The following is a 72,089-nucleotide window of genomic DNA, read 5'->3' as shown; positions in this document are numbered from 1 at the left end:
CCTCGTGGCATGGACGGGTACTAGGGAGCAGCCATCCTGGTGATCGCTGCTCCCTAGTAGCTAAGTGGCTAGATACAACAGAACAAGACATACACTTCGCAGACATAACATCATACTTGTATCTGGCCATTTCACAGAGCTCTGTACTCATCACAGTGTACCATGGCGGAGTTGAACTAACGTTTAGGTGCCGCCGTACATAAGACACAACACAACACATGTCCACCTAAATGGGGGAAACTCCGGGCTCCGCTCAGGCAACACACACACACACACACACACACACACACACACACACACACACACACACACACACACACCTACCTAGGAATAATTCTGGACAGAAAATTAAATTTCAAGCTACACCTAGAATATATTAAACAAAAGATAAGAAGATACGCGGCCCTCGTAGTTAGAGTCACCTGCAGGGACTGGGGACTCAGCCTTACTACCCGGTCCCTCTACTACAAAGCTCTTTTCATCCGTGCCATCACGTATGGCTCCCCTGTCTGGTATGTGAGGGTGGGACTAGAAGTGAATAAAAGGATCCTCGAAACCATTCAGAGGACCATCCTCCTTACCATGATGAGAGCAACTAGTACGACTAGCACAGCTGCCCTCCAGGTCCTGGCAGGGGTTCTTCTCCTGGACCTCGAGACTACCCGCTGCGGTCTGCTCAACAATCTTGCTAGAAACACATCGGCTACAATGTATGACCTCACCACTGACATCACTAATAACCGTAACTGTGAGAAGAGAAGAATCACCGACCACCTCATCCAGATTTGGCAGAGGAGATGGAGCGACACAGAAAAAGGTGCAGTGACTAGAAGGTTCCTCCCCACTGTCACCAAGCTTTATCCTAAGGCGCCAATGTGGTTTCACCCCGGTCGGAATACCACCTTCCTCCTTACAGGACACGGCCTGTTTAAAGCCAAGGTTCACCAACTTGGCATCATAGATAACGCAGACTGTCCCTGTGGCAACCCGAAGACACTTAATGTTTGACTGCAATCTGTATGACGACCTACGACTACGCCTAATAACGGCAATCCAAAATATATATCAGAGAACCAAGAACCCAGACTGTTAGACACTCAAGAGGACTATAAGGCACTTATTCAATATGCCAAAGGATCTATTTTCCAGAAGGAAAACAATGATAGCAATATACCAAAGGCAACCCAACTAGAAGGACTGCAGGAGATCAAACAAGAACGTGACACACAAATAAAACTTACCATACTGTATGAAGCTATTCTGCAGTACCCACTCTGTGATACGCAGTTTGAATACCAATCTAAAATTCCCACTCCTGAAAGTAAACAGAAGAAAACTCCAATTCACTGCATGACAAAGGCCCGATAATAAAAATTACAGAACTCCAGACCCGGCTTGCCAGGACAAGGTCTTGTTTTTTTTCCCTGGGGAGAGGAGTTTTTTCCTCCCCATATTTTCACCCTGGTGGGGCATGGGCATGCCCCACTGAAAATGAGGGGTCACCTTCCTATCCGACCACTCTTCTTCCTATTTCACCCCCCAGTCTTCACCCTCCCCTCCAAACACTTTCTCTTTTACAGCGACTGACACTGTCCAAATTTAAATCACATCAAATTTTGTCCGACCTTTTAGGCTCTCTAGAAATAGTTCTTTCTAGAGAGCCTAAAAGTGATCGCTCCAACCTTTATTTTAGGTCCTAGAAACCGAAATCCCAGGAAAGTAAGTGGCAGGACCGGCCAGAATATAATTAGTCTCTTGGTACACCCGACCGGCGTCCTCGTCACTAGGTATGGTAACGTCGGGTCTCATTAGGGACCCGGAGGTCAAGGCCGGATGAACAATGGGCACAACGAACTACATACCACATGACCCATACATTATTTTTAAAACTCTGGCATAGACAGAGTACTATCACTCGATACATAGAACACACGCGGAGATGAGAGAAATCCCCGGAGCCGTCTGACCCTCAACATACCAATACCTATACATCATTGCTGACAGGTAGTCCCTTTCACGGCAATGGTCTTCTCCTCTGGCTGTGCCGTCTTTCAGCAGGATAATGCGCCATGCCACACCGCACAGAACATGAGGAAGACTTCCAGGTATTGCCTTGGCCTACAAATTCTCCAGGCATCAATCCCATCGAGCATCCGTCGTTTGTGTTGGAACAGCAACTCGGATCTGCGGCATCTCAACCACAGACCTTACAGGAGTTAAAGGGTCTGCTGGTTACGTGTTGGTACCAGATATCACAAGACACATTTAGAAATCTTTTAGCATTCATGCCTCGCCGAGTACGAGCTGTTTTGGCTGCACGTGGAGGACCAACATCATATTAGGTAGATGGTCATAATGTTTTGGCTGCACGTGGAGTACCAAAGTCATATTAGGCAGGTGGTCATAACGTTTTGGCTCATCGGTGTACATTCAGTTATATGAATCAATTTTGAACGCCTCTGTGATATTTTTCTAAATCACATTTCTGGAGGTCACTACCATAAAACAATAAAAACAATTTGCACTTTCTGGTTTATTGGGCTTTTCTGTTAGCGCAATCTAATATAAACGGGTAGTAAACTCGATTTTATTGCATTTGCAATAATCCCGATAACTGGAATCATGTGTTTAGTTAAAAGTTATTATGGTGAAATGTGTTCCCCCTTCACTGAAATCTTCAATCATATAAAAAAATAAATTAATTTTCAGAATCTTCTCTTCATTCCTATTTACTTATTACAATGATGAAGGGAAAGCGACCAACGGAAAGTGCAAGTGGTGGCAGTGCTAGGAAACGAGACGAAACAAAATTGATTTAGAAATGAAGATGATTAATTAAGAAGTACGAAGCAGGACAAAGTTTGTCATCTACTGCACGAAATTAGATCTCGCTGCTGTGAATACTATTTTATTGGGACCGTGCGCGTATAAAAGAACATGTTCAAGGATCAATGTATTTCGCACCGGCCAGTCCACACCAACAGTGATCACAAAACAGCGTTCAGGTACTATATCGAAGATGGAAAAGCTATTAATATATGGATGGAAAACCAGATTCAGAAGCAAGTGCCCCTGAATCTAACGGCCATTCAAGCAAGAAATATTTATGAAGATAAGTACGGCAAACCCCAAGCCAAGTTCGTGGCAAGCAACGGGTGGTTTAATAGATTTAAGCATCGCGCTAGTATCGAAAAGATTAAAATATGCGGTGAAGTTGCCAGTGCTCATTCTGCAGCTGCAGAGAAACTTTGTGATGTGTTGGAAAAAACCCCTTCTAAATCTCCACAGCCCTCAACTTCCGCAGCAGCGTGCTTATCAGCTGGAGAGTTAATTCTGGCAACGATGCTCGAAAGGTAAAACTTGCTGACGTTATGCTGTCCCCGGTCTCTTTTTTTAATTTTATAATTTTGAAATTTTTGTAATTTTGTAATTTTTCCAGCTCACGAGATAAAGAAATTGAATAATTCTATTTACATGTTCGTCGAACATTTCTTTTTTGCTTCTATCAAATTCAGCGCGCATAGTTACGAGTGCGGAATTTCCCTGAATGCTTATTTAGGGAAATTCCGACTTACATAGCGTTCCGCGGAACGCAACCATTACGTAAGTCGGGGAGTACATGTACTTACATAAGGCACATGTGATGTAAGAAATACTTGCCCTTATATGAGAAAAAAAAAATTAAATCCTTAAATGGTGTGGTTATCGCTCCATAATTTAAATGCATCATGTTTTCAATCTAAGCTTTCATAAGGATTAGTAATATGCTTTTTATTTTATATTTATGAATAGCTTATTAATTTGCTATTCGACCTTGCGATTCGTTTTTCAGCGTTTTTAGTTTTAATTTCTTGTGCTCATAGCGGCGATATTTCAGTATATACTAGAGATATTTATACCGCAGTTGCGTTTTTATTTTTATCTCCTGCTCTTATAGCTAGCAGCGATATTTTGCTACATACTGCGGATTATTTAAGAGGAAATTATTTATTTATAACTTGATTTTTTTTTAAGTCTGCCGCTTTCAACAAATTTTCCCATAATGGGGGTAAATATGCATTGCATTGTATCACACGAGCAAATATAATAATTGTGGTAGCCTTTTACTTTAGACATGCGCAACCTTAAAAGTATAATGAAACTAATCTAAGTCTTTCTGAATTACTGAAAATACTTATTTTAGCGACATGAAACTGCGATTCACTTACATACATAGTATATACAAGTTTTCATAAGGGCTAGTGAGTAAATATGCACTGATTTACATCACACGAGCCAAAAGATAATTTCTAGCCATCTTTCGAAGAGATCGAAGTTCGTGAGCAAATAGTGCCTGGAAAAATCTCCATTTCGCTAAAATGGATCATAAAATATATCAATTATCAATATAAACATTATCAAACATTAACATCGATAATTAACAAATATCATAATTTTAAATACAATAATAGTATTAATATTATTATGTTAACTTGTATTGAGTAGATGAAATTCATACGCCAATATGGCATGCAGTATTGAATAACCAAAACTGAATTTCGAAAATTACTTGTTTACTTACGGAATTTACATATTCTCTCTTCCAAGAGTATAAAACCTATTTCGCTAGCTTTAAAGGACGTAATTATAAAATGTTAGTAAACAAGTTTTGATTAAATCACACATTGCCAAATAGTATTTCCGCAACACTCAACGTTCACCATTTCGAAATCAGCAAACGATTCTTTCTGTCGTAAACAGACACCGTTACGCAATTAAAAGATGCATTCCTGAATTCACGGATTACTTATTCATCTGTGGGTGGATTATTTTAATAAACCCTTAACAAACCACTGATACATTTTTATTATATTGAAACATATTAATCATTTTTATATGTACTGTATAAAATTTTCACTGACTGAAAATGTTTATATTTAATATAATCAGTAGAAAAATATCAATACAAATTGAAAGGGAAATTTTAATTCATATGTAATTAAGTTTGGTTAAATAAAAATGAATTTAAATAGAGAAACAAACTTAGTACGTTATAAAAGATATTCTTATCTAATTGCTAAGTTGATATTTAAATACGTTATATACAAAGAATACACAGAATAATACAGCAGATACCAAGATTGTATTTGATCACAAATTTCAGCAACACCCATTCAGCCAGAAGGGAATGTTGTATTTGTACATACAGGCAGGTGGACAAATAGTTAACAATAGACGATTCTGAATTAACTTTGCCAATGAGATAAATCTATTGCTGTTACCAATTATATCAATAGTTATTAAAAAGATATCGAGGAATTGAAAGCTTCACTAGGGTGATGATGTGTGGTCCTCCAGTATAAAGAACATTTAGTTTGTTTTTATTATTATTTTATTTTCTTGCCCCAGGTATCAAATTTTTTCATGGCACTGATCATACTCAGTCTTTGAGGGATCACAATTGTGGATTCATAGTGGGGCCCATAAATTCATGATCGGGCCTTGAGCAAGTCACACTAAGTCAACTCTTGGAAACATTGCATGTCAACAGAAGAAGAGTGTACTATTTCAATTCACCTGAAGCCTATCAACAATTAAAATGTGACCTCGTGGGAAACAGAGTACTTCCAATCTTTGTCCTTCTATACATGTGGAAAAGGTCCAGGTTCGAAATTTAACGGCTTTTTCACATAGTAGTTAATTGGTACCCGAGGTTTTTATCTCTTAGGAAGCCAGATTTTTCATCTAGAAAATGGGAAACTGACCACATGTACTTGCTACTTACAAACAATACAAAAAAAAAAATAAATAAATAAAATAAAATAATAGTAATAAATAAATAGATAAAATAAAAAAACAGAAATGTGGTATATTAGGATACTGAAAATGATTTTCAGTATATGCCAACCTCACAATAGGGATATACACAAAACACTGTCGACAGCTATTCAAAATACCATCAGAAAGCCACTAGATAGAATAGGGCATCATGACCAAACAGTTGTTCACATGACCTTGCGCTAACTTCATAAATCCAGTTGACAAATCAGCTCATCGTATTTGGCCTGGTGTACTCCTAGGTGGTTTTCTGCTGACTGCATGAATCTTACAGTCGTTTGATGGTGGCTGCATAACCATTGGATCCGATTTCATGTGAATTGAGCTGGGTCTATCTGCTCTTGTTAATGAATCAACGAATGTTAATGGCTTCTATAATATTATAGCGTCCTCGCGAGCTGTTGTAGTGGTAGGGTTTTAGTCGCTGACGCTCTTAAAACCCTACTCGATTTTCTGTTTGCTGGACGCAAAACCATGCTACCTCGCTTGAGAGCGACCAACTCAGCCACGTTGTGAAAAAGGCCCATAAAAATATCTCCCGTCATCGACGATACTTGAACTGAGGTCTTTTCCACCCGGTGTGGGGAGGATGGCGATCCTACCAACTGTGCTAACCACGAGAGCTCAAATTGACAAGAGAACACGCAATTTAAAGTCATAATACACACAGGTGAATGAGGTTGTTTTTGAGTAACCTAATATAACAAATTATTCTGCATAATATTATAGCCAATTCTGTCTTACCTGCACTATGGAGGTACTATAGAGAGGTACAGTGCGTGTATCAGCATAACAATGCTCTGAGTAAGGGTACTGGAACACTTGCATATAAGCGATTACCGTTTTATGTGCAGCTACCACTGCTAATCAGCTGTCTAAGATTTAACTAATTTACTTTGACTCGTGAGCTTGAAATGTGTATTCCGCAGAGGAGCTGTAGACCTCAATAGGGAGTTTCATTACACCTGGTAGTAATGGAAGATTCACAAAAAAATGTTCACGAGTCGTAATGATATTGAAGCCGAGTCTTCGATGAGAGTAATTCGTCACCGGATTACGAGACTATTCCTCATGCGATGATTCTGTGTATGCTGCAATTTGGTCAGAACAATTCGATGAAAGAAAGAAAAAAATTAAGAAAATTTAATGAAATCAAAGTGTGGAAAACAAAAAGAAGCTTTGTTCATTTAGAATTGAGAAATGCAAAAATATAGAAAGTAAAGGGAAAAATGCCCAGAAGCTCCAGGAAACTGATTTTTCTGCCTTTTTGACCAGTTTCCCTGCTCCCGGGTAATTTTGGCTTTTTATCAAGCAAACAAGACAAATCAACACAATACGTGCAATTTACAGCCATTATATACAGAAGCCTCATAGACTTGTTGCTTTAGTGCAAAAATAAATACAGGTAACCCTCGTATAACGCGGTACCTATATCAAAGTAGTTGCCAGAACCGAATTTATATAAGAGGTAACACGCAAGTACTACAAATTTGTACATACATATTTTTTTGTGTAGTGCCAATTTTTTACCTTATAAAGAGTTAATTGTTGCGCAAGTGGTTATAAATAGTGGATTTATTCGGGGAATACCCCTTGGCAAATAAAAAATCTATTTTTTGTAGTAATGGCCACCAAAACTGCGAAAGGAAAACCAACATTGAAAAGAAAAGTCGTTTCTCTCGAAGAAAAAATTAAAATCTTGGATCGGTTGAAAAATGGAGAAAAACAAAAAGTTGTTGCAAGGACTTTGAATTTAAATTAATCAACAATTCGTACAATCAAACAAAATGAGCAGAAAATCAGAGATAGTGTTATTGCAGGGTCAACGATAAGTGCAAAGCGCGTTGCTGGTGTATGCGATATTTTAAGCTGTTGCTCTACAAAGCAGTCAAACTTTTGGGACCAAGTTATCTATAATGGTCAACCATCTATCAGGTCTAAATATTCCTCAGTGATCGAAATCTTTGCGCTACCTACGAGGCTTCAAATATTATTTGTAGCCACTACCCTGTCAAAAACTATTTCTTAATGCTAAGAATCACGGTCTAATTGTGTTGATCTTTTAACTTGGCCAGCAACTTTAGAGGAATATATTAATTCAAAATAACTTCTGATTATAATCCTAGGGTTATATGCACGTCTGCTGTTATCAGTATATTCAGACAATGTTGTGAGCTACTGTAACAAATACCAGGCTATGTCCTATACTTGTGGTTTCGCAATGAATAATTTAAATGGCAAAGGACATGACGAAACTGTGACGTCAGAGTTAATTAAGGTCTCCCCACATCCTTCTCAAGCCCACTTGAGTGGCAGCCAAAGCAACGTTTGTATTCAAGGCTAGAAAAGTCAGGCGTTCCGTTTAAACTGTAAACAGGTTCTGACAAGGCCACATTCTCAAGGGAACATGATTCAGCTCCTAGGATTTGCTTCACGTCCATGATAACGTAAGTGTTTATCCTAGACAGTCTTACGAAAGGTAGATCAGAAATAAAAACAGCAAACTTTCTTTACAATGACGGTAGGGGTTTTAATAAAAAAAAATGTTTACATTGTGTTCATTTCGCAATCTGTGGAGATTGAGAAAACACGATAAAGTCATGAGCAATAAAATGAAAAGTTTCCTTTCTTTTGTTTAAACAGACGTTCTTTCTGTAGGGAAAAAAAAATATATTTTTTAGTCCCACGTAATCTGCGCATTTAGTTTTAAGATTACTTGTCTGGAAAAAGTTCTGCTGCTGCTTCAGAATTAATATACAAAGATGGCGGCAATTCCTTTTTACGTTGGATTAAAGACATTTTCGTTTTATGCCACATTATTCACATGGAAAAAAAATAGCTGTGGCATTAAAGTTAAAAATCAAATAAGCTAGTTGTACAAAAATAAAAACTAAATAAAATTAAATTAGAAGTGTGTCAAGTCAAATTACGATATAAAATACATTAATGCTGATTTCAGATTAAGTTTGAAGCCGTTTGGTCTGTAATGATGCATTCTCACGAATCCCTTGATATATTACTCACTAAGCATCCAATTTTTCTCTGCTACTCAAGTAAAGCCCTCGAGGCTAGCACAGTGGTTATGATCGCCGTTCCTCCAAACTTTGTGAAAGACCTGGATTCGAATCCTATCAAGATGAAGAAATTTTTATAGGCTTTATTCGTCGCACTCTGATCGAGTAAGTCGATCTCAGAGGAATGTTAACTCCCAGAAACAAGAGTTCTTCGTCTAGAAAACAGGCAAGTCGACGAAGAATACACGCAATATACTGACGGCTCATGGCTGTAGTTGTGGTAGCGCTTAACAACCACCAACACTTTATCTAAAGAGTAACAATAACAAAAGTTAACTAATCGAACCTTGTACATTCTGACGAAGATTTGTGTGCGTAGATATTCAGCTGCACAGTAGGTGGTACCACATACACAATGCCCCAGAAGTAATCGAGTTAATTGTGATGTACATAAACACCCACTCGCTTTATGAATGCGACAGTACGATTAATTGTAAAATTAGATATAAAAAGGGAGGTGCAGTGGTGAAGTCCTAGCGTGTATCATAGTGGTGGTTATAATCACAGTTGTCCGACACTAGGTGGCAAAGGCTCGAACTCGAATCCCGTTAATAACGAGGTATGCCTTTTCTCATGTGGCTAAGTTAAACGGGTGATGTAAACTCTCCTAAAAATGGTAAATCCCGTAATGGATGTATTTTAAAGTGTTCGCAACGGATTTGGAAGCGTTCATAACGAAGACTTTAATGATTAGCTATGCAACCGAAAATTAGCAATTTTTTTTTCGTGCAAAACCAACTGAAATGGTTAAGTGTGTGTGCGTGTACACACAGAGTGGGACGTAAATGGTCACTACAGTCAGGGCCATTATTTAAGAGGGTATAATGACCCTAGCTAGAACTGAAAAGTATCCTAAATCCAAAGAAACAAAGAGTTCTTGTCTCATTTCAAGTAAGAAATCTTTTTAAAAAAGAAATTTATGCAAAATTCAACGGTATCCAAAAACCATAAACATTTCGAAATCTCAAAAGGGACGTGAATTATCGACTCGGATGATAGCAAAATATAAATGTGGAAGAAATACCACTCACTTTCACGTCACAATTTCAAAGGGAAGGGAAGAATGGGTCTATTAGTATTCGTCGAAGTGAACGTAGTATGATCTCTTCAATAGACCTAGCCATTATAAATTTCGATTTTTGCTCAACAATATATAGAAACAATGAAATTACAGAAAATTTTTCATGAATATTTAAAATTATCGTTCTCGTTGCTTGGCAAACGATTCAAAAATCTAACGTTTGATTAATTTCTGTAGTTCAAGACGAGTACAGAAAGTCGCATCCCAGAATCATTGCTAAAGATAGAAAAAGCTATGCTATCTAGGGGGAAATTACCCGTTTCACCAGAAATACTTCCGTGTTGACTTAAACGGATGGAACTAAAAAAAGAAATGCTGTCATGAGTGGACAGTCTGCAGACCGTTGTTTTATTCGCAGACATTATGGACAAAATTCCTTGTAACATCATTCACTAGAGGGCTTCTTAAAATCATTGGATTGTGCTGTATCACTGGTCGCAAAATTATTTTTATACCAAGATGTTTAAAAAACCGCATTTAAAAGATATTAAGTCAGTATTGCTGAAGGCTAATTCTTAACAATATAAAGGTGACCAAAAAGCAACAAACCGAAGTTGCCTGACTAGGATCAAAGACCTCAACGAAGGGCAAGGCTTGGTACGGTCAGACATTATTTGCGAAGTGACCGAGAATGGCGAATGCTGTGAGTAGATAAACGCTTTGTTACCTGTACAAACTGGTTCTTACAAAAACAATATTAGTCTAGTTTAGACCTCACTTTTTAGAAGAGAATCCAGATCTGAGCTTGTGGGTAGCATAATAGTCACAAGTATAATCAATGTTTCCACATCGTGTGAAGTACTACTTTCGAGTAGTACAGAGTTCGAATTCAATTCCTTCTATATGGGAAGAAACATGCTTTTTATACTAGCTGATTTATAGACAGCATATGTACAACTTTTACCCAACTGTTAGGATTGCAGGTAAGATAACTGGCATTTATCAGAGGGTTTATTAATAACAATCACAAGTAAAACTCTACAAAGGACACTTTAGCAATTCAGTTGCACATCATTATTACTAAATGCACAACAAATCGAAGACAACACGAAAATGTAATATTCGCTATATAGCGAAAATTCTATTATTTAGTTCCCCATGTCTCTGACAGATACAAACTCATCAGGCGCACTATAACCATAGCAGCTGATGCGCCAATAAACAACCATACCACACACACAAACTCATCCGGTCACGTAGCTGTCAAGGGGAATATATTAAAAACTAAATCAAGTTTTGCATACCATCTTCAAAATACTAATAGCGTTTTATCTCACTGTGTAGATGATAAATATCAATTAACTGATGAAAAATCTTTATTGAATAGAATCCTTTTATTAGACCATGAATAAAATATCGATTTCGTTTATATAAAATATACAGGGTGATTCTAAGTTATTGTTGGTTTCCGTGGATTATAATTTTCTAACCGGAAACAAAATAAAACTGCTTACGGAATATGAAAGTGTAACTCAATTTTATTACCTATAAAATCAATACTGCAGAATGCTAAACAACTTCAACATGCGCGCCTTTCGTGGCACTTAAGATGTCCAAGCGATATTCAATTTCCCTCCAAGTGTTCTCCAGCATTTGCGGTGTAACTGTTTCGATCGCATCAACAATTCTGAGCTTCAGTTCATCGATATTTTATTCGTGAAGGACATGTGTACGTGAAGTGCACAATGTCCTTCACGTATCCCCACAGGAAGAAATCAAGCGGTGTTAAGACCGGATGAGCGCGAACCCAGGGAATCGTTCGACCAGGCCCAGGATAATGCATGTCAAGAAATCCTCAGATAATAAGAGCCCAATGTGGCTGTGCACCATCTTACTGGAATACATTTGGCTGATGATTTTCCAACTGAGGAACAGATACAGCCATAGCATGTCCAGATAGGTCACTGCTATCACTGTTTTTTCCCGCAAAGAAAAAGGGTCCCAAAACGTCCAAACAGGACAAAGCACACCAGACATTGACCTTTGCACTATCTTTTTTTCGAATTCTCGAATGTCGCGAGGGTTTTTTGATCCCCATATTCTGCAGTTATGACGAATTAATCTCCCTTATACGTAAAACGTTGCTTCATCACTAAATCTCCATCTCCGAAAGTAATTTTCATCAGCTGCGACATTTGACAAAATGTCTTGGGCAAATTGGAAATGGCAGGGTTTATCGTTCAGCTTTAAAGCCTACACCATCTGCAGTATATAGGCATAGAGGTGAAAGCGGCTATGAACAACCCTCGAAATGGTCGTTTGTGGTATACTTAACTGCAAAGCTCTAGTTGATTTTTGTGGACTTCGAGAAAACGCTTTGTGGATTCGATCAACATCTTCCTGCAAAGTGCTCGGTCTTTCCGCTCCTTTTCGGTGCAGAAGACTACCAGTCCCTTGAAATTGTTTTAACCAACGTCAGATAGCATTATCTGAAGGTGGATCTTTTCCATACTGCGTTCTGGAACGATGTTGCATTTTGATAACGGACTTTGTTTCGAAAAACAAAAGTAATGTCGTCAATATCTCCCAGACATCAATGCGGTGAGTACAGAGCTGCCATATAAAACTGAGTTACACTTTCTTATTCCGTAAGAAGTTTTGTTTCCGGTTTGAAAATTATAGGCCACGGAAACCCCGACAATTTTGAATCGCCCTGTAGAACCCATCTTCAACATTGGCATGCATGGATTTTTGTTTGTAGTCCAAATTCTTGTTTTATTCATAATGAATTGGAGAAGGGGAAAAAAAAAAAAAAAAAAAAAAAAAAACACTATATATATAGAATTGAGCACAATTCAATATATTTTTCAATTTAGTGCCAATTCTGACCATTTTCTGCTAATTATGGATAAATACTTAACCTTTTTTTTTTTTTTTTTTTATGAGAACCCCCAAACACGAGAGGTATTATAACCTATAGTACTTAGTACCGTGCTTGGGTTGGAGGTTGAGAACACGAAAGAAGATATTTGTTGATATGGGACTCGAACTTCTGTAGATTGTAATTTTCAGGAAATACATATGAAGGAAGGTTGTTCCAGAAAACGGCAGTTGAATGAATAAATGAGGAAGATGAAAAGTTGGTTCTGTGGGTTTGAAGTTGGACAGTAAATGGATGTTGGCTGGTGGCGGCACGTGTTCGGACTGTTTTGAAAGAGAGAGAGGGAATTATAGAAGCCAATTCAGAAGAACAGTGCCCATGGAAGTATCTGTAGAAGAGGCATGCAGCAGAAACAGTGCGTCTATGAGAAAGCGAGTGGAGAGACTCTGTTAGAGATGAATCATTAATTAACCTAACTGCCCTCTTCTGAATGGAATCAAGAAGCCTGAGAGAGGTTTTAGGGGCACCACCCCAGATGTGGGAACAATATTCCATGGCAGGGCGGATTTGCGATTTATACAGAATGAGCAGCTGTTTGGGAGAAAAGTAACGCCGAGAGCGAAAGAGAAAACCAAGTTTTTTAGATGGAGAGGAAACAATATTTGTAATGTGCTTGTGCCAAGAGAGATTAGAAGTCAGGGTAATCCCCAAAAGAGATATATCATTTTGCTTAGAAATCGGAGTTTCACTAAAGATAAGCATAGGAGAAGAATCCTTTTGCGAGATATAAGACAAGATTGAGTTTTAGAAGGATTGAAATCAACTAAGTTGTCTTTGCCCCACTGGAGAATTACCTGAAGATCGGCATTTAAGGAATTGGCAGCAGATTTTCGAGAACTTGAAGCTGATTGAGCTGGACAAGGTTTCTCAAAATGGAAAGTTGAATGCAATGTGCTATCATTGGCAAAACTATGGATAGGATTTCCAGTCAATGGAAGAAGGTCATTGATATACAAGAGGAAAAGAGTGGGGGGAAGAACTGAATCTTGGGGGACACCGGCATTAGTGGAGAAGTTAGAGAGCCATCTACCATCACCCTCAGTGAGCGATCAGAGAGAAAACTGGATAACCAATTACTAAAAACAGTTGGCAAACCATAAGATGGAAGCTTGTTTAGAAGACCTTTATGCCAAACACGATCAAAAGCCTTTGAGATGTCAAGAGCAACTACTTGTGTTTCACCGAACCTTTCCATTGAATTAGTCCATAAATGGGTAACAAGCCAGAATATCACCAGTGGATCGACACTGACGGAATCCATACTGGCGATCATTGATCAGACGGAAGGTTTCTGAGTAGTTTAAGAGTTGGCGGTTAATTGATTTCTCCATTACTTTAGAAAGAGTAGAAGTAATTGCAATGGGACGATAATTGGATGGGAGGGATTTGTCACCCTTTTTAGGAACTGGCTGGATATGAGCAAATTTCTAAGCAGAAGGAAAAACACCTTTGGAATAAGAAAGTGAAAAAAGGCGGCAAAGAATAGGAGTAAGTTCAGGAGCACAGGTTTTGAGAACAAGTGGAGAAATACCATTAGGACCTGGAGCTTTCTTAGCATCAAGATTCATCAAAATCCTTCTGATATCCTTTTGACGGAAGACCACAGGAGGCATTGAATGGAGCGTGTTAGGAATGGTGGGAGGTGTTTTACCAAGATCATTAATACATGAGCTCAAAGAAAAATGGGATGCTAGCAGGTCAGCTTTATCCTTGGCTGAAGTGACAACAGAACCATCTGGTTTGGACAGAGGTGGGAGCAGAGATGGGCAAAAGTTGCGGTCAATAGCCTTGGCAAGAGACCAGAATGCTCGGCTACCATTAGGGCAAGAAGCTTGATAGTCGTTTTGGAATGTTCAGCTTCAACCAGATGCTGAACTTCATTCTGTGAAGCCTCACACCCTTGCTAGAGACCTGAAATTCAATTTTTTCCACCTGACATACACTACACCAAAACTAATTTTCGACCTTAATCCCATAGTATAATTTTTCATGTAATTTCCAGATAATTTCGCAATGCTACATGCTAAATTCTTTCAAGAAATTGAGAGGATATGGTTGGCAGCAGTGTAGTATGGTTATAAGATATGATTATAAGGTTAGGGATATAAAAGTCATCCTAGAAAGACTTTCCTCTCATAGGGGTGAGGAGACATGAAAAGTTCAGTTGCAATAGACAATTTTGCCCTGACAAAGTCGAACCTTAATTTTGGTGTAGTGTATGTCAGGTGGAAAAAATTGAATTTCAGGTCTCTAGCAAGGGTGTGAGGCTTCACAGAATGAAGTTCAGCATCTAGTTGAAGCTGAACATTCCAAAACGACTATCAAGGTCTTTCAAATTTGTATTTTTAGTGGCATAAGGTGGACACATCTGGAAATGTTTGTTTTCCAATTTGAAATCATTATACATTACACCGTTCTCGAATACAGTTTTGCATCTACAAATATAAATCACATCATTTCAAAGTCTCAACCAGTAATTGACACGTTGGCACAAATGTCATAAGCCAATATTGTAAATCAGCATATTATAAGCACCACTCACAGTTAAACCTGTAGTGTAATGGGTAAAAGTCAGGTGTATTGTAATTAATATGATCAAATCCAAACAGCAGATTCTTTCCCCAACCAAACTATGCCTTGGCCAGTGATTTGATTTGGTTTTTAAAAAAGTCAAAGCAACTGCGATCCATTCGAATTAAAAATATTTCCGGGTAAAATTTATAACACACACAGCACACATTCTCAAATATCTTTGAACATCCACTTTCTTTTTGAAAAAATTTATCAAAATTATTACCAAATTAAATCATCACAAGACTAAGTTTTACTAAGAGTGTATGCCAGGTTACATCAACTTATATACTACAAGTTTTACACACAACGCAAAAACTGTTTCAATATTCGAGAATCCAGATAGTTATCAACTGCATAGTTTGATAAAACAGCTTTAATTTTAGAACAAAAATAAAAACCACTGCTCATATGTATTATTATTATTATTGGCAAAATAGTGGAAGGAAGCCTGAGCTTTTGCTACACCAGCCCAGGAAAAAATTGAGTTACCCTGAGGCAGAGAGCAGAGTCAGAAGTAGAAGGGCATCACCAAGGAAGAGAAGAATGATGATATCCAGCTCAGGATCCTGGGTGTGCCAAGCCCAAACTCACCAGATGTGAGCCCCTTTACAGTACATAATACCATTACGGTAACTTCTCATTTCAGTTTGTACACAAATTACGTTTGGTTGCCACGATTGCCAATTGCACGATTTCTCATATGTAATTAATCTTTGGCGGAATGTTCGAAGCTGGACCTGTTTACTTTCCACGTCTGGGCAAAATGTAGTCGATTACTGTAACATGTGCCGTCTCTGAAGATAAAGGTAACTGTAAGAACCAGTTTTAAATATCATTGCAAGCAATAAAAGTGGAATTCTTAACTTGACCATACTGTAAATTTTAAAATGTTATCAAAAAACATTACAAGCGTCGTAAGGAATTTATGAAGAAATGAGACAGCAAATTTTAGCTGAAAATTTTAGCAAAAAGAGACAGTAGAAAAAATTTAATTCGTGGGATTATGATTGGACCAAGTTTATACTCCAGGGAGGGAAGGCTGATTCGTCAATTACTCCTGGCGACGCTCATAAGCATATTACAAGTCACTGAAATTGCAATAGTATGTATTGAAATAAATGAGACTGCTACAACTCAGCGTAGACCAACTTTATTAGGCCCCAAAACGGAGGCTGCATGCAATAAAAAAAAAAAAAAGGTTTCCCAGCATAAGAGTGAATTGCATGCAACCTCGCACGGATAACTACACAGTACTCTACATAGACGTTTCTAGAATCACAGTCTCACGAAATTCTGTTAGACAGGTAATGGAAATGGGGATGGATATTAATACCGCGACTCATGTCTACGGCTGCATGGGGAAATAAGCTGGAACACTGAGGTCTTGTTATCTCCAAATACCTGCAGAAGGATTAAAACTTTACCTAAAATTATACAAATACATGAACTACTGTTTCTTTCTCACTGTGCAATGGATTTTTACACATCTATTACAATACTTGAACAATTATATTACTATTAAATATACAGGCATAATATACTTGCTATATACTGAGCTATACATTAGAGACCTAATATACAATACCCAGTATCCAACTGGGATTAAGTGACAGAATGCAACAGTTAAGACCTCTGTGTACAAAGATTTTACAGTATGATTTTCATTATATTAGACTGAAGCAGCAGTTACACAACTGGGCAAGTCTGTCAAAAACAAGTTCGATAAAAATATTAAGCAATCAGCAGCCAATTCAGTAGGTGAAAACGAACGCCATCGTTAGATGTATGACGGACATCAAATAGGATAATTCAAATGACATCGGGCATATTAACATTTAAGCTATAAATGCATAAACAGCTCTTTAAACACTTCGACAATAAATTGACGAAGGTCATTTACTGTTATCAGAATAACATTAAAACTCAACTGGAAGTATAATATACTAGTACTCATTCGCGATTATACACACCTCATCCTGCAATGCAGCACTGGGTTGCCGCAGTCACGTGATCGCAAACCCAAGGCGATGTTTTGATCTTTGGATAAGATATGCTTGACAATACAATTCTGGAAACCGTTCCCTCACTGTCTACAATAATTTAATCTCTTCACATAACGACCCGCTTTCAACAGATGTATGCCATATGAAATTCTGACATACCAGACCTAAATGCAACTTACATACCTTCTACAAGTAATTTGTTGGTAAATTTAGATGTCAACCCGATGTGATTTGAATGTAATTACCAACTTGCGAATTAAAGTTCGAAGGGAGGCTTTTCTAAACCTCTAATAGGGAGAGGAAAAAAAGAGTGAAGTAGGGTTGAAATGAACACTGTACTGCCAATTAGAATGGCCCCTATTTTCATTTCATCACCACCACACTATTTGAATGTCTTCAAACTGGATTGCCAACTGAAAGTTGGTCCATCTCTTACGAAACTGCCGAGTATAATCTCACAATTCGGTAGATTAATCTTTTAACTGCTGCACTTTAGAGCTGCAAGAAAATTATTTTTTAAACATCAATCTTACACAAGAAAGTTTCAAATATCTTTTAAACTGTGCTACTTAATCTGTGTAACAAATTAAACAAGCATATTACTTCCATTGAAGTTTTACACATTGACCAAATTTATTTCACAATACTATTGTTTTATACTAATTTAAATTGTTAGATCAAGAGCCATTTAGGCACACAGGGTTTATTTTAAACTACTGAGATGCTAAGGCCGCTAGGTGGCTTTTATGACATTAACAAGTTGAGCATATGTCGACTTTGTGAGCGGATTGCTGTTTGACCTCCTTGAACCCAAAAGTTAAGCTGCCAATACTGTTAACAGAATTCGGATTTGGTAAGGGAATGAATATTTGTACACAGTTTAGGTCAAACAAGCCATCCTGTCACAAATGACCTTCAGATTTTCTTAAAAACTACTTGAAAAGCAAAGTGAGGGAACTTCACAGGGAAATGTCATCGGAATTAAACAGGCACTTCAAATTGTAAATAAATCGACAACTTTAGTTTTTCATTTTTCTTTCCCCTAAAGCATGGTTCTTTTAAGATGTATTCAAATTCGAAATTATTTTAATAAAAAACATCAACATATATATTATCTCTTAATATATAATATACGAGTAAATATTTGACTGAGTGAGAATGTGTGTGAGAGATGTTTTACCCAATAATAACGACGTCCCGTTTTCCGGCTAAACCAGAGAACAGAAGGCAGATATGTGGTGAAAGGATACAACTACACGTACAATTCCTGGCTCTTCCAAAAGGCAGACTAAGATTATACATAATGAGGTAGTCCCCATTTCCTGGAAAACGGGAAACTGTTCCCTGAAGACAAAAATGTACTACTGAGTTTACACCCAAAGTTTAATCATTAAGGTCTACTCCAAGCAGGAAAACTAGTAGAATGCATTTTACGTTCTACAAGACCACAAATTTAGACTACGATGCAATTAGATTTGGGGAAACTCCAATTATAGTAAATCAGTAATATTTAAAATTATTTCACGTAGTGAGATCATTGAAAAACGTGTGGAATGAATACAGCCAATGGCATTGACCATTTTCAAGGATATGACTATTTTGCAAGCCTGTTTAATGCTTCGAACATAAAGCTCGAAAAGCAAATAGTGGGTTAATATCAATCTAAATATTCCTGGGTTTGACGAAGCATTTGAATCCCTGAATTCTGTGATGAAACCTTCAAGAGACACGTTGGAGGCAATGGATTAATTAGGGCACCACTACTATACTTCGAATGGCGTCGTTTACCTACAGAAGTAACCTGTTGTCACCCGTCCCAAGAGCCAGTGTTGAGCAGGTTTATTTTACCCTACAGTATTTACTGTATCTCAATTTATCGAAAATTCGTATTTAGGAATGGATTATTCATTACTGGAGCTACCTTATACTTGTGGAATTTCAGTGTCATTACGCATTTATAGATAAATATAGATACGACCTAAATGTCCTCAATTTTTGTTAGAATGGTAAATACCAGCAGTCAAAAAAAATGTAAGGTACTTTTAAGCAATTCATTTAACACGAAGCATTTGAATCCCTGAATTCTGTGATGAAACCTTCAAGAGACACGTTGGAGGCAATGGATTAATTAGGGCACCACTACTACATTAGAATATAAATAACTTTTAAAAATAAACTTGAAACGTTTGTTTCCATTAAATGAAGTGGAAGAAATGCAATTCAAACTGCAGGAGTTTGTGGAGATAGTTAAATTTCAAAATCTACAATAAATGGCAACTTGAAAGACCAAAGCTAAATTTTATTTGTTTAAATGCAGATGTACCTGCAGGAATCCAAGCTGATTTTACGTTTTGAAAATTCCACTTGAATGTTTCGCCGCCTAAAAATTGTTTGCGAAAACATCCGCAGTACTGATATCAAACCCGTATATACCTGATATTTAAGTGTCACTAAAATTGCACTCTTCTCGCTTTTAATTTTTTCACCCCCTTTCATTAACAGTCAGCATGTTTTCTGCCCGCACAAGTTCCTAACAGATGTTCAGATAAGCTTTCAAATCTATATATATTAAAAAAAAAAAAAAAAACATGACGACTGCGTTCAGTGCAGTATTCCAACAAGGCACCCAAGACTTAGCGCAATATGAAAAGGTAGTTGGAAGGTGGGGAGGATGGACAGAATAAGCTCTACTTTTCCAGTACCTATATCAGTGTGCATATGCATGTGTTATACAGTTAGTAGGGATGGGCTTTTGTAAAATACATGACGCAAGTGATATTAGTACGAGGCTATAATTTACACTGGATGATTAAGAAATGAGGGGATGTTTTACAAAGTTAGGTGGTTGATGAACCTAGGACATTCGGTTAACGACTAAATGTACACAAAACACAGATTATTCTATATGAGGCTTTAACTATACTGTACCGGACACTGGCGTCTACGGCCAGACAGATGCCCACCACCATCTTGACAGTGGGAAGGGGTGTCAGTTATGTCATTTCACACAGCGGTCTGTGTCTCTCTCACACACAGCTCCGTTTTTCCGACAGACGGTTGTTAGGGCATTGCGTGGGCATATAACAGCAGATGGTTGTCGGGTGAATTTGCCCATAACGCTAGAGAGCAAGCATGGCCAATTATTAAAAACCTACTGCGCACAGATTCGTGCCCTACCCCACAACAGTAAAACTATATACAGTTACAGAATAAACGGGATATCCAATTTGTACGTGTAACAGGTCCAGTCCTCCAATGCCTTTTCAAAAGAAGGCAACTGAACCTCTACTATAAAGATACTGATCACCAGTTCCCGTTGACGACAATAAATGGCTTTTATTTTTATTGTTCATTGCTGCATGTAAAACTAGTAATAAAACACTGACAAAAACTTTCGAGATCTTAAATAATCCTTAAAACTCGGATGGCTGTGGATATGTATACTGGTGATCCAACACTTCCCACAGTTCAGAAATCACGTACTGGTTTGGTTTAAAAAAGTTATCTGCAAGTAGCATTATAAATAATGTTCCTTCTAAATCACAACTCCAAAAAAATGTTCATCGTTGTAAGGAGTTCCCATTATGTTGCCACCTTTGTTTTCAAATAACAAAACAGCAAGTCCAACTCGGTCTTTCGAGGCTGAGGGCAGCGATGGGAATCTCTTCGTTCTATGTGGATTATGGAGAAACGAGTGTGAGGGAAAAGATGGTAAAATGCTATCCTTAAGATTTTGATGTGAGGAAAGCGCCAAGCGTCAAAGCACCAAGGGTACTTGCAGCCAGTCCACACACAAGGTTCTTGAATCCTGGCCATTTTGACTCTGTAGGCTGGTTCTCGCCACCATCGGAGAATGCAATTAAGCCTTCCTGAAAACAGAAAAAGAAAGAAAAAAGAAAGTTGTACAATGTGATGGTATAATTATCAAAGAAAGCCAATATATAAAAATCTAATAATAATTTAATAAAAAAATCTATGCATTAATTTAAAATGGCAACTCAAACAGCTTAAGCTTTCACATGCTATCCTGGCTTTTTCTAAGTATTTTAATCGTAACAGAAATTGAATCTTTCGTTTTTACAGTACATGTGTACGGAACAGAAATTAAGTTATTTCCTGTATCGGACTATTTATCAGAGGTTCAAGATGGAAGCTTTTCCTGCCATATCGGTCACACATCGCTAAATGTCGAAAGCGGCAACCCCCAGAGATATCGAAAGTTGGCAGACTACTAAGACAAAACAGGAAAAACAATTCACGATCAAAAATACTGTCAAGAAATAGAGCCTCTTGTGTAAAACACATACTGCCAGAACCTAATAACTTGCCTATACAAGTATTTCAACACCGAATTTTTATCGAAATCCATAGATGAAGACTAAACATGAAATAACCTTTTGAGGTTAAAAAGGTAAAAATTAAAGTCAGCCTCTATTTTCTTCCCCTTCCATAAACACCTACGCGTCAGGTAACAACCACGCACTATGATTAAGAGCCTAGTTGACGAAATCTGCGCGGTAGACAAGGCCCAAATGACACAAAATAGTAATTACATCCGAATTATTAATATTATACTATATCCTTATGCACCTGAAAGAAGAAACTTCACACTAGCGACAATAATAAAATTTTATTACTACGCGTAATAAAATAATTATTTATTATGAAAAACTATTATGGCTTGTTCTATAAGTACGTACATAAATACTGATTTTCACGGTTTTGCAATTGTACTTTGCAAGTTCCCTTGCACAGTTAGCTCTGAGGAAGCCCATCCCTTCTGTTTAGAGGCCCGTGTATTTTATATCCTCTTTTGCTCGGCCTTGCCGAATCGCTTACTGTAGGTTACTAATGAATCAATCAATAAGTAAAGCTTCACAATGATGCCTAACTAGATGAGGGCTTTAAAGTTGAAACCAAGTGTACTCAAATTGTTTAAAAGTGACGGTGTTCTTAGTTCTTTGAAAACAAAACGAAATATAAAAACGATAAAAAATAAACAGGCGGCGCCTGTTTGTAAAAGGAGCTTCAGAATGACAAAACTGTTTGGCCCTTTGTGCCAGCAATGACTACAATGGCTTTTCTCCCTTCGTAATATTAAAGGACTCCTGTTGCGCTCCAGCACCTTGCAAGAGGAAAGCTGTCAATGGTAAATATGGGACCAAAGACAAATGGACCAGTTTAAGTCTCATTTAGATATGAAATACCCTGTGGAAAAGCTGACTGATTACCTAGACTCCCTAGATGAGCAAGAAAAGTTTCGTGATTCTTAAGCATCATCTTCATAGTAACGTCTAAATAGTGTAAAATTCCTAGGCATGATTTTTTCTCTTGCAAATAAATCAAATTTTTAAATCCTTAAAAAAAAAAAAGTTAAATAGGCGTTTTTGAAGAGCGCACGTGAATATACTCATGCATCACTATTTTATGCCAGAGAATCAAGGGCATCATATCGGCAGCAGATCTAGAACTCAGATGGAAGCCAGAGGTCAAGTTTATCTTATAAAATTAGCAGTAAAAGTTGATCACGTGATTGAGAAATTTCATAAACAATGGTGTTAATCAGGGATCTAATTCTTGGGAATACTCTACATAACCACTAAGGCACTCACCCCCCCCCCTCCCCTCACGATCAGTCGGGTGAGAATGTAAACAGAGGGGCCAGGGAATTTTTTTTTTATACCGCAGAGCACACCGAATAAGCAGGAAAGTGGAACAAATGCATTCTTTGGATCAATTAGCTTCATTTACTTATAAAAATGAATCATAAATAGCTGCTTCTTTAGCATACTACTTAAGAAAAATTTATCTTTGCAACACAGGTTCCTTGGTAGAGTTCATCTGCCTGCTCAACCTACATTGCCAACATCCGAAGAGGGCATGTGCTGGAAACAGCACACGTATGGACCGGATTGTTTAGTAATGCTGAAGGAACCAAGGCCAATACAGTGTCTTTGTATACAGTACAGGGAGTTCCTATCTTACGCACATAAATTTCATGTTAAACACAATACAATCAAGAGTGAATAAAAACCACACAGAAGATATCCACAATAGTAATAATTATTAAACGATTACCTGTTAAATTAATAATCATGAACATAAGCAACTGGAGATTAATATATATATATATATATCTGGTATGTGTTGTTTAAACTAAGTTAAAGATTGATAAAAAGCGTGGGAGGGAGCGGGCTTACGTATGTACATCCTATAAAAATGTAACGTTAAAATAAAGCTACAAACAATATTTTATGAATACAAAAGATACTCAAACTGCATCTATATTACAATGTGTTTTTCCCCCCTTTCTGAATACCGTACGTAACTTGTAACTGAAAGAACTATACATGTAGTGGAATCATGAATAACTTGCAAAGTAAAGAGAGCGACAATGCATTCGATTTTTAGCTAGTCTATCCAGATGCACCGTTTATTAATGCTGAGAACAGTATTATTATACTTTCTGCATGGTACTATACCACGATGGCCGTCTTTCTAGGAGAAAGATGTGGTGTACTGGGTGGAGGATCTAACGAGCGGTGAGCAGAGGCGTAGATTGGTTTTTGGCGTACTTAGCAAATTTGTGGCTACGCGTCTTTTTTCGATAAGTTGTAAATCATAATACAGTCGAGCCTCTTTATAGAGAATTCCCCTTGGTAATTACATTTAAGACGTTTTGTTTTGTTTTTTTATGAAACCCCCAAACACGAGGTATTAAAACCTATAGTACTTAGTACCGTGCAAGGGTTGGAGGGTGAGAAGATGAAAGATACTTATTGACATTACTTGAACTTCTGTAGACTGAAATTTTCAGGAAATACGTATGAAGGAAGGTTGTTCCAGAAATCGAAGTTGAAGGAATGAATGAGGAAGAAGAAAAGTTGGTTCTGTGAGTTTCAAAGCTGGACAGTAAATGGATGTTGACTGGTTGTGGCACGTGTTCGGACTGCTTTGAAAGAGAGAGCGGGAATTATAGAAACCAATTCAGAAGAACAGTACCTATGGAAATATCTATAGAAAAGCATGCAGCAGAAACAGAACGTCTGAGACAAGAGTGGAAAGACTGTTAAGAGGAGTCATTAATTAACCTAACTGCCCTCTTTTGAATGGAATCTAGAAGCCTGAGAGGGGGCACCACCCCAGATGTGGGAACAATATTTCATGGTAGGACGAATTCCAGATTTGTACAGAGAGAGAATAGCTGTTGGAAGAAAAGTAACGCCCTGAGCAAAAGAGAAAACCCAGTTTTTTTTTAGATGCAGAGGAAGCAATATTTGTAATGTGCTTATACCAAGAGAGATTGGAAGTCAGAGTAATCCCCAAAAGAGATATGATCTTTCCTAGAAATCGAAGTGTCATTAAAGATAAGCATAAGAATCCATTCTGCGAGATATAAGACAGGACTGAGTTTTAGAAGGATTGAAATCAACTAAGTTATCATTGTCCCACTGGAGAATTAACTGGATATCAGCATTTAAGGAATTGGTAGTGGACATTTGAGAAGTTGAAACTGTTTGAGTAGGGAAAGGTGGAATGCAATCTGCTATCATAAGGAAAACTATGGATAGGATTACGCAATGGAAGCAGATCATAAATATACAAGAGGAAAAGAGTGAGAGAAACAACTGAATCTTGGGGAACACCAGCATTAGTGGAGAATTTAGAAGACAGAGCAATTTAACCATCACCCTCAGTGAGCAGTCAGAGAGAAACCTGGATACCCAATTACAAAACACAGTTGGCAAACCATAAGATGGAAGCTTATTTAGAAGGCCTTTATGCCAAACACAATAAAAAGCCTTTGAAATGTCAAGAGCAACTGCTTGAGTTTCGTCAAACTTTTACATTAAATTTGTTCAAAAATCGGTAACATAAGCCAGAACATCACCAGTGGATCGACATTGACGGAATCTATACTGGCGATCGTTGATCAGATGAAAGGATTATAGCTAGTTTAAGAGTTGGCAGTTAATTGTTTTCTCCATTACTTTGGAAAGAGTAGAGGTGACCGCAATGGGACGATAATTGTATGGGAGGGATTTGTCGCCATTTTTAGGAACTGGCTGGATATGAGCAAATTTCCAACCAGAAGGAAACACACCTTTGGAATAAGAAAGTAAAAAAAGGGCGACAACAGAACAGGAGTAAGTTCAGGAGCACAGGTTTTGAGAACAAGAGGAGAAATACCATCAGGACCTGGAGCTTTCTTAGCATCAAGATTGTTCAAAAGCCATCTCTCACATCCTTTCGACGAAAGACCACAGGAGGCATTGAATGGAACGTACTGGGAATGGTGGGAAGTGGTTTACCAAGATCATTAATAGACGAGTTGGAAGAAAAATAGGATGCTAGCAAGTCAGCTTGATCCTTGGCTGAAGTGGCGATAGAACCATCTGGTTTAGACAGAGGTGGGCAAAGGGTGTGGCCAATAGCATTGGCAAGAGATCAGAATGGTCAGCTACCATTTGGACAAGAAGCAAGTTTTCTACTCTTAGCCTGTTTGAAATCTGGTTTGGATTGATTAATACAGCGGTTTTCAACCTTTTTTTAAAAATGGCACCCCTAAGTAATTTATTTTATTATGCGGCACTCCTACTCAATTTTCTGCCTGCTAGATTCGCTTCACACACAGTATATAATAATTTTATTTTTTTATAAAATAGAGGTACTAAGTAAACATCAACTATAGATCACCACAAAATTAAAAAGATACTGTACACCTTTTTATAATGAAATAAATATATAAATTTTAAAAAATAAGTTCATGTAACTTAAACCCAAATTACGTGCATCACTGGAATGTTGTTGCGGCACAGCGGTTGAAAACCATTGGATTAATAACTACTTTAAAATTACTGCGGGCTTTGGTACCAAGTAGGCAGAAAATGAACCTGGAGATTTGCATATGAGCCAATTACGATATGCGACATTCTCTTGAACAGCCTTAGCACATTTATTGGAAAACCAAGGTTTAGATAAAAGGCGAGATTTTAAGGTGTAGTGTGGAATAAAGGATTCCATCCCTACAAGAATAATTTCACTGACATGATCTGAGCAAATGTTGACATAAGTTTCGAAACAGTAATCTGATTAAGGAAAATGAGGAAAGAAATCACGCAAATGATCCCATTTTACATTCTTGTAATGCCAAACACGAGGTTGGGAATTGCCATGACAATAAGGCTCCATTGGAGAAGAGACCCGTACCAAGTTTTGATCTGGGGTGCCTAGAGGACCATTCACGTCGACTGTGTACTAACGATTATTTGTGAGAAAACGATCAAGTGTTGGCTGCATGGTTAAATAAATGAAGATTGTCCGGTATTCTGGTAGGTCATTAGTAATTGCAAAAGCTTCAGCATCTCGACCAGATGGGTCCCTATGACTAGAAAACAGAAGCGAGCTGGAGTTGTGAACGTTAAAATCACCAAGGAAAATTACTTCACTGTTAGGAAAGTTGGACTGGAGGAAGTCAAGGAGTTCCAAGTGATTAGTGGAGTTCAGAGAACGATAACAGCAACAGATGAATTTAACAATAAAAAATTTTTAAAAATGGTTTCCGTAGAACGAAGAAAATTTTCGATATAACGAATGGATTACGACGGTGACATGTCGTCTAAAATTAATTGGGCTTTTTTAAATTATAAATCACAATATTCATGATTACCTGTTTATATAGCAAGCACAAAAACTATACACGCATTATTTATTACTTCTAACTTATTGATCATTGTAGAACACACAATGCGTGAATTGCGAACTGCTATGCATTCGAGCATACGCTGATGAAGCGGTCGCCTGATTGGTCCTTTCAAAGTTACGTTCTGGACGGCAAATAGATCTATACTGCTATGCAGTATGTACTCAGATTTAATGATGTATGCAGGCTTGAATTTCCCTCTGAAAACATGCCATTTGGAGCAAATTTATTTTCACACCCCTTCTCTCATCCTGATGGGACATCATTTAAGGGCGCCATTTCGTCAGGCTAGCTCGGGTGTCGGAATAGCTTGGCACGGACCTGATGTGGGCTGTCAGTGGCGCCCTTGGCACCTGCCCCAATGCCAAGGCGTCTCTACGCTAGTGCCGGTGAGTACGGCAAATGCCGACAGGCTCTCTTAATTAAGGACACAGCCTGTCGAGTAAGAATTACAATGCAGTTTGTTCAAATAACTAGTACAATTTTAATGATTATTAAAATTGTGGATACCTTTCGTAATTCGGTAATTGGTCGTTTAATATTTTTACTCTATCTATATACGAAATTTTACGGAACATTGGTTGCTCCCCAATATGGGTGCTTAATGGAGTCAGACTGAATAACTATTTATACACGTTATCAAAATCAATCATGAAAGCCTCTATTTTTATGAAAAAAGAAAAGTCAAATCTGAATTATGATTAATGATATGCAAGTAGTTTTTGAGCACAGTGCTCAAATAGTTTTGCCACTATCCTGATAACTTCTGTGACCCAATATTTGCATTAATGGGATTCAAATTTAGATCCTTCCACAACATACGTTACCGAGTTCACTACTGAGCTCAATGAACACCGCACTGTAATTCAGGTTGAAAGCTACAAATTTTTAATCAATGGGAGACTAACTTTTTTTTTTTTTTTTTAGTATAATGAAAACATGCGGATTCTTTCTGGCTTAGCAAATTTCTACAAATCTGGATGCTCGCTATAAAATGCGAAAATCAAAAAAGGTACTGCAGACGATACTAACATTACAATAAAAAGCGACACCGTTACCGCGCTCCAGAAACGAGTTAACTAAACATGGTTTCTAAGTCTCAAATTAGGTACTCCGCACTAGGGCGGAGACGATACAAGTCTACCCTGACGGCAGTTTGTGCACGAGCTTTTTTCCCACAAACCCCTGTGCGGGATTATTTCATTCATCTCCCACGGGATAGTATGTGTGGCACGCAGCGTCCCAACAAAGGCACCGTAGATAGCACTGTCGACGCCATTCAGACCCCCCTTGTTTAGACGGCCGAGGACGTGGGAATGCAGCAGCGGCCACTTCCCCATTCTGTTTGGGTGGCCCGCGGCCGCTGCTGGCCCGACCCCGTAGCTCCGTGCGTGACTGGAAGTTATGCAGCCTCGCGCACGGGAGACTCGGTTCACCGGATAGCCTCTCACCAGTCCGCATCTGCAACAGCAATTGGTTGTAACGCGACGATGGTATGCAACACAAAACCAGCCATCCTTTTAACGATAAGGTTCACGCCTGTCATCTGGAATGTGGACTCCTGCACCGGGTTTAAGGTGTACCTGGAAGAGAGGGATGACGGAGGGTGGGAGGGGGAAAATTGGCTGACCATCCCAACTACGATACGCCTCAAGGATGCTCGAATTTAACTAAAAGCAAAGAGAATGTTCTTAAGGTGCATTCATTTAAATTGTATACAGGTATGTGTAAAATGAAGTGCTAACGATATTAAAAATATTTTCATTTTTTACCGATATTTAAATCTCAGATGTCTTAAGATGCATGCGTCAACGAAAGTATCAAAGGTTGTTTCTATGTGCTAACACCAGACTGGTTGTTATTAGCAGAGCAGACGATATCGCCGTTTACTGACATACATGTTAAAAAAAAAAAATAAATAAGTAAATAATATATTCGGAGTTCAGTAACAAAATTATTTGAAACTGAGTCTCGCATCACTATTTTTTTTTATGACCACCTAGCGGAAAATTTTTTTTTGTAAAATGTTTGGTTTGTTTGTCATTTAGAGTTCAAATCTACAGAAGTAGGAATTTTGACGCCTAGGGCCAAAATTCCTAGAATATCAGAAATGCGCGTTGTTTTCAGAGATGTAACAAAATCTATTAAATTAGTATAATTATTTTTATAGAAAAAATTTTAATGCTCAATCCCAAATTAGATTCGGTTATTCTAACTTCAATCGGCGCCTGTGGCCGAGGCCATCCTTTAAAATACCCTAGTCACGCCTCTATCAATTAGAATTGGTTATAGAAAAAAAAAAGTCGCCGATATGTTCATATTTACAATAAACTAGCAATCCCTGTAAACTTATGGGGAATCTTACAGAATACAGGCATTAAATAGCAAAAGGATACATTTAATATGAATATTAAAATCACAAAAACCTAATTTTCTAAAATCTAAATTTAATTAAAACACATTCAAATTATAAAATTTAGTGAATAAAAAAAATAGAATCTTTGGGTAGCGATATTATTATTATTATGGCTTCGCTAAAACTTGCGCTGCACATTACAGCTCCTCCACAAGTTACGAAATACAGTAATAATAATAAAAAAATTATTTACAAAAACTATTGATGCATTCGAGGAAAAGGAAAACTATTTTATTGGTAAGAGTAAGCTCAGTCCACCAATAAAATATGTAATGGTTGATATGATAGACAAACATTCGAATCAGGTTCTGTTTTTCGACTACCACATTGAGCATAAAATGCATTAGGCGTCAGATACTCAAACTGGAAATTTAGACAAGCGCTTATCATTATAGTCCACGAAAAACAAAAGCAGTGCCAACGACTAAAGTCGTCATTTTTTAGCCTTTTAACATTCATATTAAACTAACGATGGAAGCAGGCAAGTTCGATAATCAAGGAATTCAAAGGTGTAACGAATGCAATTTCCTATCATTATACCTCCCCCCCCCCCACCATCAACATGTCTGATCTCCCTAAAGAGCAACGAGCGAAGAGGCAGGCATGCCACTGAACGTTTAACTTAGATGAACACCGGTTGGACTGCTTCGCAAGCTGTATTCGCATTCCTGAGATTGGGGAACGGGGGGGGGGGTGACCAAACAACAGGTGCATGTCGTGAACCTGCTCAACCACTAGTGCTTAAACAATGCAAGGTTTTCAGAGAGACCTTCGCCGTAAAAAGCGCTTGCAATTTTAAACAATTCCTTTCCCCCCCCCACAAAGGTAAACTGCAGGTGAATTCCACAGATAAAGGGACATCTTGCTATTGTATTCTCCAAGAGAACTATCAGAAACAGATGATCACCTGTTTCTCATGCTAGTAACAATGGAGGTGATGGAAATATCTTGTAATCCTTTTAAATAATTTTAGTTATGCGAATTGCTTATTTGGAGTATTCGCAACATTGTAAAAATAATGCGCTCTCTACGATTCATGTCATCGTCGTATCTACAAGTACACGAAATACCACAATATACCAAGGAAGATATAAAGCTATAACTTGGCGTTTCAGAAAATGGAGAAATATGCTTTGCCAAAATCAATTCGTACACGGCTGATGGATTTTTGAAATACGAACAAAATTTCAATTGGCCAAGCACCATAAAATGACCATGAGATGAAGAACAGTCAACTTTCTAGAATCTCAGTAATGAAAGTTTGTGGGATCAAAGTGAACTATATTATTGAAGACTAGACTACCCGTGGCGAATATTTAACTGTTTCAGAGAAGAAACAGCGTGTGTGTATACGTATATACTCCCCCCCCCCCAAATATGACTACATCGTCCTTCAAAAAAATTAAAATTATTGCACAAAAATTATCTGCGCCTGATAAAAAAGGTCTGTACGCAATCTTTTGAGAATGAAAAGGACTAATCTTCATTGTTTTCTAAGGGATACAAAATTAGAATTAAAGGATCTCTGTCCAAGCGTTGAAACAGCGAGGCCAAAAGTAGGAGGAAAAGGACTAAAAAAAAATCCCATTTAAGAGGATGAAAGGATATTTATATTCCACTTGAGAACTTCTAAACACGCCCCCACATGAGGTACTATATCAGGGAGTTTTTTTTATTTATCAGAATTTAGTCCTCTATTAAAATTCAGCAACCCGATATATTCCATAAATATATAGACTGGAACACTGGTATAACCCCACCCCTTGAAAAATACTGTTTGTTGATTCATTTCACGCAAGGAAGCAGGCTATACTGGGGAAGTGGGGATAGTAAGGTGGGAGGAGTACTAGGGAGGTCTATGCCGCGGGACGACTTCTCAGGGCTGCCAACCAAGAAGAACAGACATTCACAAGAAACGTCACACGAGAACTTCAAAGGGCAATCCAGAGGAAACTTGAGCAAAGCATTTCCTGTTCTTTCACGGGGTAACGAAGGAGAATAGTAATGAGAAAATTCAGTATTTATTAAGCCAGCAAGAACGAAGTCATATTTCATTCTCTCGGCAAGTAATACAGCGTTTCATTAGTTTGTAAAACTAGTACTCGGGTCTTAAAAATATTGCTTCCTTATTGTATTTTAGGAGGAAAAGAAGATTTTATTTGCACGATGGGCAATCACGAAGGACGAAATACAGAAAGTTGGTTCTCGATATAAAGGACAAAGTAACCCTACTGAAGTCTACCGCCAAAGCTACCAACTTTTCGAACAATTGAAACCACCGACATTACTTGCAAGTAGTACACAGTATTCTCAAAGACGTGAACGAGAATGCAACTGATACTTAGACGTGGCCGATTTTTGTATACCGGGGTTGTATCGAAAGTAATCAGTCAGTCTTTAATTTTAAAAAAATTATTTCCCCAGTTCAAATCCCAGGAATTTATTATCACCTTAACTTGATTACATTATAATCTTCAAAATAGTTCCCGTTCCGTGAAAAATTCACCATTTTTCAATCCAATTCCGAAATGAGTTTGGTAAAATATCGTCATATATCAAGGGAACGTCTTTTTGACTTCACATCCTCTATTAATTAATTGACGGGAAATCCACTTGGTGGACTCTCAGAAATCTTAAACACGATTGTTTCCACATCTCTTGGGCAAATCTCTCCAGTGAAAAAAAAAAGGGACTATGAATCGGCCGAGAACTAACGTGTTTCGAGCGGTTATTTATGCATACCACACATCTTTTGAATGTATTAATCTGTCACGACAGTAAGTTTTCCAAGGTACAGTACAGTACAGTATTAAGAAAATGCAACCTTTTGTTTTTCAGAGAAAAAAAAAAGGTTCTTAAAAATATAAATCTTTAATATATGACAGACAAAATAAGTCTTATTTCCAGTACTACTAGTCATAACGTTGGTCGAAAGTTTATCAACATTACAGTGAATAAAGTAAAAATACAGTTCACTATTTTTTAAAATACGTCTTTCCACACTGAAAAAAAAAATCCAGACCTGGTTTCATGGATGCCAGTTCTGGAAAAGGACTGACAGCAGAAAAAAAAAAAAATTATTCGCATATTTCATTAAGGACATTGCAACCTTTGTTTCCGCACGATTCTTCAAAAACTGTGCTGAAAATTCAGATTGAACAAATTATCACTGCTCTAATTAAACAGAAGATAGATTCAGACCATGTGCATTATGTTGCTATTCATGAGATTTGCTGTGAACACGCAGAGAGGGAGTGCATTTTAAAATTAAAGGGGGAGGAAACTAATCGGGAACAAGAGTTCAACGACAGGTTGGCAACACCTAGTGTCTAAGAAGGTAATCAGTCAGCAGAACAAAATCTTAGCAGTTGCTATTTTCTTCTCTTGCTTTGCATGCACTCATCAGCCGTTTCCTAGGCAACTTAAAGGCATTAACCTAGGTCACAGACCTGAACGCTCCATTTCTGTAACCATGCACTGGTTGGCCGGCTGCTATCTTAGAACTCTTTTAGGAGTTACCTGTGCAGCAATATTTCCATGTCACCTAGCCTTACCGAGCCAGAGGGAAAAAAAAAAAACAAATAAAAGATTGTGTTACGCCATTCTTGTTTTTAAAGTTTCTAATGGCTTCCCGTCTCAATTACAGCTGTAGTCATGGCGAATAAGGCAAGTTTTAAGATCTAGATGGGAATTTCGGTGTTGGCAACTGAATGTTCAAAGTTAAAAATAAATTGAAGTAATCAGAGGTTAAATGGCATGCCCAAGCAGTTATATGCAATGTTTTACCACTGCAGAATACTCGTAACTACAAGAGTTCTGAAAAAAAATTACCAAAAGTAAACGCATGGCGTATTTCCTCTGCCAAGAAATAAGCACATTTCACAGATGGTCATTTGTTCGGTCGTTAGCATCATGGCGCACGAACGAATAAGCGTTCAATTGCCATCAACTTCCTTAGTGGGGAAAAGGAAACAGCTGCATCATGAGTCAACTAGAAAGGACGCCATTCACTGGAAGGTTCCCTGCAGGAGTTTTTCGACGACCTCTCCACTTTTACTTGGAAATGTTGGCTTCTTATACAGGTAAGCACATAGAATAGGACAACTATATATCAATTCAACCGCAGGAGAGCAGAAAAATTAGAGCTGAGGTGAAATAATATTCCACATCAACCCACAAATGTACTCGCGATTTTTTTAAATATAAAATTCAAAATGAACCTTCTGATAAGATCCTTCATTAGGATTTCATCACAACATACAAACTTTCAATTCAAACCCCATGTTCAAATAAGAGCAGCTGGATTGAACCAATTAGTTTAAATTAATTAGTGCAGGAGGGGAAGAGAGGCAGGAAGAGCAGTGCAGGAGGGGAAGAGAAAAAAAATTCCCAAGCTGTCTTACTTTACATCTATACTAGATGTTCCCAAACTGGAGTCCACAGACCCCTAGGGGTACGTGAAACAACCCTCTGGAACTGGTCAAATTATTCGTTTTATGTATATCAAATTGATGATTAATAAAGTTATTATATATTTATGTAAAAACAAGAATAAAGTTCAGTTGTTTTAAACAAAACTTTGAATTTTCTTTTCAGAAAACCCAGTGTTCATACATATATATCTCAGTAGTTTGGGAACCACTGGTCTGGGCAACTTATTCCACTGATTAACAGCCTGTTTGGCTAAATAAATATGTCCTATAATTCAGTTTATAAGAATTCACCATTAGTTTGAATTTATTCCTTCTGATTACAATGTCGTAACCCTGGAGAAATTGTGCAAGATCTAAGAGAAGGGGGGGGGAATAGAACTGTTCAAAGCAATGGGCAAAATTTCTTTTACCTTAAAGAACCATTTCATCTAATAAGTGGTCTCATCTTTATAAACCCCAATCAGATCCATTTCAAAGTACCTAGTTACCAAGCTCACATGCCTGAAAGTCTCCTTGTATAGGCACCTTTTGCTAATCTCACTAGGTAAGTTATCCATTCAAAGATGATCTCCATACTGGACACTGTATTTTAAGTGCAATCTCAATTCTCTTATGCACTGAATTTTAAACTTCCACTATCTACAGACCGATCGTTTGATAAATTGACAAGACACTAAGCTCTATACTGATAAAGAACTTATGTAAACCTGGAGTGTAACCACTAAATCCCTTTTTATACGTACTGTTTTTAATTCAACCCCTTAACTGTACCATTTTTTTGGTTATTTTAAAAGCACAGAAAACCTTTGCATTTTGCAGCATTAACAGTTTCCACCTATGTGATCATCCCAAAGCCCAAGTCATTCATAAGGAATGGTGTTGGCACTGGCCATTAACCATTCTCCTAACCATCACAACTGCAAATTGACATATCACTGCCATTAAGTGAATCACAAAAGGGGCAATCACAAGGAGCTTATTTCTAGCCCCTGCCTGTTCTGAAGAGAAACTTAACTAGAATCCTTTACCATCCTGCGATGTAGCCATTCTGTAATCCATTTAAAGAGCTGAAATGATACCAATACATTCCAATTTATATAGCAAAGCTTGTGTGAATAGGTCAAATGCTTTGCTGAAGTTCAAATAAACTAAGTTGTTTCCTGCCTACAATTGATGAGTGACTCTCGTAATAGTTTTAGGTTGGTTAAACAAAACTGTTTATAAAACCATTGTTCCCTTGAGAGAAACATTTGTCTAGGTTATCCTGCATTGATTTCTAATTTTTGCATCTGAATTTTGCTTACCACTGAAGTCAGATTGAGTAGTCTGTAGTAGTTAACCAATTTGTCCTTGGAACCATCTCCATAAATTGGAGACATTAGCAATTCAAGAGGATCACCCCCCCCCAAGTTGAACAAAATTTTCACAATTAACCAGATAAAAAAATAAATAAATAAAAAAAATAGCATTGGTTATCTGACTGGATCTAAGAATGGTTTAGAATGTGCACATTACAAAGTTAGGTAACTAGACATCTTAGGTGGAGACCACATTGAAGTGGTATTTAAGGCCTTAAGTGGAATCAGTAACAACATTTCACTGGTAGGAGAGATAACCAGGAGAGCACAGAAAAAAAAAAATCTTAGAATAACAGAAGTCAAGTTTACCTTTGTAAGTGTTATAGGTTACAGTAATAAATTACTTTCCAAGGTGGAGAGTGGTTAAGTTTAATAATCACTATTTGGTAATGGGATTTTTTTTGGCAGATACAGTAAACATCTACTTCCTTACATTATTTAGTCATTCTAATAATATTCACATTAGAAAGTTTGTAACCATCAAATGAAGAGATCAAAAAGCTGACTAATTTACTAAAAGTCTTCTTCAAAAATAACTTCTCTTGGGAGAAGTTAAGTTGGGAAGAACTGGTGATTATGAATTAGCTCCAAACAACATCCAGACAGTATATTTTAAAACTAGTTTGTGGTAATGATGCCTAGGTGAGGGCATTGATTGAGAGTAGATAAGTCATTTCAAAAGGTCTCAAAACTCCTCCCAATCATTAACTAGTTTCAGATCCAATAGGGCCACTTTTTAAAGTGAACTGAAATAATAGCTATTCCATTTTAATGAAATAGAAGTATTCATCATGTTTAAATTATATCCTCTAAAGAATGAGATCTTCGCACTAATTCTATTATTCTGAGTAATTAGTCAAACTGGCAATTCCTCCAAATGTTTTATATAGATGTTTAAACACAAGGCCTTTATAGTTAGAGGGAAATATAAGAGTTTAAGCACAGAAGTGAACACTTTTTTCTATGAAATAATATAGAAGAATTAGGATAGTCATCCTGCCTTTGTAAGATTGGCTGTGATCCTGAGGTAATGTGCACATAAATACTTAGTAAGATAAAAGTTACTACATAGCTAATAAGATAAAACTGCCATAAAAATGGCATGGATGATTGTTAACTGTTAGTAGCTGAATCAAGTAGTTAAACTTGTAAAAAATCTTCTATAGGCTCTGCCTCTACAAAGTGTAGATTAAAAATTCTGTACTGGCTAACATTACATAAAGGGCCCCAGGCAGAAGTGCTTTCAGGAAACCAATATGGTGTAAAGATACACAATCAGGGTGCACATTATTTTAGAATGTGCCCATTACAAAGTTGGGCAACTAGGACATCTTCATTAGTACCCATGTTCAAGGCAGGGCAGAATTACCCTACCATTTAAATACTTCCATTCTATACTAAGAATACTGGCTACTATAGCTTAGAATACTAGCAATTAGCCTTAGGCCCTTCTAATTTTGATCAATTCCTTCTTTGACATTGAATCATTTTATATATCTACTTACACATTATTTTAAACTTAAATACACTAGTCAGATGTCCTAGTATTAGCCATGGTCCTACCAAAAGTAGACTCTTTGCAACCATAATTGTGCCAAAGATATAGAAATTTCAAAAATAAGTGTCAGAGGATCACTCAGAAAGGCAAAACAGTTTGCATTTTTAAATATCAACAATTAAATGATGTAAACAATGGCTTAGGGCCCTAAAATTAATCTGCCCAAATCTTACTTTTCATTTATTGCAAAATGCATGTTCTGTATAGGAAAAATATTTAAATATACATCATTAATATAAACATATAACCATTGAGGAAAAGGCAGTAATGCCTCTGATCTCTAAACATACAATACAATAAGAATAGATTCAGTGATGACTCATTCTAAAAATATGGAAATACATGAAAAAAATATATAATAAATAAATAAAATAATTTGGTGCAATTGCTGTAGATGATTTTTCACAAAAAATCATGAATGGAAGGGTGTATGTCAAATTGAAATAGGATCATGAATTTGACGCCCCTCCAGTGAGCAGTGACTCTCTGGAGAGGCAAGGATAGGTATTTCAGGTGAGATTAATGTAATCTTTAATGCAAATAACTGTAATAATTCATGTAAAAAAGTTTGCAAAAATTTATACATAAAAATCAATAGGCCTACATAAATTCAGGAAGTTTGGTTTCAATCAGAAACCAAGATTATGAATTTGAAGTTTCCCCCCACACTATCTTCAGTGAAAAAAAAGGAAAATCTAAAACCTTAAATCACTGACCTGTAAATCACCAATTAAACTAAATAAAACTTTTCTCAGGAATATGAAAAATAGCACTGAATCCAAGTTGCCTTATTTCATTACAGCATTTCTAGAAACAATGGCAAAACAACAAAAGATTCACTAGAGAAACAGGAATCAAACCTTACAATACAAGGCCACTTATATTGGTTTAAGTAGTAGAACTAAGTTATTTTTAGTTAAAACACAAGAAAAAAATTGGTATTTGAAATCAAATTCAGTTTTAGCTTCTCAATGATTACAACATAGCCAGCAGGTCATTCAGAAACCTTCAGGCAAAAAAAAAGAAAAGGTTTTCTTAGTACAGACTTTTATTCAGATGTTACACAGGTGAGTAGTTTTCTCTTTGTACTACAAGGAGTACTATTCAATGTGTACACCAAAAGCCTGAGAAATGGGTCACAGATATCCCAACATAAGTTGGTCATTTAAGTATTCAGTTCATTAAGATGAAAAAGGAAACAAAACATGTTGCAGATGACTGCTCAAATTACTGGCTTTTTCTACCTGTAATAACCTGCAGAAGTAATAAACCATGCAACAAAAAACCCAGGAAGTAAGCTTGAGTGGTTAAGAATAGAAGGAACAATCTATCCTTTCAGCACAGATGATAATTAATCCCACATCCATATGAATGGAGCTTTCTTACTAACAGGAAAAACTTAACGGTTACTTCATTATATGAAATGAAGTTTGTTCAGTCAACAATAATGGCCACAATTACTACCAAGTAAAAGTTTTTCTTAAGTACTGGAGAAAAATAAGATGTTCAACTAATTCTGGTTATTTTAAATTTAAAATTAACTGATATTAAGCTTTAATTTAGAAAAGAAAAAAGTTACAGAAAATAAGTCAAGGCATATTTTTGTCTACAAGAGACAAAATTTGTCACATTTAGCTATATACTTAGGAATACAAATATCTAAATTAACCTTTAAATTTAAACCATTTTCAGGACTATCTTCATGAATTTACCATTATTTGGCTTTAATGATTTAAACCCGATATTATTAATGATTTATACCAGATATTCTTCCTGATGAGGTAGAACATGCATTGAAGAAAATGAAGAATCAGAAAGCCCCAGGGGAAGATGAAGTTACTGTAGAGTTGTTAAAATTGGAAGAGACATAACAAACTGGCAAGGCTCTTCACGAAGTGCATTAGAAAAGGTGTGACACCTAAGCAGTGGAATAATGCAATCAGTTTTGCTGCATAAGAAAGGAGATAAATCAGAAATTAGAAATTACAGACCAATTAGCTTGTTATCCCACATCTACAAGTTGTTCACAAGGGTCATTACTAATAGATTAGAAAGAATACTTGATGAGAATCAACCAAAAGAGCAAGCTGGCTTTAGGACAGGATTCTCAACTATGGATCACCTTCACGTAATATCACAGCTAATGGAGAAAGCAAATGAATAGAAAACACCATTATGCCTGGCATTTGACCCCATACAGCATAAGGCAATGTTTCAGGCACTGGAAAGACAAGGCATAGATACCCCATATATTATGATTTTGAAGAAAATACATGAGTGCTACCTCCTTTATTAGACTAGACAAAGACAGTAGGAAATTTAAAATCGAGAAAGGAGTTAGACAATAAAACACAATATCTCCGAAGCTGTTTACTGCTGCCCTTGAGGAAGCTTTCAGAAGATTCGACTGGTCGCAGAAAGGAGTCAATGTGAACGGAGAGTACCTAAACCATTTACAATTTGCAGATGACATTGTGATCATAAGCCATGATCCCAAAGAATTAGAGGAAAATCTTAATCAGTTATGCACAGTTAGTAAGGATTTTGGACTAAAGATGAATATGGCTAAAACAAAGTAATGATGAACTAGTATGCCACAGAAAGGGAAATAATGATAGAAGGAGCAGTAATTGAAAAGGTGGAGTCATATACTTATCTGGGACAAGTTATTAGCTGTAATAATGATAAATGGCTGGAAGTCAAGAGAAGAATAAATTTTGGATGGATAGCATTCAGGAAATAGTCACATACTGAAGAGCAATATCCCAGTTTGTCTGAAACGTAAAATAATGAACCAATGTATACTCCCCACCATGACTTATGGAAGTGAAACTTGGGCATTCACCAAAAGAATGGAAGAGAAGCTGAGAACTACACAGCGAAGAATGGAACGAACTATATTGGGAATCAGACTGTTAGATAAGAGAAACACGTGGATTAGGAAAACTCAAGTAAAGGACATTCTTATCAAAACTAAAAATGGTCTTGGGCAGGACACATAGCTCGAAGATATGATGACAGATGGACTAAGAAAATAACAGAATGGTACCCAAGAGGAGCTAGAAGAAAACCTGGAAGACAAAGGCAGAGATGGATAGATGAAATTCATGAGTTTTTGGGTAGTAAATGGATGGCCAGTGCTCAAAACAGAAGGAACTGCAAAGTTGCTGGAGAGGCCTTTATCCTATAGTGGATTGAAAATGGCTGATGATGATTTAAACATTTTAGAATGTTTCTCCCTTTTTTAAATCTAAAAAAGGTCTTAGGGCAAACACTCATGTCTATAAATTTCCCATTCTGCTATTACTTCCATTATAACAGAACTGAAAACTCATTTTTATCCAAGTTCACATTAACAACTCTTTAAAATGATAACTTCCACTTGTTTTATATCCTTTGCTATAAATTTTAAATTACATAATTTTAAAAAGTTCATTAATTATACAAATGTTTTAAAGAGTACTAAAAATTTAACAAATGCAATGTGCACCACTTACAAAAATTGTACAGCTCTGCCAAAGTAAATTTAATGCAGTCACCACATTCATTAATTCTTTTTATTCCTTCTAAAAATTAATTTTTCTGTAACTTTTTTATGAAAAAAAAAAAAACAAACAAACATAACTACCATTTTAACTACTTATTTTCTTACTAATTAAAGTTATTAAAGAAGATGGGGAAAGTTCCCATATTTAGTATTATAGTATGGGCAAATTATGCAAATAAAACTGTCCTTTTCTAAATCAGCAGACAATTTCCAAAAGTTAACCACTTTCCAGGTTAAATTTGAACCTAGCCAGATTCTCTGCCATATTTGGAGGCAACTTATTCTAGTATTCAACAACCCACTCCTAAGTAAACTGCATGTTTAGTTGACCATGATCTGGGGTTGATATAGAAAAAAAAAAATGAAATGAACTTGTTAATAACTCATGAGTTGTAGGAGAGCCATATAGCTAGAGATTTTTCTGGCCATATGGCTATCCCGGTGTTCAAAATGAAGTAATAAGTACTGTTTGATATCATAGGAAATTTCCTTAAAAACAACTGAAAATCTCAGATTATGCCATGCTTCCAAATCACACGTGAAAACAGTTTTGATTGGGACTAATAGTGATGGGTATATGCTATATATATATAGCATATATTGGGTGTTGCTGTTTGTCCTAATTAAACCAAAATTCAGTGAACCTATCAATATTAAATACTGTGTTCAGAAGTGGGTCAAAATGAATAAATGTTTATTCTAAATGTCAAGCAATATTTTTGTTGGCAGGCCATATAGACTTTCACAGAACATTTTTACAATTACATCTTTTAGAAATCCAAAAGAACTAGATTTAAAAGTTGGACACCAGTTTACCATTAATTTTTTTCACTGAAAATCTAACTCCTTTTTTCACATTAAATTACATATTTTACTTTAACTGTACATTTGATTCATTAATACTTCTATGTAATAGGTCTTTTGTGTTTCCAATTTTGTTTTAAAATTATCACCACATAAGGTCATCTTCCAGAGGATCCAAGGATCATAGACCAATCATCACTGACTTTACTGATGTTTTAAATTATAGGTTAAATATGCAAAAGTATTTTGTATAGTTGAACTACAGCTAGAAAACCCCATGTTTATACAAAGGATGCTGCAATGATTTCTATAATTTAACCAATCTAGACTTGAGGATGCAATAGAATTAAAAAGTTCCACATTAGGAATTCCACATTAAAACAGCCCAAAGCAACAGCAGTAGCATATAGTAAGTAACTATTTGGTTAATATAAAATTAGGAATCTCAACATTTACTTAAGATTAATACTGCAAAAGGTCCATAAGAATGCAGAACAAACTGTATCTGACACCAAAATCATTATCAAGTCATTACTCAAGTAGCCATCTTTACATACTATGTGCACATTTGTACACTGGGAAAAAAGGAGAATTGCCGATTTCAGAATTTATTGGTCAATGGGATGAACAGATTTCTCAATTTTCAGTATGTAGCAACAATAAATGAACCTGTTCACTCTACTGACCATAAAGATAGAGAAATTAGCAGTTCCCTCCTTTTCTCAATATACATGTGCACAGTGCAAAATAATTTTCTACAGTTTTCTTTAATTTGTCCAGTGTAGTCAAATATGTTAGCATATTTAAAGAACTTTTAAAATAAAAAAAAAAACACTATTTGTAATGAAGTTCTTTGCAAATTTAGATTGCAAACCTCAGATTCTGTCTGGCTTGAGCTGCATAAATAAAATGAAGACTTAAGAATGATGCAATAGAATTAAAAAGTTCCACATTAGAAAACACTTTACCTTGGCCTATGTTGAAATGTTTTAGACCATGTGTGTATGCTGCATTAGATGTTTCTATGATGCAATGTAGATGTTTCTATGATATGATGCAATTCAATTTGTCAACATTAAAATAATTTCTCAATATCAGAAATGGCTGCAATTGCAAAACTGCACATTTTAGTTACTAACAAGACATACATGCTTTTAAACCAATTTATCAAAACTACAAATTTAAACTAAACTTATTTATTATGAAACTTAAATTGATTTTAGGTTCAAAATTTTGAAATCTAAGTACTAAATAAATGTTAATACTAAATAGTTGGTTTCATTGCATAATTTGCATAAAAGCAGAACAAATATTAAATTTAAAGGGCTACATTTCAAATAGCTCAGAAATTAAGACAGTCTTCTTCAAATTGTCTATGAAGAAGTTTTAAGTGGTTTTTCACAAGTTTCACTGATTGCCTCAAACTTAAAAGATTAATGCAATTAAGTACTGTGGTCATTATTTGTGACCATCCATGGAATGGGGAAAGTTCTTAAACCTGCACTAGTTCAGCTTTTTTTAAAGTAGGATAAACAGTACATCTTGATCGAAGCATAAAGTTATGATACAAACTTGTATTTATCAGGAATTATATAAATTAAGGTAAATACTTGGAATCCACACTGCATATCTTAATTCTGAAGGTCTGATTTAGAGCAATGTGGCAATAATGTTGAATTTAAAAAAGCTGAGGAGAGAGTAGTTATTCAACAGGAGAATAAAACAATGAATAGTGAAATACTCAGTTGTGAAACATGGCCTACCTATCTTTAAAGGATTCAGTTAAATATGAAACAAACATTGCCTACTTGGAATGAATTCTATAAAGCATTAGTGGCCAACTTAATTTGTGATGCAATCTACTTTTTTCCTTCAAAATGTGCCGCGATCTACCATCTCAAAAATTTCATTGCACAAATCGAGGGATGACTGTATATTTAAAATTCGTCGTGATCGACCGAAATTAAATCCGCGATAGACTCTTTGGCCACCCCTGCTATAAAGTAAACTAATTTCTGTTAAGTTCACACTATTCTTTAGTAATGTTAACTTATCAGAAATTTTGTTGAAGCAAAGCAGTGGCATAACACACCAATTTATTAAAATATTTTTGGAAACATTTGAGATAGCAGAAAACTGTCAGTTCAGCAAATTGAAGCCAATTTCAGGCTAAAACTGAAAGTATTCTAACTTACCAGACAGGAGTTTCAGAACAGCTCTAAATAAAAAAAACAACAGAACTGCATTTCATTATCTATTTTTATTTATTAAATAAAAGTAACAGAAAGCTTTACTTTGAGTATATTACATTATCACAAAAGAGAATCTTCCTACAATGATCTTCAAGACTTTTGTAATCCCCCCCCACCACTTCATCCTTAAAGTTCTTTTCTGTGGGGCCAAATGGCAATTTAACTGCAGTAAATTGCATTTCCCATGGACAATTCTATGAATTAAGATGGATTTTTTTTTTTTTAAGTTTCTAAGAAGGGATAAATCTATATATACTTTCTTAGTCTTGATTTTTGGCTTTGAGAACAGGATGATAGACTAAATTCTGTTAGTTTTGTTTACTTCATAGAATTCATTCCAATTATGTGATGTTTATTTCATATTTAACTCGACCCTTAAAAGATAGATAAGCCATTCTTTACAACTTAGTATTTCACTATTCCTTGTTTCATTCTCCTGTTGAATAACCAGACTCTCCTAAACTTTTTTTTAAAAGTTCAACATTATCTGATTTCCTTGCTGGTACAATAATTATCATCTGTATATGTTCAACATGGCATCAATAAATTTCATTAAGGAAAGCACTATCATATTAATAGTACATTTATCACACTTATACAAAATCAAGATGTTTAGTTTAATTTAATAAAATCTTTAAATTATTTTTAAGCAAGGGAAGGTTAAAGATGCCAAAAAAAAAGCAAGCACAGTACAAGTACATAAGTGTGCAAGTTTAACTTAATGTGCTTCATAAACACAGCAAAAAAAAAAAACCTGCCTCCATGAAGGGGATCCCATTATATTGCTCTTTGGGGCCAGTCACTTCAGAGGCACCACAACAGGAGTTCACCATAATATAATGCAAAAGTTTATTACAAATAAAATGCAAATACTAAAAAAACAGTAGGGGAAAAAAAAAAAGCACCCAAGCTAATAAGTTTTGTAACAAAAAGAACCATCATTTGAGGTATAAACAAAAAAACGATGCCAATCACACCATAGCAACAGAGAAAGTTGGATGGAATGATTATCAGGAGACCCTGAATCCTTCAGTAAAATAAATTAATCTGCAATAGTTACAGTTGTTAGGTATGCTAAGGCAGTACAAGTCCTTAGCCAAGAGTGAAAAGAACAGTATCAAGAAATACTGCTGAGCAAATAAAGCACCAGGAATCTATTCAATTATGTGATGGAAGCACATGTTTAACCATTATAAGAAAATACTGATTGAGGCCCTAAAGACTGGAGTGCAAACATCTCCATTTTCAAAAATGGTGGCTCAGTGGACAAAATGAGAAATTATAGTTTGATTTTATGTGCCATGATGATTATGGAGCCTTTAGAGTTAAGGATATAATACAAGATGAGCAAGAATGGAATTAAGAGAATCACAGCACAGCTTTAAGGAAATATATCCAAATACTTTAATTAGCTACTAATGAGTCACTGAATTTAAGGAATAATTTTGACATTTACTTTATTTAGTAAATGCTTCTTATACAGCTACACAAGAATGCTTATTGTATAAATTAGAGCAAAGTGAGATTAGGTACAAATTATAATTGTGGATAAAGGAATGATTAAGTGGCAGTAGATAGTATTAGTAGGGGCAAATGATGCAAGATTATATAGCACTGGCAAAAACTAATGTTTAATTCTTCCTTAAATTTATCTTTAAATGGCCATTGCTTGTCATATACTAATGTTATCAATTCAGTTCTACAAGTTCTGTGCTTTGCCCCTTACCGTTTTTATATCATTATCAATGAAATAATGATTAAATTACTTTTTATTACATGAATATTTCTAAAACTACAGAAAGCACTTTGCTTGCAAGGAACTATACCTGTATGCAAAACAAAAATAAGAAATAAACAATTCAGAAGACTATACAACATCCTATAGGTGACCTAATTCAAGATAGTAACTCACCCAGCACCTCATTCAAGAAACTAACAAAGCATTTAATTTAATCATTTTGTGATAATACTATGTATGGTTTTTCTTTCCTTTGATTTAACAATGATATATTCAAGTTTATGCCCAAGTTTGCTGATGTTAGAAAGCAGATGGGGTAGTTAATAATAATTAGGGTGTGCTACTTCAAGCAGACTCAGCATTAGTTGAAGCATATGATACAAGAAAGCAAGCTTATACAGCATGAAGCCAAAAAAAACCCTTCCCATTTCACCCATCCAGTCACTACAAATGTTTGTCTAGTTGAGCCTTAAATTTATTTAACTAACTTCCACAACAACAGATGGAAGTCTGTTCCAGCAATCAACTACCCTCTGGCTAAAGGCAAACTTCCGCACATCCATTCTACAACTGTCCTCAATTTGAATCTATGCCCACTCAGGTTCTTAATCTGAGCAAGCAGGACTATCCCATCAGCACTGAGCCTGCTCAAACCATTCAAGGCCTTATACACCTCAATCGGATCACCTCGCAGGTGCCTCAATCAGACCATCTCCAGATGCTGCAACTTGCAGAACTTAAGCCTTTCTTTGTAAGTGCACCCCTTTGTTCCTCTCAATCTTGTTACCCTTCTCTGTACTCATTCTAGCAACTGCACATCCTTCCTAAAATGAGGCCTCCAGACCTGTATACAGTACTCAAGATGTGGCCCGACCACTGCCTTATACAAAGGGATAATCACCTTGCCTCTGCTAGCAAAATGCCTATATATCATTGACAAAACACAAAGACCTGTTCTGGCAGCCCATCTGCACTCTTCAGAGAACTTCATATCTGACTGGACAATTACCACCAGGTCTTTTTCATTCTCCACCTCCCTGAGTGTAGTACCACACAGTCGGTACATTTCTCTTGGGTTACTGCTACCCATACAGAGTACTTTGCATTGGAGTGCCTCTGTAGCCAGGTGGGAAGGAGCAGCAGTGCGCGGCACACGCTTCTTGATTAGACCGGGGTTCAAGCCCATCACCACCAAATACGGAGGATGTGGAAAGGTCAGGGAATGACCACTGCATATTCATTTGGTTTTTTAGGGGCTAATGCCCCTAAAAGAAACCAAACCAACCCTCGCATTAACGAACTTTGCATTGGGCAAGTATCTGAAATGGCAGCCAAAGCTTAATGCTAGAAAATGCAGGGTCTTGCACCTGGGTAGCAGTAACCCTAGAATAATGTACTATTTGGATAAACTTGAGATAGCTAATGTCAAAAAGGAATAATTATACAATCCGATAGTTTTCAGAACAATGTAGACAGGTTATGCTCATGGGGGGGCTACATCAGTGATGTATAGGAACTTTGCCAGTAAAGACAGAGGTGATTATCATTTTGTGTAAGGAAACACCTTGAATATTACATAAATATTGGTTAAGGACACTTTCTCACAAAAAGGGACATTAGTTCGTAATGTTAGGATTTAGAATGCCAAGCATCTGTACTGTACTCTTATAAAATGTTTAGGCCTTTTAAACATTTGTGTAAACTAAATGGTGAAGGCGTAAATTTAAATTGAGGGAATAACTGTAGAATAATTATCCAAAAATTCTTTTGGTCAAAGAGTTGGAATAAAACTCCCACCTGCTCTTATATAGAATAGAAATTTATTAAAATTTAAGGTGCAACTGGATAAAGGAAGCAATGGTGACAATTACTTTTATTTTTTTCTATTTGGCCGATGCCATAAAAAGCTTGCTTCATTTTACCAATACCAACACTTAAATGATCAACACTTAAGTGGTCAGATATCAGCAGAATTTTAATGGGGGGGGGGAGATCAACAAGTGACTATTGAAAGGCATGGTTTGAAATGTTGCTATCTTTGATCCTTCAAGGTCACAATTTAGTTTTTTTTTTTAATTTTGGAAATGAAATTATTTTCCCATGTATCTTTCCCCCCAATTTTATTTTCATTCATTTTCTAGAGTTACAAGTACTGTATTTTGTTGTTTGAGAGATGCCACAAAAGGTTATCACATCCACGTGATTTTTGGAATTAGGTATACAAATGCCCTTCATCCAACAACTATTATTCATATTCTCCTCCCCCTGTTCTACCATTGGAGTTACAGATACTATCTACACCAGTGATTCTTAACATTTTTCAGCACAGAACCCAGATTAATTGTAGGAGTCAGCTTTATAACCCATAATTCAGTTTTGAATATAATTCCTTTAATTACTTTACTGCTGCTCACAAATTAAGATGTTATTGCTTTTAATATAACTAATAAACTATTGTTCATATTTTGATATTTTTTGAAAAATATTAAAATATGATCAATAGTTTATTAGTTGGTAGTCACCCAAACTCAAATCCACAGCCTGCTTTTCATTCAAGGTTAAATTAGTGTTGTCAGATCAGCACACTTCAATCTATCAAAATCAAGTGCAAAAACGCTTGTGTAGGGAAAAATTTTATTAAAGATCAGAACAACCAACCCTAAATGGAATGGTAACTGACAGGTCAAGAACCCTATCCAAACCAATGGCACTCCATAATTTGTAATATATATTTAATATATTACAAATTATGAATCCCCTTAAAAAAGCAATTTTTCTATAAAAATTGCTTTTTTAAGGGGATTCTGGGTGAAAAGCTGGAAACTGAGGGAAGAGTATAATAGAAGAGTGAAAATAACTACATTACAAGTAATTTTAAACAAAAAAAAAAAAGGGGGTTAAATAACAAAGACCATTTTAATTTTTAGAGCTTAGTATGATATAATTGAACAGATTACAGCTCAGAAAAGCAACATTAGTACATTTGCAAGATTAGTAAAGTTTAATTTTTCATATAAAAAATATTTTTGGTGGTATTCTGCTGCCAATACATTATTTTGTAGTCAAAGTTTGTAGCTTTTGGCTAAAGCCATTCACAAGGATGGCTATTTATATTTAGCAGTGAAAAATTTAAATTCTCATAAAAGATATACCAATAGAGACTAACAAGTTTCGTTAATATCTTAATCCTCTCCCATTTGTGGTTGGACACAAGAATAAATGACAGTAAAAATTCCTCACTGATTCAGTGTACATTATTTCAAGACATGTTTATGTAATTAATTTTCATAATTGTCTTGAATACTCGAAGTGACAGTTTGGACTGATTATTGGCCAAGACTTGCATTTCGGCTTTTGAGGTTTTCTAATGGAATAAAAAAAAAAAATTTAATGCTTACTTCACTTAAATTCCATCCTCACTCCATGCAAATTTTTCAGTAAATCTGATTAAAATCTATTATGTCTGCAACTAATTTTCTTTCTATAGAAAGCATAGCTAAGGCTAAAAAACTTTATCTCATTGTATTTTTCAAAAATATCTTAATTCTTTTGAGAGTAGAAAAGCACCAGTCTGCTTCACTGGTAAGCATGGGAATTACAATTAACATTTTCAATTTTATGCATTCACTGAAAGTATGTTGTAGGTTGTTTCCTCTTAAATTCAAATAAACTGACAGCACCGGAGATTGTACTGAATTCATCAGTACTGTAGATTATAGACAGTTCTGTGCAAAGTTTGTCTCAATTAAGAAACTGATATACTGCACATGTTGCTTTCAAATTTTCTTCTGGAAAATTAATTATACAGTATTATGAAAATTTTTCTGGAAGAAATAAAAGATGCTGCAACAAGATGCCCCGTGAAACTGAATCTTTCTTTAACCTGACAAACAATAATGTCACAAACTTCTTTGGCTGCTGTACAAAATTAGAAATTTTTTTTTATGTACTTCTAACTTTAATACCATCTCTAATTCTTATAAATTTCTCTCAAGTTCAAAATAAAGTGTTTTGCAAGAGACTATCCATTTCCTTTTTCTGCAGTTGACCAAATAAGACTTCACAGAAGCATTATTTTATGAAATAAAGAAAGCCATGAAATGAAATTGTTGCTGGTGAGGGATTTTATTAGACCAGAAGCTTGAGAAATAGTATTAACATTTTTAATTTCATCGCCATTTAATCATTCTCATACATTCAATTATTTCCTTTTTATATTCAAAAACTGTTGACACTCCTGGAGTGAAAGTTCCACCTAGCAGACACAGAACGTGATAACCGTTTTTGTACTACTTCAAACATCGCACTTCGTTGCGGTTCAAAAAAAAAAAAAAAAAAACACAACCGCATATTCCTCGCAAATGTGCAAAAAAATGTGTACGCTACGATTTATGGATGCCGCATTCAGCATAACCAAACTCAGCTCGTGAGCGTGACAATGTATGTATGAGGCGTTAGGATAAGTTTCCTTTACAATTGCTTGCACTCCACAAAAACACCCACCCATAACAGACTGGGCAATTAATTTATGGGAGGTTTCATTAATTTGTCCTTTAAGTTCTTCATGTATACACGAAGCCAATGTTTGGGTATCGTGTCGTGGAGGAGTGAGACTTCCAAAACATTTCAACTGGTTTGTCTTTTACCACGTATCTATAAACAACTGCCATTTGAAATATATCTGCAACGTCACTGGTTTCGTCGGCAATAATTACAAAAAAATCTGCTTCAATTTCTTTTCACGACACACCTCTTAATCTGAAGAATTTGATTTTGTATTGTTTTCTAAGTCTCCTTAAATACAGTTGTTTTTTCTAAATGTTTTTTTAAGCAATATCCAATTCGGCGCGGAAATTAGTTAATCCTCGGAAAATTCTTGGGTTTGAGTTCGACGATGAATCGGATTCTCGTGCTCCTTTAGGGCCAATTCAAAAACGCCGCAGAAACGAATGCAATCAATTGTTTATCTATTGTGTTTTACTATTTCATTATGTACAGCAACAGTCCGCCTATACTCACTATCTAATTGCATTGCTATATTAATATTGCCAAAAAGTGCAAAGCACAAAACATTTTTGATGATTGGCCGAAGCCTCATGTTTTCTTAATACGATCGACTAGATGGTTTACATCAATCATACCTGATTTTGTCCACTGATCTTCTCCAAATAAACAGGGAAAGCTGTACAACGCATTTTTGATGTCACAGCCACACAACCACTCATGTTTTTTTTTTTATACATTTCCTTGTTAAAACTTGTAAGTTGTCTATTTTTACACTTAACAGTTTGTATTAAGTTAGTTTGGAACTGGTCTCCCAAGATTTTTAATTTCTAATTTTTCTTCCATGGAATGCATCGCAAATGTATTGACAATAAACTGGCTACCGAATTCAGTTTTGATTCGGCCTTTACCGAAGGAATTTCGGTATTTGTTTCCTCCATCAAATAGCGCAGGATCTGCAACCCAACGAAGCTGTATGGCTCTATGCCGGAACTGCTGCGCATAGTATGGTAATACCATCAAGGTCTCCACGCTGGTTTGCAGAGTAGCCTGCAACCCAGATACACCAACGCGAGATTGCAAAATTACATTATCGCGTACGCCATGTCGCACGCAATAATGTTGTTTTATAGCAGGCTGAGCACTTTTATTAAAATAATTAATAAAAACTGATTCAAGTACATTACTGGTTGGGTAAAACTGGCAAATAAGGAAATAACAGTCTACTATAAGTCGTCCTCCGATGGTATAGTGGTTTCACCACTTGTCTGCAGAGGACTGGTACCAGGGCCTCTTCAATCGAGGTCGCAGTTAGCCGATCTCAGGCAGGAGTAGGGTTTCCGCTGTGAGTTAAGTTTTTCAGCTCGCACAACACGAAAATCGGCCCGTGAAACATTGTATTATGGTTTGTGCAGAAATAATGTGCAATATGATCGAAATCGTCGATGCGACAACATACTCTAAACCAGAGTATCATTTATTTGCTTATAAAAAAAAAAAAGACATCAGATTTGTGTCAAACTCAAAATGAAAATAGATTGAGTTTTGTTATGCAGTGGGAATTCATTTTATTTTTTGTTGTTGTTCAAGCGATACAAATTACAGTAGGCTATTCTTAACACTGTTAGCACGTTAATTTGACGCACTTGTACACTTAATAATCGTACATGAAAATACAGAAGTGATACTGAATAGTTTCCTTAGAGGATCCAAAAAAAAAAAAATAAAATAAAATAACCACGTGAAAGGGCATACGTGCTCCTCCACTTTCCGAGAAAGGCCAGACTCAGAAGTTGGATTTTTCTTTTTTTTTGAAAAAAAAGAAAAAAAGGAAAGCACGGCTTTAGACAAAAGGTTGATGCGAGCCCCGGCTTCAACGCCCCTACTCAAATACAACGAATGTTCCAGACCTCCACTCCAAAGTTACGGCGACGCTTCGACCGGTAACTTGGATACCGGCAGAAACTGGAACAGCGATGACGGAAAGAAGGTTATAAAAAAAGAAAAATAAAGTGCAGCCATTATCAACCCACTGCAGGATGGAAGCCTCCTCAACAATTCATGCTGAGGGAAAATGGACCATAATCTGCCACGCTGGTCCAGTGCGGGTTGGCAGATCGACCGTATCAGCAGTCAGGGGCTTGAACCCCGGTATACTGAAAGAGCGTGTGCTACTGCACTCCCGCTCATGACCACTCGGCTACAAACAGTCCATTAATTTGAGACCTGCTGGGATGGCTTCTGGTGGTTTGTGGCTGTTATGAGCGTGTTTTTGACTCAACTGATCGTCTATTGCTGTTGAACCTTAAATTTTACACTGGGACAGTAAACAATTTTGCTGTGGACATTTTCCAATTATGAAACTGAGTAGGAATAATATTTGCTCTACACCCTTCCCCCCTCAAAAATGTTAGGGATTTTCGGGCCGAAACAAACCAGATAGAAAAACTTGTTTAACTCGTGGCAATACTCCGAATCTCATACATTGTCTAGAGTCGGACTGCCTGATTTGTGGCTTAAAAATTGGATTTTCTCATTGGATATACTGTACTGTATTATTTTACTACCTACGACCGAATTGTCGGAGAATAGCAGGTTTCTGTCGACTTGCGAATGTGGTTCTTCCCAAACTCATTGTGCGTTCTCATTTTCAATATTACAAAACTGTTTCTCTTTCACTGCCACACAATATATATAAATAGGTCTTCAGACGCATACAAATTAAAATATGAAAGCACGAAATGGTACTGAATTCACAATACTGTACGAAAGGAGAACTAAATCTAAGGTAGCAACTGGCCACACCAGCATTAATAGCAAATAACCAAACGTATGGAGATTCGTTAGAAACGTCTTATACTACAAGTTTCAATTTCTTAAGTAATAAGTTTGATATAAAGAAACACATACAACATATGGAGTGGGTGGGTGATAGATGGCTTAGAGTTATAATACCTACCCAGCCTCCGTGGTCATTTATCCACACTAAGAGTTCAGAAGTTGTTATGTACGATATTAATGCATGTGCAACTTCATCGATAAGTTGAGGCCATTCTCGATCCTTACAATGCATAGCCAGTTCACTTGCGAAAACAAAAAGAGCCACTATCCTTGCCCATTTAATACCTTCGTTAAAAAGTTCGTTCGCAACACCTACAAAAGTTGCATAGAGGGAAGTAGGAGAAATGTCTAGTGATTCACACATTTCGACTATGTTTTCTCTATAGTGTACCTTAAACTCATCTCCTAAGGACCTCAGAGTCAGAAATACTTTGCTGGCAGGTCTCAATGGCGGCGAACACTGCCATTGATAACCATTCTGGCGCAGCTGGTAACACATGAAGTCATTTACAATAGCTGCAACTTCAGGATCCTCACGAGTATGGTTAGCCATTTTAATTTAATTTTAAAGTGTTTAACACTTTACGTATTACACTAGCATAACTAATGGCACATAACTAAATACACAGACACCAATATGTCTCTTTACTACTGTTACGTGAACGGTGGCCTTACTGCCATGCACTTGAATGAAAATACCCTCGTTTCCTGCCAGCTATGCCATTAAACAGACTAGGAGTCATGTGACATAGTACTGCAGTGCTGTAGCACTGCCATCTAGTAGCAAGCAAGTTCAAAACATTTACAATAATAAGTTCAGACATTGCTTATTAATTTGGCAAGTTAATGAATGGCTGATTAGAGAGAAAACATATGCTATTACTGGATTTTAAAAATAAATTGTTAACAAACATTCACCTCCAGCGCTAAATCGGTTTTGCGATACCAGTTCATTGTATTTTATATTTATAAAGAATGATAAACAGTATCTTTAGCAATGCCCAAGACTCGCTTTTTTTAATTAATTATTAAGTTCTTCTTCTTATTATTATTATTAGCTATATGGTGTAAGGAAGCCTGAGGCTTATGCTACACCAGCCAAAAAAAAAATATATATATATTCTGAATTACCCTGAGAGAGAGAGAGAGAGAGGAGTCAGAAATAGAAGGGAATCATCACCAAGAAAGAGAAGAATGATGATATCCAGCTCAGGACCTTGGGTGTGCCAAGCCCATACTCACCAGATGTGAGCCCCTGGGACTTCATTCTTAAAATAATAACAGACTGCCAATATAAACCTGACACCCTTGATAACCTACAAGCTTCAATGGAGGGGGGGGGAGAGAGTAAGAAAAGATGAAGCAGTAATTCTGCAAATACTCAGAGGCGGATCAAGCCAAGTTGGGGCCCCAAGCAGTAAAAATTTCGGGGCCCCTTTTCCGAATTATGATCGTTTTTCTTACAAAAAAATCTCATTATGAAAAATAGCAGCCTGTCAGGGCAATTTGCTTTTAAACTAAAACAAATTACAAACCTCAAATTTTTATTTTATATGTAGCTCTCTTTCCGCATATCATAAATCGTACTTAAATTTAAATCAAATTATTATTTTGAGAGGGATCGATTTTTTTGTGTAATTAAAAAAATATATATTTACTTAATTTGGGCTTATTTAAGCTATACTAGTTTTATCCCCTGAAGTCCAGTTAAAAGTTAGAATCCCGCCAAAACTCAAATAAATTCCCTTCAAAAGCTTAAATAATACTGCGTTATAGGAGGGTTGATTGTATACAAAAAAAACATAATTTTCCTCGAATCCTAATGAAAAGACATTTTAAGACCTCGGGCCCCTTAGTATTCCGGGCCCTACGCGGCCGCTTAGTCTGCTTTCATTGTTATCATTTTCATTGTTATATGAAGGAGTAAATGACTATGAAGTATTTCGTTTTGTTTTTACATAATAAATAAATATATATTTTTTATAATTTGCCTGCTTCAGTTGGGTACGAAAAATAAAGCTTTTTTTTTTCAAAAATATTTTAATACTCTCTGATAAAGGTCACGATTTTTCAAATCGTACCTAGGTCCTAGATTTTTAGCAAATGGTTTGTATGGATAGATCTGCCGGGGGAAGATAAAGGTTAGAAATATCTATCCTATAAGGCCACAATTGAGTCCATCGTGTAGTCTTCTGAAATGTATTTGTCTGTACTTCCTGTACACAGTGGCTAACGAACCTTTTAATTTTTTTAACCTAATACCAAAATGGCTAAAAAAAAAGGCCATGTGAGACAATGTTATGTAGTTAGATAGTCATATTATGTCTAAATTTATTTATTATAAAGTTATATTATTTCATTATTATATAAATATGAGACATGCAGTTTTATTAGTAGTAGTTTCAAAAAAACGTACTAAATAATAAAAAAAATTAAATTGAGACTAGGTCGTATGCTCAATTTGAAACAACGTACACCAAACAAAATAGTAATTTGCTGCTACTGTAAGAAACCGGAAGTGGAGAGAATATAGTGGGTGATGGGACTCAGTCATGCGCTTTGAGCACTTCACGTATTGGAATGTTCACGATTAAACAAGTAACCACAGCTGTATGTGTCAATTTGTTTCGTTTTTGCTTTGTATTAATTAAAAGAACGATTCTAATCCTAATAAAATGAGTCAAGAAGAAAATAGTGGTATGTTGTATAAAATGAAAAAAAAAAAAAAAAAAATCCTTCACCCCTGAAAATTTAGTAGTACAGTACTGTATTTTACAAAGAATGAACGGATATGTCCAATATTAGCTTATTTTATTTTGTTTTGATGGTTGTCAGCGCTGGCCATGAGTATTCTATCGTGTACCTCTTGTTGTTCGAAAAATTATTATTTATATTTATTTTGAAATCGTATTTTAGTATCTTTATGCATTTCTTGCCATTAAGTTAAAACTGACTCTTTATTTAACATTTACTCTTTTGTAAAATTGTTAAGGCGTTGGACCTATACTCTATATTTGGAGAGTGGTTTCGTCATGATCGACGCCACACTTCCTATGTTCGTAGGAACCATTTTTTCCTTTTTTTTTTTTTTTTTTTTTTCATCTTTCTGTCTCTCCAGCTAATTATAAATATGCAAATGATTTGAAAGCTGGTGTTTATGATGAATTAAATTATGAAAACTGCCTGACATTTAAATGAAATGGTACTCTTGTGTTAAGTCGATAATTTATACATCTTGAGGTAGAGGCGAAGCCAAAGTTCTGCCCCCAAGCAATCTTTAATTAATAACCATACCAAACTTACTGTCGGGCCCCTGATTTAGACTTCCCAGCGGTAGCAGACGTAGAAATATGGTAGGTTCGCCGCTTTTTTTGAGATCTAAATTAAGTGACACTAATAAAATGTTTCAAATGTTGGAATTACAGGATATTTGTTATCTTTGGGGCCCAAAGCAGAGCGATCTTCCGCTTTGGAGTTTCGTGCGCTTCCTGGGAGTCTGGCTCTATATAAAATTATTAATAATACAAAAGTGAAGGTCTAATTTCATACTAACAAAATCACGCTTTCTAAAATGGGAGAAACACATGAACATCGTATCTATAAAATAATACTATTCGTAAATTATACATGGCGTGCAAACAGCATATCTTGACAACGGCACCTCTAGTAAAAGTGCGAACCAATAATGGTTCGTACTTTTTGTATTAAAATATATTTTAGAACTTAAAAACTAGCATATTATGACCATTCAAGAACTAACTTATACACCCATGCGTGTGTTCTGTCCATAAATTACGTGCGTTCTCTGGTTAGTTTGCAGTTTGCCTGTTTTGCTTCACGGAAAATTTCGAGTTTCGGGGGGGGGGGAGCTTGTTCTCTACGCCTATGTGTATTTTAGTACTGGAAAATATAAAATATATTTTAGTACAGCGGGGAGTTCACGTAGTATACGTATGTGAGTCTACGTGACCGCTAAATACTGTAAATGATAATATTCTTGTCAATTAAGTAATTGTAAACTCCTCTAACTTTTGTCGTTCCGAAGTATAAAAGAAATTATCAGGGCTCGAAATCGAAAGTTTTATGGAACGGAAGAGTAGTTAGGTAAGAGAACATAAGACAGTTAATTATGTATGGTGTTACCGATGTGTATGGCGAATTGGAACGGAGTTCTGGCATCCATTCCCAGTCCTGAACTTTATTCATGCAATTAATAGCTATTATTTATACAATTAATATATTAATTACATTTGTACGTTAGGCATCACGATCGCTAGTGATGGCGTGCCCATGTTAGTTTTGGTGTGTTATGCAGCAAAATTAACATAAACTAACATGGCTATTGAGGAGTTTTGGTAGACAAAAATCACGACTTTCTGCCAAATAAAATCATACAACCCTCGCTCCAAGTGACTGACTCGGCTACGTTGTAAAAAAAAAAAAAAAAAAGCCGTAAACTCCTCTTGTGGAGAGGGGTGTCTTCAAAAAGCACATAATCTTCAGTGCCACCAAGGGCATTGCTGATTCCATATTTCTTGAAAGACATGGCAACTGTTTCGGGTTTCACTAACTAAACGAAAACGAACCCCGACAACAGATAACATTTAGTTTGTTTGGGTTTTCGCATCCACCACGCACTTAAATAATAAAACAGATCCAACTTATGCGTCAAACAAAGAACCAAAAAGTCTTCATAATCTATTCGGAAATTCAAATAAAAACTAGGTAAACCTAATTACCGATAATTAACCCTGATCCTAGATATTGAATTTTTATTATGAATAAAAAATTTACCATGGAGAAACAAGTCACTTTTAGATCTGTATAAAGAAAATCTAGTTAAATCTATAAGGTTTATTTCATAATTTTAATTAATAAGGATTATATGAGGATCTACAAATGTCACAGTAAAGTATTTAGATGTGTTCATTTGTAAATTATATCAAAAATCCCAATGATAAAAGAGGCTGAGTATTTTTTTAATTTATAATTAAAAAGATTTGCAATGAAAAAAATTACTATCCGATAAAACTTAATATTATCAGCATACGCGAAAAAATTTGCATTGATGGTTTGTTAACGTACAAGATGATAAATCATTTAAATAAATATTAAATAAAAAAGGGCCGAAGGCTGAGACCGGAGGTACACCAATCTTTATATGAAATGATGAAGAAAGAGTACCAATATGGAAAAGGTGGTCTTATAAGCAAAAAAGTTTATTCAATAATATGATTAACTGAAATGAAAGGCACGTCAGAAATCAGTATAAATGACATCAACTCGGGGTAAGGACATGTCACTTCTCCCCCCCACCAATACTTTATTCATCCTTTCATTGTGTTATTCTTTCCTGCTTGTCATGTTGATAAATCGTCTTATTATACATTTTAATACAGTTAAATTATCTTCATGAGGAGCAGAATTAGTCTTTGATTTTGATCCATTAACGAATTTTGCAGGCTGAAGGAATCGCAGAAGCCTCAGCATCACCACTAAACTATTCAGTAAATTCATAACAATCATGTGTTGAGGGAAAGATATTACGTGGTTGTTCATAACTAAATGATGTGATATATGAATAACACTAATTTAATCGCTTCAAGTGAATTTTATTTTATACAAAGTGTTCGATAGATCGAGATCTGGAAAGGAACCACGAAGTGTCAGAAATAAAAAAGAAAAACCACACCGATGACGCGATTGAATTAATTCATCCAGAGATGTTTTTTTTTTTTTTTTTTAAGCATTGTCCACAATTATATTAACATAATTTGAACATTACTATGCAGGTACAGTACAGATGTGCTCCAGCTGTACAATATGGGTTAATATTTTATAGTTCCTGTTGCACGGGGCCTTTGCCCTTTACTCTAAATGTACATTTAGGATAAAATGCATTAATAAGTTACAGGAGTTCTTCTTAGCTGCTCCCATCGATCTAATTAATGTCTTTCCACATCTTGCGAAAAGACATGGGTTCGAATCCCGTTGCGACGGGAAGATTTTTTACGTCTAATACGTAATAGGCACAAGGTTCAATAGACTAGGATATTAATGTGAGTAGGTCATTCCCTAAAATATGACTATTACGAAAATTGTAGGGTAATATATTCATCCAACGTTTTGAGTTTTGAAAGGTCGCGGGTCAAATCCCGCCCCTCGGGCTTGGATCAGAGTACTGCAAAAACCTTTGGAGGTGCATTATGGCCACAGAAGCCGATGCGCCAACAACTAACAAAGAAAAAATATTGAGTTTTGATTATACTTTATGACCCGTCAGCACATATTCATCCTATACCTTATCAGAATTATAAAATGACAGGAAACATAAAGTTCGATCACCCTGATTACATTTACAGCTGCATTTTACAGTGACACGTGTAGAAAAGGATGTGTACAGTATTCCATTCCCGTTGGTTGGTCGCTTGTTTTGTGGGTTTTTTCCGTATCGATTACTTTAATTATAATGCGTCAGTTCATATGGCCTTTTAAACTGTATTATGTCTGTACAAGTGTGGGGAAACATCTGAGAGGCAGGTGTTCCACCGTCTGAGATTGGTTAACTACAGGTAGTGACACATTTATCACCAGGAGTAAAAAGGCTCCGATACAAGCGCTCCAAAACTCTAAATAAATTTAAAAAAAAAAAGTACTTTTTTTTTTAATTTACAAAAATATACCTACCAAAAATATTTGTACATCATCACTTGGGAAAAATAACACATATACACACAATGAAGTCCATCCCAGAGGTGTTCGATTGGATTTTGATCTGCGTCTGGGCAGGCCAGGCGAGTTGGTATTAAATACATAAAAATGAGAGCGATCAAGGTCACCTTTCCTCACTTCATTTAACTATTTCCTTCAAGTTTTTCTAACCGCTCTTCTAAAAGAACTCTCCACAAGTTTAGGCAGGAGTTTATTACGTCAATCATTCTTTCGAATAAAAAAAAAAAAAAAATTCGGGCCGTGTATTCTACAATTATTTTCTCTCAGTTTAAATCATTGCCGCTTTATGCGTGCCATGTGACTAAGTGCAAAGATGCCCTCAGAATTTTATTTACTTAACCCTTTGAAAGACTTAAACCGTTAAACCTCAGTCAGTTTACCCACAGATGCCTGCTTTTCAACAGTAACTTACACAAATGAAGTCATTTGTTTCTTTTCTACATCTTTCTTAAAATGGAATTCAAAGCAGGATCTCCCCCGGACTTCATTATCGGCGTAAACACTACACTAGATGACGTCTCCACTCATTTCCCACATCCACACTAGGCCGTGTGATCCGAAGACTATTGATATTCTCTAGTTAGTACAGTGGTTACGATCGCCATCCTTATAATCCCGTGGAAAGCATTCAGGTTCGAATTCCGCCAGACGAAAGAACTTTTATCAGCAATTTCTACACCACAGCCGAATCAGTTGTTCTCAGTGCATTGCTGATATGGCATCTGATGATTAAGTCTCTTTGAAATGCCAGAAGAACTTTCTGAAACTCATACTGCATTTTTGTGATATCTCTGCTAGTCTGAGCACTTTTTCACTGTTTCTGCTTCATATACAGAGTGACCACGTTATTATATACCCCTAATAGCGACCAGCTATTCCCTTTGGTCCTCAGACCGAACTGGATTCGTTGTGGCATGGACTGAATAAGATGTCTAAGGCGTGACAGAGGGACACTGGTTCATGTTGACTCAATTGTTCCGCACAGTTATTACAAGTTAGATGGCTGTGGAGCTCTACTCCGAAGAGTTCTTTCCACCCTACTGGGCCCTCGTGGGTAGCACAGTTGGTAGGATCGCCGTCCTCTCCCACACCGGGTGGAAAAGACCCAAGTTCGAGGCCCGTCGATGACGGGAGAAATTTTTGTAGGCCTTTTTCACAAAGTGGCTAAGTTAGTCGGTCTCAGGCGAGTGTAGCATGTTTTTCTTCTACCAGAAACTCGACGTTTTCATCCAGCAAACAGAAAATCGACCTCAGAACACACGCAATTTACAGACAATATACATGGAGCAATATGGCTTTAGTCGTCGATGCTCCTAAAATCCAACAACTACGCCCTACTGGTTCTCAGTTGGATTGAGACTGGCGAGTGGGGAGGTCACCCAGTAGGCTGAATTCATTGTTATGCTCTGAAATCAGTTCTGTACAAGTCTGGCCTTGCGACATGGTGCATAATACTTTTCAAAGGACCCATTCGCAGATTGAAACATTGCGGTCATAAAGGGATATAGATATCTCTTCATGGCTGCAAGATATACAAATCTCTTCAGAGATTTAGATATCCTGTGGTATCAAGGAGCCTAACGTGCACCCCCATGAAAACACTTCCCACACCATTACTTCGCCACCACTGGCCTGCATTGTTGACACCTGGCAGATTGATCCATAGACTTATGCTATTTTCGCCATATTCTTCTCTTCTTATGTGCGTCAGACACGCAAATTCGATTACATCTTTCGTTTTGTCCATTCTCGCACTGAATTGCAGACAAATAGTATTCCCACGTATCTGAAATGAACCTAATAACCACTTGGTGTATTTCGTTTGTACCGTTCATTACATTGGGAAGAGTGTCTTAATACTTTTGGCAAAGTAATGTATATTAGCATTAGCATTAGCATTAGTAGAGGCATATGATGCAAGAAAGCAAGCTTATTCAGCATCAGCCAAAAAAAAAAAAAAAAAAAACCCTCTCCCATTTCACCCCTCCGTTCGTTCGAAATACCTGTCCAGTTGAGCTTTAAATTTGTTTAGGCTATCAACTTCAACAACAAGTGATGGAAGTCGGTTCCACCAACCAACCACCCGCTGGCCAAAGGCAAATTTCCGCACATCTATCCGACATCCGTCCTTCCTCAATTTGAATTTATGCCCTCTGAGGTGATTATTCTGAGAAAGATGAAGAGACTTCTTGAATCTAAAGTTGTTCTCATCATTATGGCTAAAAATTCAACTTTCTCTTTTGCAGCTTCTTTTAATATAATTGAATAGGTTCCACCAGCCCTGGTCACTTTGTTCACTTTTAGCTGCAGCAATTTTGCTTCCGCTTTATTTTCTGTTGACACATTTTTACTTATTATAGTTTTTTAAATTGTTTGTATACAGTTTTTCTCCGAGTTACTGCATACAAGAACCACCTGGTGCAGCACTGTCTGTGTTCTATTAGGCCCTGGAGAGATTGTGCAAGGCTCAAGGTGTAGAATTTTTCTCAGCCTGGCCTGTACTTGTTAACAGGAGAGATTGCTTCTACAAGGATGGGATACACTTAAATAGAAAGGGTGCAAGAATATTTGCCGATGATATCGAGGCAGTGTTAGGTGGGTTGGAAAACTGCTACCTTGGAGGGATACATGGACTAACAAATTAACAGTAGATGCTGGCAGAGGTGAAAGTGATTCTTGCATTGCTTCTATTGGAATGAGCATTAGCCTGGAAAACAAGGTGCAGGGGATTCCAGAGACTGCTGGGAGTCATTGCAGAACAAGTAAATACATGGGCTGTGTTAGGGTAGCTAAGAATAGGAACAGGTCCATGTATATGTGCGTATACACCAATGCTAGGAGTTAGGTAAATACATTTGATGAATTTGAAGTGTTGGTCAAAATATCAAAGGCAGATATTGTTGGGATAACAGAGATGTGGTGTCACACAGATATAAGGAAGGCAGAACTGAAATTTGGGGAGCATAACGTGTACAGGAAGGATAGCATTAGCATAGGCATAGGCATATGATGCAAGAAAGCAAGCTTATTCAGCATCAGCCAAAAAGAAAAAAAAAAAAAAAAAAACCCTCTCCCATTTCAACCCTCCGTTCGTTCGAAATACCTGTCCAGTTGAGCTTTAAATTTGTTTAGGCTATCAACTTCAACAACAAGTGATGGAAGTCGGTTCCACCAACCAACCACCCGCTGGCCAAAGGCAAATTTCCGCACATCTATCCTACATCCGTCCTTCCTCAATTTGAATTTATGCCCTCTGAGGTGATTATTCTGAGAAAGATGAAGAATCCCATTGGCATTGAGCATGCTCAAACCATTCAAAGCCTTATACACCTCTATCAGATCACCTCGCCGGTGCCTAGTCTCCAGACTCTGTAATTTGCAAAACTTAAGCCTTTCTTCGTAAGAGCAACCCTTTGTTCCATTTACTAATCTTGTTGCCCTTCTCTGTACCCGTTCCAGCAGCTCTACATCCTTCTTGAAATGAGGCCTCCAGACCTGTATACAGTACTCAAGATGTGGCCTAACCATTGCCTTATACAAGGGAATAATCACCTCCTTATCCCTGCTAGAAAAATTCCTGTATATCATTGACAAGACATATACTGCATATGGATGAATATTTTTTTTTGGGAGTTGGCTCTGATTTTTAAAAAAGTATTGAGGTCTTGCTCTGATTCGACTACACTCTAAAGAAAGGGAGTGAGAGTTTAGTACACCAGTTACAGGATCGTTTCCCTTGGTTCCTTGACTCCTTTTAGCCATCCAATTTCGTATTCAGAAATAAATTTATAAAATAAAGAAATTAAAACAAGGTTCTATAAAAATAATGGGTGCGTTTTGAATGCCACTATTGTAAAAAGGCTCAAAAATTTTCTAAATAAAGTTTACTAGAAAGGGATCGCGTCAGTAGATCATTGCTTAAAATACAATATTGTTATGAAAATTCGGGGCAGTATACTTCATCCGATTTCTATGTTTTCATAACATTTTTGGCCTCTTAATTATATAGCACATTAGCTGTCATTCACCCTGTACCTTTTCAGAATTAGCAAAGTAACCAAAAAGAGGAAATAAAAGTTCGATAACCTAGATTATCCATGTATGTACTTGTATTCGTGTTGTATTGTTCGATAGGATTTTGAACTGTCATCATGACAGTTACCAAACAAACTCTATCTGTAATCGAAGAACGTATTTATAAATCAACCACTACATGTAGGTGGCACGTGTGTTCGCATTTTGTTGAATCATGAAGAAAGGTCAGGAGGTCATCTTTGCTTACCTTATTAAACAAAGAAGCATTTTTGTTAAAAACATAATTGGGAATTACAAGATGGAGTTTTCTATTAATAGTAATACATTTATAAAAAAATATTTACAAGCACTACTGTATTTTACCACATTTTAAAATTATACATATAAAATTTTAGATTTAATTAATAGTAAATTTAATGGGATTAAAATTAGATTTTAATATTGACAAACAAAACTAGATAGACTGAAATATATGTAATGGCGTCTGTAATTTGCAACTTAATATGCTTTAGTTTATTATTATTATTATTATTATTTATTTTTTTTTTTATACAAAGCTTATTTTAGGTTAGATTTCAGGTTATTTTAGGTAAGAATGTTACTGGATTGTTCTTCTATGAATTATATTTATTCATAATTTTTCACAAAATTCAATGTTATTATTCATTATACACTGGTCGTGAGGTCTAGTCTAGAGGTCTAGAATACACGTACTGCGAAAGACTGACATGTATTTTATGGCTTCTGAAAAATTTGCAATAACTGTTGAGGTAATTCAATCAGAACAATATTTCGTTTTCCTTCCTTCCACCAGTTATGTCAGAATAATCTGGAAAATTGACCCATAACTGTTACAATGAAAATTGCAAAACAATCTCCCCCCCTTCCGGTTTTTCTTTTTACAATTTTGTAATCGAATTGTAAAGTTTTACAAATCAACTTTTATCTTAGGACTGTATTGTCTCTTATGATAAAGATCTTCACTTCTCCTATCTGTTTCAAGTCCGTTCGAAACTGATTTTTATTAATTAATGAGGGATATCTCTTGTAGCGAAAATTTTCTCTAGTTTTTTATTATTATTGTTATGATATTCTAAAATAAAATTAAAATGTGTAGTTTAATTAACCGACAGAAGGAAATTGCACATAACTTTTTTCATATTTTATCTTATTAATATTCGTGACTGCTGCACGTGCACTTTTACTTATTTTTTATTATTTCTTTTCATTATTTTTGTATGGCGTATTTATTTTATTTATTATTTCAATATAAAAACGCATTTTAATTACTTTTCCGTAAATTAATCGATCCTTTTAATTATAATAACCTGAAGAAAATACTCACTGGATTTAAATTTTACTTTACTATTGGAAATATTTAAATAATTTTAAACATTTTTTAAAAATTATCAAATTTTATATATATATATATATATTTTTTTTTTTTTTATGAAAACCCCAAACACGAGAGGTATTAGAACCTGAAGTACTTAGTGCTTGGGTTGGAGGTTGAGAAGACGAAGGAAGATATTTGTTAAGATATTTGAAGACGAAGGAAGATATTAGACTTGAACTTCTGTAGACTATAATTTTCAGGAAATATGTATGAAGGAAAGTTGTTCCAGAAAACGGCAGTTGAATGAATAAACGAGAAAGATGAAAAGTTGGTTCTGTGAGTTTGAAGTTGGACATTAAATGGATGTTGGCTGGTGGTAGCATGTGTTTGGACTGTTTTGAAAGAGAGAGCGGGAATTATAGAAGCCAATTCAGAAGAACAGTGCCCATGGAAGTATCTGTAGAAGAGGCATGCAGCAGAAACAGTACATCTATGAGAAAGCGAGTGGAGAGAGACTGTTAGAGATGAATCATTAATTAACCTAACTGCCCTCTTCTAAATGGAATTTGGAAGCCTCAGAGAGGTTTTGCCCCAGATGTGGGAACAATATTCCATGGTAGGGTGGATTTTCGATTTGTACAGAGTGAACAGCTGTTTGGAAGAAAAGTAACTCCGAGAGCGAAAGAGAAAACCAAGTTTTTTAGATGCAGAGGAAGCAATATTTGTAATATTGCATCCTCTGCATGTAAAATTATATATATACAATATCTGCATAGTTTTTATTTATTTTTTTAATGTTGATATTCTCTGTAACAGTACAGTACAGTACTGCTCTGCTGGCGAGTGTAGTTAAGGAAAGGTCAATTCTTGGAAGTCAGCCAATATTTGATTAGCTATTACACGATGAGAACCACGTATGTCACGTGAACACAGCATGAAAATACAGGAACTTTTCTATGATAGCTTGGTAATAAAATTCACGAACACGAAATAAAAAAAAAAAAAAAAAACGTAAGAACATTTCGAAAGAGCATGTCTCTAAATCATGATAGTTTTTATGTTATTATTATTATTATTATTATTAGCCATGTGGTGAAAGAAAGTCTGAGGGCTTATGCTGCACCACCCAAAAAAAAAAAAAAAAAAAAAAATTCTGAATTTCCCTGAGAGAGAGAGAGAGAGAGAGAGAGAGAAGTAGAAGGGAATCACCAAGAAAGAGAAGAATGATGATATCTGGCTCAGGATTCTATGTATATGATATTTTCTTCCGTTTACGAATTAGTAATATTTCTAATTTACAATGAACTGCTAGGAGCAAAATTTATGATATTCAAGTGCTATAAAAAATGGGGGCATATTTTATAGCACACGCTGAATGAAGTTCTACATCAATGGTCAATAGCCTATAATCAGCAGGACATTTGGATGATACACTACCACGACTTTGCTGACCCACCGATTAAACACAAAGTTTAATTTAAAATAAAATTTTAAGAAGTTCAAAGTGGAACTAATGGTACCTACTTTCCATTTCTTTCGAATGGCATGGATGAGTAGCACCTGTAATTTGAAATGGCAACTATCTTGCTTTAAGGTGGCGGATAGCAATAAAATTATCCCTCCAGGATATCGGTTTGGTTTGGAATGGACTGTTAAGCCTGACAGTTGTAAATGTGATGTTTATAATTTGTGTGGCGGCCATCTTGTTTAATTAAAGATAGATGATTAAAATAAAATCGCGAGAATATGACGAAGCATCAGGGTCCATGGTTATTTTCTTCTCCCTTTATCTGTACTATAAGGCTATAGGGCCACAAACGAAAGTTATTAGGGAATACACAGACATGGTAATCTCATAAGCTTGCATTGCATATTTGGAAAATAAGTTAAAAATAATTAGGAAACCGAAAAAAAAAAAAAAAAAAAAACAGAACACTATAGGCTATTCTTAAAGCACTGACAATGAATTTCTTGTAAGGAAGAAATCTGATTACATGAAACCTTCGTCCACTGATGAGCGATGTATAAACAGTGATCGCTAAGTGTAGGAAAAGCTCTCTAGATGGTGTTACACACTCAAATTCCATTTTGATTTCATTCAGAATTTTGAATTTAGCCATCTCACGTTTAAGATGGGTTCTAACTTTAAGGGGACAATTTCCAGGCCTGATTGGTCGGGAGGTCTTGCTCGGAAGAAAATATGTCTCTATGGAAATAAAACCCTAACAGTAAACAACCCTGGAGAACCCAAACGTAGGTATTCCCTCAAATTTTTCTTGCTGGAGTAAATTATTGCTGGCTTCTGGTTGTTGCAGAAACCATATACAGTACTGTACTGTATTTACCACGATCAACGAACAGGTTTGCTAAAATTCGCAGTTGGGATAATAAGTCACTAGAAGCCAGAACAGGGACTATAATAAAGTCAATAAGAGTAAAGTACGACAAAAATAAATTATGTCACATGATCAAAACACCTAGAATCTTTCTGGTTTAACGTATACGGTATTTATGTGATTATGTAGATGAGGTTACGCGAAGAAAATTGTTTTCCAAGCACGTAATAGTATAGTGGCGCCATCTGTTATGCTTAATATAACCTAATATTCTCTGAAGATTTTATTTCACGCCGAATCACTGTCGATAATTCACTTCTCTTTTTTCGATAAACGTTTAAACAGATTAAATCTTAAAATAATAAAATGTAAAAAGAAATAAAAAGTTTAAAATATTTAAACTTTTTTGTAAACCCCTGGCACCACCGTGACGGGAACTAATTGTATGTCTATCATTGCTGCAATTAAGATTCTATTCTATTCTATTCTATTAAATAAATAATAAATAGTGATTAAGAGATTTGTTCGTGTGTTGAAAGAAGATTATATTATTAACTTTATATTAATATCTTGTCTGATAATTTTATATTATCAGAAAACTATCAGTTGAAGTTATAACAATTTTTTACTTTTAAATGCCCGGAAGTAAAAAAAAGTAAATACACGTTAAACATTTAATTTGCAGAATGGACCTACCTTAATTTCAGTCTTCGTCGCTGTGATCTACAGTTGCCTGCTGCTTTTTGTAATACTTTTCGAAGTGTACGCACTCCATCATCGACGAACCTACTGTTAGAAGAACTTCCGGGCGCCATTTCTTGAGAGGTCCTTGCGAACGGTCGTTATGACGTTTTGAGCTATAATGCAACTGTGCCACTTCAAAAATGGCAGTTTTCTTCAAACACTTGCCTCTGTAAACTTCTGATAATCCTCTCATAGTCTCTGTATAACAAAACGTTGCTCAGTCTTCAAATCTTCCATTATGCAGCTCGCAAAATGATTCCCACTAACAGCACATTGCTAAGGCCACGTTGGAACTGCCAGCCAACACGTCAGAACTTGAAACTGCGTCTCCTTCACATACATTCTCCTGTCATCTAGCGGCTGTTCGCAGAAACTTTAGCGGTTATACAGTGGCGCTACCATTCCGGGAATAAATGATTGGCTTATGTAATAATGAATTGCCCTTATGAATTCGTATGGAGGAGACGAAATATAAGAACCCGAAGGAAATCGGTTTTATTTTATGGCTTTATTATATAAAATAGCGTTAGCAATGCTTTACACTTGCGCCCGGATTTCCCAGCATACCGTGCGTGTCAGCTCCAAACTGTGATTAAACCTGTGATCACTCTGGCAGATTCGCTGTTAGGAAAACCTGTTATTTGGAGCTTTCGTGTGGCTTATTCCATTTGCTTGACTGATGTTTCTTCAGTTTCAATATTCTGCGTTAATAACAGCGATAATATAGCCACAATAGTTCTTTATTATTATTATTATTATTATTATTATTATTAGCCATATGGTGCAAGGAAGCCTGAGGCTTATGCTGCACCGACCAAAAAAAAAAAAAATCCCGAGTTACCATAGAGAGGAATCACCAAGAAAGAGAAGAATGATGATATCTAGCTTAGGGCCCTGAGCTGGATATCGTCATTCTTCCTGGGATCATGTACTGTAGTACATGATCTGTAGTACATGATCCGAGGTTTCAACAGACGTACAGTAGCAAAACGGGTCAGGTTTTAACCCAAAATAATGCAGCTTATAATTAAAAGATCCATGTCCTCTTATAAAATACAAGGTTTCCATTTCTGTAAACAACCAGTTGTTTTTTTCTCTTATCACAGACAAAGTTAACATCTGGAAGAAACAAACGGTTAACTGACCAGTCTCACTACTGCACCATCTGGCCTGCAACTGATCCATCAAAGCAGTCATTATTAGCAATACCCATAAAAGTATTATACCCAATAGCAGTACCCATAAAAACTCTGTAAGCAGCATAGAGATCTAGAGGCATACAATCCGATATAACCTGAGCAGCATTAGTGGAAACAGTTCTACACATTTAAACAAAGATAGTATCATTTTTCTTTGTATAGACAATAATTTATGTCTGAATTTCACGGTGAGTAATCTTGAATACCAAACATTAGATCCATACACAACGATAGGCAGAAATATTGCCTTATAGTGTAATACAAGAGTCTTCTTTCTACCAATCCTAATAATAGACGAGGAAAAGTTTTCAATTTTTTCACCTAAATACTCAAAATACTGCATAAAAGTCAATTTACTGTCAATTAATATCCCTAAAGAAGGAGCAGCAGTGCGTAGCACACGCTTCTTGATTAGACCGGGGTTCGAGCCCGTGACCACCAAATACGGAGGGTGCGGAAAGGTCAGGGAATGACCACCGCATATCCCGGAGCAATATGGCCTTAGTTGCTAATGCTCCTAAAAACCAAATAACAAACAAACAAACCCTAGATGTTTTGTTGTCTTAACCATAGGGATTTGTTTCCCTTCAATTAATACCTTCGGAGGCCTTTCCACATCTAATCTACCTTTACATAACATCATTACAGTTTTACTAATAGACGCCTCACCCTAACTGTCAAAATGACCACTGGAATAATCTCGGAGCCAAACATATGCAGCTGGAGAATCCCTCAACCCGGACTGAGGTCAGCTCCAACACTTATAGCCAACCATAATAGACTAGCCCTTAGCGACCGATTTCTCCCCAAGCAGATGCTTATCACAGTCCAAGCAATCGACGGCAATCTCTACAAATTTGTCAAGGATCGCAAATACCGGAGAGAGAGAGATCCTTGATGACCTAAACTCAACCAGGCAAACTGCACAGTAATGTCGCAGTATAATAAATTTAAAAACGATGTCTGTATAATATTGTATATAATGCCAAAAATACTGTATAATATTTTCATGAATATTAGTGAGATTTCGTCAGTTATCCAACTAATAATGTAATAGGCCCTAGTAGTAATTATTGTAGTAATCAGAATAGGATTTTCTCTAGTTATTTCTTGTTATTTTCGGGGCTTTTCCACCTGGTGCGGGGAGGATAACGATTTTATCAACTGTGCTACCCATGACAGCAGGAGTGTTAGATGACACATATCGACGATGCCACCTGGCCTCAGAAAATCTAACACCTCACCGCAGGATGCAGGGTGATTACCCAGACGGAATACATTCGTAGACACGACCAAGTAGCCAGGATAATACATCAGAAGCTAGCGAGGAAATACCAGTGGATCACAGAAAGTATACGATAATACAAGTACGAAACCCAGGTTATACTAGAGACCCCCAACCCACAAGTTGTATTGGGACCATGCAATAATAACGAACAAGACACTCCCTCACAACAATCCGGACATAATCCTTGTCAACAAGAAGGAAAAGGCTCCCTATCTGATTGACATAGCGGTGCCCAACACTGGTAACCTTCAGAAAACCCACAAAAAAAAAAAAAGAAAATGAAAAAAAAAATCAGGAAGTACACGGACCTAAGACAGGAGATCAAAGAGATGTGGCATATGCAACAAGTAACAACCTTCCCGATCATCGTATCAACCACCGGTATGGTGCCAAAGACCCTACATAACAGCCTAGCAGCAATAAGTCTCCCAGCGAACACCTACAAGGAACTCCAGAAAGTGGGAATCCTGAACACCTGTAGAATAGTCAGAGTTCCTCGACCAACAGTAACACCAGACAAAACAACCACCCTGTGCACTTGGTACCAGTACCCGTAATGGGGTGGAACCAGCATCAGGTAGAAATAATATTGCCTAAGGTCTTCAACACCGAACAGGAAGATCCCATTTCCAGCGTAGCATGCAGAGAGCTCAAGTCGATGAATGTACACAGCTCTGTGACGAAATATATTGTTTAGCGCTAACTGACGCATGAAGGTGTGGAGGAAGCCGTAGGAAGTGATTAATCCAGAATTCATTCTATCCTCTGTACACTGAAAGAACAGAATTCATGGGATACATGGTTCCTGGGCAACGCGAAGCTGTCACCCCTCTCGCTAGTGGACGAACCCACCGCTTGGCAGGTATGTAGGTACACTGCATCACTGCATTCACGTAGACGGTAATTCGATGTCAGTATGGATAAACATCGTGCGTTAATCGATTTTGAAAGAGGGATGATAGTGGGTGCCGACGCATGGGTCACTCTATCGCGGAGGTGGTACAGAAATTGCACTATCCTCGTTCGGCAGTATCAAGAGTGTATCGGGAATACGCCATTTCCGGAATAACACCTTAATGTCGACAGCGCTGTGGTGGATGAACGTGGCAGTCGACGTCTATCTTGTATTGTTTCAGCTAACCGGAGAGCGACAGTGGCGCAAATCACCGCCGACTTCAATGAGGGAAGTGCCAGAAACGTCTCCACCAAGACCATCAGGCGATTATTAGTCGCAATTGGTTATGGGAGCCGCCGACCCAGCAGAGTCCCATTGCTATCACCACGACACAAGGACTCTAAGCCTCAACTGGGCGAAAGAACATCGGCACTGGACCTTGGGTGATTGGAGACGGGTCTTCTAGTACGATGAGTCCTGTTTCCAGTTATTTTGAGCAGACGGGAGGGTGCGTTTCTGGCGGAAACCGCACGAAGCCATGCACCCATCACGTCAACAAAGAACTGTTCAGGCAGGTGGACTGTCGGTAATGGTCTGGGGCCTGTTCATCTGGCACACGTTGGAACCTCTGGTACGTCTAGACGCATCTCTGAATGGTCGAAATTGCATGGCCATCCTTGCTGACCATCTGCATCCCTTCATGGTCATCATGCATCTACAGGGCAATGGACTCTTCCAAGAGGATAATGCTCCTCCTCACAGAGTTGTGGTTAATAAAACATGGTTCATAGAGCATTCCGCAGATTTTACGAACATGGAATAGCCTCCCTTTTCACCGGACACGAAACCTATGGAGTATCTTTGGGATGCCGTGGAAAGGTCCCTTCGAACTTTGGATCCTCCACCCAGGAATGAGACGGAATTTTGGACAGCGGTGCAGC

The 72,089-nt window shown here is 36.6% G+C and overlaps 1 protein-coding gene across 1 annotated transcript; it reads right to left on the bottom strand.

Moving 5' to 3' along the window:
* Positions 1-20,740: 20,740 nt before the first annotated feature.
* On the bottom strand, positions 20,741-53,270 carry LOC150090713 (bcl-2-like protein 2). The gene is made up of 2 exons (XM_090372345.1): positions 52,702-53,270; positions 20,741-21,299 (listed from the first exon to the last, which is right to left on the bottom strand). The coding sequence occupies exons 1-2, from the start codon at positions 53,134-53,136 to the stop codon at positions 21,156-21,158; spliced, it is 579 nt and encodes a 192-aa protein (XP_090228471.1). The 5' UTR covers positions 53,137-53,270; the 3' UTR covers positions 20,741-21,155.
* Positions 53,271-72,089: the final 18,819 nt, after the last annotated feature.

This window comes from Mastigoproctus giganteus, chromosome 1, assembly GCF_048544385.1.
Source record: "Mastigoproctus giganteus isolate SK-2022 chromosome 1, ASM4854438v1, whole genome shotgun sequence".
Classification (NCBI taxonomy): domain Eukaryota; kingdom Metazoa; phylum Arthropoda; class Arachnida; order Uropygi; family Thelyphonidae; genus Mastigoproctus; species Mastigoproctus giganteus.
The sequence above is the reverse complement of the archived record's forward strand: the minus strand, read 5'-3'. Positions and strand labels throughout refer to the sequence as shown.

Bases quoted from the DNA above. Each gene is read 5' to 3' on its own strand.
- LOC150090713 (XM_090372345.1), bottom strand. From the start codon at position 53,136: ATGGCTAACCATACTCGTGAGGATCCTGAAGTTGCAGCTATTGTAAAT. The intron at 21,300-52,701 runs GTAGGTATTATA...TTCTGTTTTCAG, and splicing joins TAAATGACCACGGAGGCTGG to GAAGGCTTAATTGCATTCTC.